At 47.0% G+C, this 57,385-nt stretch overlaps 1 protein-coding gene across 1 annotated transcript; it reads left to right on the forward strand.

Moving 5' to 3' along the window:
- The first annotated feature begins 25,841 nt into the window (after positions 1-25,841).
- fam167ab (family with sequence similarity 167 member Ab) lies at positions 25,842-54,903 on the forward strand. The gene is made up of 4 exons (XM_014143626.2): positions 25,842-26,062; positions 33,787-34,356; positions 34,989-35,429; positions 54,567-54,903. The coding sequence occupies exons 2-4, from the start codon at positions 34,270-34,272 to the stop codon at positions 54,828-54,830; spliced, it is 792 nt and encodes a 263-aa protein (XP_013999101.1). The 5' UTR covers positions 25,842-26,062; positions 33,787-34,269; the 3' UTR covers positions 54,831-54,903.
- The last annotated feature ends 2,482 nt before the right edge of the window (positions 54,904-57,385 follow it).

The raw sequence follows: 57,385 nt of genomic DNA on the forward strand, positions 1-57,385 counted from the left end.
ACCCTTTCTTGTTTCAGCATGACAGTGCCCCTGTGCACAAAGCTAGATCTATACAGAAATGGTTTGTCGAGATCGGTGTGGAAGAACTTGACTGGCCTGCACAGAGCCCTGACCTCAACCTCATCGAACACCTTTGGGATGAATTGGAATGCCGACTTCGAGCCAGGCCTAATCACCCAACATCAGTGTCCGAATGGGAGCAAGTCCCGGCAGCAATGTTCCAACATCTAGTGGAAAGCTTTCCCAGAAGAGTGGAGGCTGTTATAGCAGCTAAGGTGGGACCGAATCCATATTAATACCCATGATTCTGGAATGAGATGTTGGACAAGCAGGTGTCCACATACTTTTGGTCATTTAGTGTACTTGAGTGTGCAGCTATTCCTTTTATTTTAAAGTGTGCATCAAATGGCACTTTTTTCCCCATATTTGGTGCACTACTTTTAACCAGCCCCATCAAGCTCTGGCCAAAGTAGTGCACTATATAAGGAATAGGGTGCCATTTGGGACTACCTAAGTCGGAGCCCTGAAAAGGTCAAAGGGTACAGACTTGTTTGGCAGTTAGGCTTCAAAATTATAGAGCTCTTTTAATTTGCTCTTAACCCTCATGAGTCAATTACCAAAATCGAATTAGCATAATACAAAAATCCCCATTAAAAAAAAAATCTGTCTGTTAATGCTTGAGATATGTCTGGGTGGCCGAGCTAATAACGGTGTTTGTCAGACCAGGAGACATCCTGAAAAATCGGTCTTCTCACAAAAACATGTGTAGGCTACGTGCTAATATGACCCCTCTGTGGAAAGGTGAGTCTCTCACGAACACGTTTATGTATGTTGTGTTGCTCTAGGACACCCAAGGGGTTAAATATGTGTCAAAAATAAAATAGTTTCCTGATCTTTCTTATATCTCTGATATAGGACATACCTTTAGAGTTTGTTTTTTTTTGGGGGGGGGACTATCTGTTGTTCCATGTATGAATCTGTTATTCAAAGTGCTTCTCTGGGCTAATAGCAGTAAGGCCAAATGTAATGTTTCATAATTTTAATATATATATTTTTTTATACATAGGTATGACCAACTTAAAACAATTGCATATGTTAGCTTAGTAGAACACCCCCCTCAGTCTTAACCTCTAAAGCCGTGGTCACCAATCGATCGCGATCTCCAAGGCATTTCTAGTCGATCGCCAAACATTTCTGCACAAAAAAACAACGATAAAAGCCTTGTGTTCCTATTTTTTTTATATTAGTCCCGGGCTGTTGATGGTAGGTGCAGCCAATTCAGCTTCCCTGCGTCCCGGATATGCAAAATGTTGCCATTTCATGTGTCTGAAGGTTACAATCTCTGTCTTCCAGGTGGGCCTGGAGAGAAAATCAAGTGCACTATGCTTACTGCTGGCCAATCAGATTGCTCAGATGACCGAGTCTGCAGTGACGTTGCAGGCATAAAAGAAAGATACGGCAAAATTGATACCGTGACATTTCAAAACGTTTAAAACCACGACTAGAGAGAGACTGTCAACGAATACAGCAAAGAGCTGCTGTTTTTATCAGTGACTTCATGTTTCAGTTCTTACTCAGCACTGTCAACACTTTGTATTCAACACTTTTATCACCCATAAAATGTGCGTTCTTCCTATTTCCACTCAGCGCTACAACAAGCAGGGCATCAGTAATGAACGAGTAGGAAAGTGTATCTATAGGCCTGCGTTGTTGTTATTTATAGCGGCTTGGGTCTTTTTTAATATCAAGGAATATTTCACTTTGTTCATAGGAGTAACAACATGAATTTGTGCACGAGGCAGAAATAGTGCGACTCGAGTTTCGCCATCAGTTGGAAGACGGTGGCCCTTTTGGGTCATTGTCAGTGGAGGAAAGGGAGAGAGGAGGGATGTTGAGAGACGGACCCCTCAGTCTGCTGCTCTCTCCCTCCGCTGATGCAGATGCAGGCACCATCAGCCCAGTAAAATAAAAAACGGAATTATTTAAATGTATACTCACTAAGATGTGTCTCACAAGTAATACAACAATGGATCTATTACCGGTGAGATCGTATAGCCTACCTCAAATTTTGAAATATATATATTTTTTAAATATCCGATACAACAATGCATTGGCAGGTAAATTCAAGCAAAGCCAGTATGCAGTGATAATGTATTGGGTCTGTAGCTTACTGCACAAACCTCATTAACTACAGAACTGTTTTTAATTGGTTAATGTTACATGGGCTTACATTTGTTTAAGTCATGTTAATAAAATAACAGAGCGGTAGATCTCAACATGCATTTTGACTCAGAAAGTGATCTTGACTCAGACAAGGTTGGTGACCACTGCTGTAAAGGGTTAACTTTCCTCGTGTGTGTGTGTGTGTGTGTGTGTGTGTGTGTGTGTGTGTGTGTGTGTGTGTGTGTGTGTGTGTGTGTGTGTGTGTGTGTGTGTGTGTGTGTGTGTGTGTGTGGATGGGTTCATCAGGTCTGTGTTCCAAAATGGCACCCTATTCCCTATAAGAGCGGTTCTCATACTTGTTGTGTCCGGGGACCCCTTTTTGTAAATTCATCAGGGACCACCTCCGAATCAGAACACTACTCGAGTCAGTTAAAATTAGGAGTTTTACAATGACTCTGGCAGCAGTGCACGGCCAGACGAACCAAGTCTAGGGCCTTGGAAGGAACATTTTAAAGACCCTTGGCAACGGACAGAATATGTTGCCGTTTTTATTTCTACACATTTTGTTGTCGTTGTTGTTGTTGCAGCTTTAAAGTTAATATTCAGTTTTAAAGCTTAAATTACAGTGCATTTATGTAAAAAATAAATACATTTTAGGGGGAATACAACACATATTAAGTTTAAAAATGGATAATTGGTGGAGTACTGTGGATACCAACATCCCTGTGAGCTTCTCAGGATCATGTGGCCCAGGGTTAAGAACAGAGTACTGTGGATACCAACATCCCTGTGAGCCTCCCAGGATCATGTGGCCCAGGGTTAAGAACAGAGTACTGTGGATACCAACATCCCTGTGAGCTTCCCAGGATCATGTTGTCCAGGTTTAAGAACAGAGTACTGTGGATACCAACATCCCTGTGAGCCTCCCAGGATCATGTGGCCCAGGGTTAAGAACAGAGTACTGTGGATACCAACATCCCTGTGAGCCTCCCAGGATCATGTGACCCAGGGTTAAGAACAGAGTACTGTGGATACCAACATCCCTGTGAGCCTCCCAGGATCATGTTGCCCAGGTTTAAGAACAGACATGGTAGATAATAATATGACATTGTATTTTTTTGAATTACACCCTCTAAATGGTATTATTCCACGGATCTCTTGGCCCACATTTGTTTAATCTGTTGTTAGTAATATTCATAAAAATAAAAATAAATAATGTAATATTTTGAGAACTAGCTGTGGACTCCCTGCAGTACGTAGACCCCCTGCAGTACGTAGACCCCCTGCAGAACGTAGACCCCCTGCAGTACGTAGACCCCCTGCAGTACGTAGACCCCCTGCAGAACGTAGACACCCTGCAGAACGTAGACCCCCTGCAGTACGTAGACCCCCCTGCAGTACGTAGACTCCCTGCAGAACGTAGACCCCCTGCAGTACGTAGACTCCCTGCAGAACGTAGACCCCCTGCAGTACGTAGACCCCCTGCAGTACGTAGACCCCCCTGCAGTACGTAGACCCCCTGCAGTACGTAGACTCCCTGCAGAACGTAGACCCCCTGCAGAACGTGGACCCCCTGCAGTACGTAGACCCCCTGCAGAACGTAGACCCCCTGCAGTACGTAGACCCCCTGCAGTACGTAGCCCCCCTGCAGTACGTAGACCCCCCTGCAGTACGTAGACCCCCTGCAGTACGTAGACTCCCTGCAGAACGTAGACCCCCTGCAGAACGTAGACCCCCTGCAGAACGTAGACCCCCTGCAGTACGTAGACCCCCTGCAGTACATAGACCCCCTGCAGAATGTAGACCCCCTGCAGAACGTAGACCCCCTGCAGTACGTAGACCCCCTGCAGTACATAGACCCCCTGCAGAATGTAGACCCCCTGCAGAACGTAGACCCCCTGCAGTACGTAGACCCCCCTGCAGTACGTAGACCCCCTGCAGAACGTGGACCCCCTGCAGTACGTGGACCCCCTGCAGTACGTGGACCCCCTGCAGTACGTAGACCCCCTGCAGAACGTAGACCCCCTGCAGTACGTAGACCCCCTGCAGTACGTAGACCCCCTGCAGTACGTAGACCCCCTGCAGAACGTAGACCCCCCTGCAGTACGTAGACCCCCTGCAGTACGTAGGGCTCTACTCTACATAAAGAATAGTCCATAGGGCTCTGCCCTACATAAACTCAGCAAAAAAAGAAACAGCCCTTTTTCAGGACCCTTTCTTCAAAGATAATTCTTAAAAATCCAAATCCACAGATCTTCATTGTAAAGGGTTTAAACACTGTTTCCCATGCTTGTTCAATGAACCATAAACAATTAATGAACATGCACCTGTGGAACGGTCGTTAAGACACTAACAGCTTACAGACGGTTAGGAAATTAAGGTCACAGTTATGAAAACTTAGGATACTAAAGAGGCCTTTCTATTGACTCTGAAAAACACCAAAAGAAAGATGCCCAGGGTCCCTGCTCATCTGCGTGAACGTGCCTTAGGCATGCTGCAAGGAGGCATGACGACTGCAGATGTGGCCAGGGCAATAAATTGCAATGTCCATACTGAGACAGCGCTACAGGGAGACAGGACGGACAGCTAATCGTCCTCGCAGTGGCAGACCACGTGTAACAACAACTGCACAGGATCGGTACATCCGAACATCACACCTGCAGGACAGGTACAGGATGGCAACAACAACTGCCCGAGTTACACCAGGAACGCACAATCCCTCCATCAGTGCACAGACTGTCTGCAATAGGCTGAGAGAGGCTGGACTGAGGGCTTGTAGTCCTGTTGTAAGGCAGGTCCTCATCAGACATCACCGGCAACAACGTCGCCTATGAGCACAAACCCACCGTCGCTGGACCAGACAAGGCTGGCGAAAAGTGCTCTTCACTGAGGAGTCACGATTTTGTCTCACCAGTGGTGATGGTCGGATTCGTGTTTATCGTTGAAGGAATGAACGTTACACCGAGGCCTGTACTCTGGAGCAGGATCAATTTGGAGGTGGAGGGTCCGTCATGGTCTGGGGCGGTGTGTCACAGCATCTTCGGACTGAGCTTGTTGTCATTGCAGGCAATCTCAACGCTGTGCGTTACAGGGAAGACATCCTCCTCCCTCATGCGGTACCCTTCCTGCAGGCTCATCCTGACATGACCCTCCAGCATGACAATGCCACCAGCCATACTGCTCGTTCTGTGCGTGATTTCCTGCAAGACAGGAATGTCAGTGTTCTGCCATGGCCAGCGAAGAGCCCGGATCTCAATCCCATTGAGCACGTCTGGGACCTGTTGGATTGGAGGGTGAGGGCTAGGGCCATTCCCCCCAGAAATGTCCGGGAACTTGTAGGTGCCTTTGTGGAAGAGTGGGGTAACATCTCACAGCAAGAACTGGCAAATCTGGTGCAGTCCATGAGGAGGAGATGCACTGCAGTACTTAATGCAGCTGGTGGCCACACCAGATACGGACTGTTACTTTTGATTTTGACCCCCCCTTTGTTCAGGGACACATTATTCCATTTCTGTTAGTTACATGTTTGTGGAACTTGTTCAGTTTATGTCTCAGTTGTTGAATCTTGTTATTTTCATACAAATATTAAGTTTGCTGAAAATAAACGCAGTTGACAGTGAAAGGACGCTTCTTTTTTTGCTGAGTTTATAAGTATATGATAATATCCCATAGGGCTCTGCTCTACATAGATAATAGTCCATATGGCTCTGTTCTACATAGATAATAGTCCATAGGGCTCTGTTCTACATAGATAATAGTCCATAGGGCTCTGTTCTACATAGATAATAGTCCATAGGGCTCTGTTCTACATAGATAATAGTCCATAGGGCTCTACATAGATAATAGTCCATAAGGCTCTACATAGATAATAGTCCATAGGGCTCTGTTCTACATAGATAATAGTCCATAGGGCTCTGTTCTACATAGATAATAGTCCATAGGGCTCTGTTCTACATAGATAATAGTCCATAGGGCTCTGTTCTACATAGATAATAGTCCATAGGGCTCTGTTCTACATAGATAATAGTCCATAGGGCTCTGTTCTACATAGATAATAGTCCATAGGGCTCTGTTCTACATAGATAATAGTCCATAGGGTTCTACTCTACATAGATAATAGTCCATAGGGCTCTATTCTACATAGATACTGGTCCATAGGGCTCTGTTCTACATAGATTATAGTCCATAGGGCTCTGTTCTACATAGATAATAGTCCATAGGGCTCTACATAGATAATAGTCCATAGGGCTCTGTTCTACATAGATAATAGTCCATAGGGCTCTGTTCTACATAGATAATAGTCCATAGGGCTCTGTTCTACATAGATAATAGTCCATAGGGCTCTGTTCTACATAGATAATAGTCCATAGGGCTCTGTTCGACATAGATAATAGTCCATAGGGCTCTATTCTACATAGATAATAGGATGCACAGCAAAACCACTATATACAGTTGAAGTGGGAAGTTTACATACACTTAGGTTGGAGTCATTAAAACTATTTTTTTTAACAACTCCACAAATTTCTTGTTAACGAACTATAGTTTTGGCAAGTCGGTTAGGACATCTACTTTGTGCATGACACAAGTAATTTTTCCAAAAATTGTTTACAGACAGATTATTTCACTTATAATTCACTGTATCACAATTCCAGTGGGTCAGAAGTTTACATACACTAAGTTGACTGTGCCTTTAAACAGCTTGGAAAATTCCAGGAAATGATTTCATGGGTTTAGAAGCTTTTTATAGGTTAATTGACATCATTTGAGTCAATTGGAGGTGTACCTGTGGATATATTTCAAGGCCTACCTTCAAACTCAGTGCTTCTTTGCTTGACATCATGGGAAAATGAAAAGAAATCAGTCAGTGCTGAGTGGCCTTTCAGGTTATGTCGATATAGGACTCGTTTTACTGTGGATATAGATACTTTTGTACCCGTTTCATCCAGCATCTTCACAAGGTCCTTTGCTGTTGTACTGGGATTGATTTGCACTTTTCGCACCAAAGTACGTTAATCTCTAGGAGACAGAACGCGTCTCCTTCCTGAGGGGTATGACGGCTGCGTGGTCCCATGGTGTTTATACACTGAGGGAAAAAGTATTTGATCCCCTGCTGATTTTGTACGTTTGCCCACTGACAAAGAAATTATCAGTCTATAATTTTAATGATAGGTTTATTTGAACAGTGAGAGACAGAATAACAACAAAAAAATCCAGAAAAACGCATGTCAAAAATGTTATAAATTGATTTGCATTTTAATGAGGGAAATAAGTATTTGACCCCTCTGCAAAACATGACTTAGTACTTGAGGGCAAAACCCTTGTTGGCAATCACAGAGGTCAGACATTTCTTGTAGTTGGCCACCAGGTTTGCACACATCTCAGGAGGGATTTTGTCCCACCCTTCTCCAAGTCATTAAGGTTTCGAGGCTGAAGTTTGACAACTCGAACCTTCAGCTCCCTCCACAGATTTTCTATGGGATTATGGTCTGGAGACTGGCTAGGCCACTCCAGGACCTTAATGTGCTTCTTCTTGAGCCACTCCTTTGTTGCCTTGGCTGTGTGTTTTGGGTCATTGTCATGCTGGAATACCCATCCATGACCCACTTTCAATGCCCTGGCTGAGGGAAGGAGGTTCTCACCTAAGATTTGACGGTACATGGCCCCGTCCATCGTCCCTTTGATGCGGCGAAGTTGTCCTGTCCCCTTAGCAGAAAAACACCCCCAAAGCATAATGTTTCCACCTCCATGTTTGACGGTGGGGATGGTGTTCTTGGGGTCATAGCCAGCATTCCTCCTCCTCCAAACACGGCGAGTTGAGTTGATGCAAAAGAGCTCCATTTTGGTTTCATCTGACCACAACACTTTCACCCAGTTGTCCTCTGAATCATTCAGATGTTCATTGGCAAACTTCAGACGGGCATGTATATGTGCTTTCTTGAGCAGGGGGACCTTGCGGGCGCTGCAGGATTTCAGTCCTTCACGGCGTAGTGTGTTACCAATTGTTTTCTTGGTGACTATGGTCCCAGCTGCCTTGAGATCATTGACAAGATCCTCCCGTGTAGTTCTGGGCTGATTCCTCACCGTTCTCATGATCATTGCAACTCCATGAGGTGAGATCTTGCATGGAGCCCCAGGCCGAGGGAGATTGACAGTTCTTTTGTGTTTCTTCCATTTGTGAATAATCGCACCAACTGTTGTCACCTTCTCACCAAGCTGCTTGGCGATGGTCTTGTAGCCCATTCCAGCCTTGTGTAGGTCTACAATCTTGTCCCTGACATCCTTGGAGAGCTCTTTGGTCTTGGCCATGGTGGAGAGTTTGGAATCTGATTGATTGATTGCTTCTGTGGACAGGTGTCTTTTATACAGGTAACAAACTGAGATTAGGAGCACTCCCTTTAAGAGTGTGCTCCTAATCTCAGCTCGATACCTGTATAAAAGACACCTGGGAGCCAGAAATCTTTCTGATTGAGAAGGGGTCAAATACTTATTTCCCTCATTAAAATGCAAATCAATTTATAACATTTTGACATGCGTTTTTCTAGATATTTTTGTTGTTATTCTGTCTCTCACTGTTCAAATAAACCTACCATTGAAATTATAGACTGATCCTTTCTTTGTCAGTGGGCAAACGTACAAAATCAGCAGGGGATCAAATACTTTTCCCCCCCCACTGTGTGTGTATATAGATATATATATATATATATAGTATATATATATATATATATATATATATATATATATATATATATACACACATGAGATGAGGTATGTAGGATATGTAAACATTATTAAAGTGCCGTTATTTAAAGTGACTAGTGATACCTTTATTAAATCCATTTATTAAAGTGGCCAGAGATTTGAGTCTGTATGTTGGCAGCAGCCTCTCTGTGTTAGTGATGGCTGTTTAACAGTCTGATGGCCTTGAGATAGAAGCTGTTTTTCAGTCTCTCGGTCCCAGCTTTGATGCACCTGTACTGACCTCGCCTGCACTGACTTTGATATCTTGATCATTTGCAGCTATTTCAGTCTATCAACAGAGAGAGTTCGAGCCCATGGGGAAGAAAGTAAATTACCACGGAAGAGATTGAGCAATAAAAGCCCTGCTCGTGGTCTTCTTAAATTAGATAGTTTTTCCTTTGTGGAGCACAATACCATGGAGGAGTTTAGAAGGGAGGAACTCCCTCAAACTTTAATTCCATAGGCTGGGATCCACACTATGCAGCTGTTGCAAGAGCACATTTTTTTCACTGGCTGTCCGCTGGTCACCATAGCAGGAAGTAGGGGTGCTTCAATGTAGTTATCAATAATAATAGTTACATGACAGAGCAGCAGTGTGATTCACATCAATGCTCTATGTAGATATCAATAATAAGTCAAATCATCAAATAAAATAAAATAATATTTGTCAACAGGTGTAGACTAAGAGTGAAATGCTTAGTTACGGGTCCTTCCCAACCACGCAGAGAGAAAGAACATATGGAAATAATAGAAAAGTAAAACCCGTAATAATAAATACACAATGAGTAATGATAACTAGGCTCTATACACTGGGTACCAGTACTGAGTAATGATAACTAGGCTATATACACAGTGTACCAGTACTGAGTAATATAACATGGCTATATACACAGGGTACCAGTACTGAGTAATGATAACTAGGCTATATACACAGGGTACCAGTACTGAGTAATGATAACTAGGCTATAAACACAGTGTACCAGTACTGAGTAATGATAACATGGCTATATACACTGGGTACCAGTACTGAGTAAAGATAACTAGGTTATATACACAGACCAGTACTGAGTAATGATAACTTGGCTATATACACGGGGTACCAGTATTGAGTCAATGAGTAGGGGTACGAGGTAGTTGAGGTAGATATGTACATATAACTAGGAATAAAATGACAGATAGTAAACAGTAGCAACAACGTATGTGATGAGTCAAAAGAGTGCAGAAAGGATCAATGCAGATAGTCTAGATTAACTACAGGTCTTCCTGTCTGGGTTGGCGCCCCCCGTTGGGTTGTTTCGTGGCGGAGATCTTTGTGGGCTATACTCGGCCTTGTCTCAGGATGGTAAGTTGGTGGTTGAAGTTATCCTTCTAGTGGTGTGGGGGCTGTGCTTTGGCAAAGTGGGTGGGGTTATATCCTGCCTGTTTGGCCCTGTCCGGGGGTATCATCGGATGGGGCCACAGTGTCTCCTGACCCCTCCTGTCTCAGCCTCCAGTATTTATGCTGCAGTAGTTGATGTGTCGGGGGGCTAGGGTCAGTCTGTTATATCTGGAGTATTTCTCTTGTCTTATCCGGTGTCCTGTGTGAATTTAAGTATGCTCTCTCTAATTCTCACTTTCTCTCTTTCTTTCTTTCTCTCTCTCGGAGGACCTGAGCCCTAGGACCATGCCTCAGGACTACCTGGCATGATGACTCCTCGTTGTCCCCAGTCCACCTGGCTGTGCTGCTGCTCCAGTTTCAACTGTTCTGCCTGCGGCTATGGAACCCTGACCTGTTCCCTGTGATTACTATTATTTGACCATGCTGGTCATTTATGAACATTTGAACATCTTGGCCATGTTCTGTTATCACCGCCACCTGGCACAGCCAGAAAAGGACTGGCCACCCCTCACAGGTTGGTTCCTCTCTAGGTTTCTTCCTAGGTTTTGGCCTTTCTAGGGAGTTTTTCCTAGCCACCGTGCTTCTACACCTGCATTGCTTGCTGTTTGGGGTTTTAGGCTGGGTTTCTGTACAGCGCGTTGATATATCAGCTGATGTAAGAAGGGCTATATAAATAAATTTGATTTGAACTATTTAACTATTTAGCAGTCATATGGCTTGGGGGTAGAAGATGTTCAGGGTCCTGTTGGTTTCTATACTTGGTGCATCATATGCCACGTGCCATGCGGTAGCAGAGAGAACAGTCTATGACTTGGGTGGCTGGATGCCAAGCAGTTGCCATACCAAGCGGTGATGAGGTCAGTCATGAGGCTCTCAATGGTGCAGCTGTATAACTTTCTGAGGATCTGAGGGCCCTCAGCCTCCTGGGGCGAAAGAGCTGTTGTAGTGTCCTCTTCACGACTGTGTTGGTGTGTGTGGACCATGATAGATCCTTAGTGATGTGGACACAGAGGAACTTGAAGCTTTCGGCCTTCCATTTCCTGTAGTCCACAATCATCTCCTTTGTCTTGGTCACGTTGAGGGAGAGGTTGCTGTCCTGGCACCACACTGCCAGGTCTCTGACCTCCTCTCTATAGGCTGTCTCATCGTTGTCGGTGATCACTGTTGTGTCGTCAGCAAACTTAATGATAGTGTTGGAGTTGTGCTTGGCAAAGCAGTCGTGAGTGAACGGGGAGTACAGGAGGGGACTAAGCACGCACCCCTGAGGGGCCTCCGTGTTAAGGTTCAGTGTGGAGGATGTGTTGTTGATTACCCTCACTACCTGGGGGCGACTCATCAGGAAGTCCAGGATCCAGTTGCAGAGGGAGGTCCTTAGCTTTGTGATGAACTTGGAGGGCATGAACTGAGCTGTAGTTAATGAACATTATTCTCACATAGGTGTTCCTTTTTTGTCCAGGTGGGAAAAGGCCAATGTGGACTGCAATAGAGATTGCATCATCTGTGGATCTGTTGGGGGAGTGTGCGAATTGGAGTGGGTCTAGAGTGTTTGGGAAGATGGTGTTGATGTGAGCCATGACCAGCCTTTCAAAGCATTTCATGGCTACAGATGTGAGTGCTACGGGGCGACAGTCAGTTAGACAGGTTACCTTGGCGTTTTCATGGACACAGGGACTATGGTGGTCTAGATTTAGATTATATTAGCCGATGGCGATAGCTAGTTTTACTGGGATCTGACACGTAACAAAAAAGACATGACTGATAAAATATTTTAAAATGTACATTTAAAACATTAATGTGCATGTGTGTGTGCATCTATCACATATGTCATACACACAACAAGTAGAACACATGGGGCAGAGGCGTTGTGCCGTAAAGTGTTGCTTTATTTTATTTTTTAAACCAGGTTTGCTGTTCAATTGCGCTATATGATAAGGAAGGGAGTTCAAAGCTCTGTATAATACTGTATGTTTCCTTGAATTTGTTCTGGACCAGAGGAATGTACAAAAACAAAAAAAGACCCCTGGTGGCATTGGGGTAAGCCTGTTGAGTAAGTGTGTGTGTCAGAGCTGTGTGTAAGTTGACTATGCCAACAATTTGAAATTTCCAAAACATTGTTTCTTATAAAAACAAGAGGTGATGCAGTCAGTCTTTCCTCAACTCTTAGCCAAGAGAGACTGGGCATGCATAGTATTGATATTAGTTATCTGATTACAATGAAGATGTAATGCCTGTCGTTAGAATTAGACCAAGGTGCAGCGGAGGATGTGTATTCATTATTAAAGATTTTAATGAACATAAACACTCTATACAAAACACGAAAAGAAACGACAGCAAACAGTCCTGTCTGGTCCCAAATGAACACAACAGAAAACAATCACCCACAAAACCCAAAGGAAAAACAGGCTACTTATGTGTGACTCCCAATCAGCAACAACGAACTACAGCTGTGCCTGATTGGGAGCCACACACGGCCAAACCAACGAAACCAGGCAACATAGAAAAATGAACATAGAACGCCCACCCAATGTAACACCCTGGCCTAACCAAAATAAAGAACAAAAAACCCCTCTCTATGGCCAGGGCGTTACAGAAGAGCAAGACGTGCTGCTCTGTTCTGGGCCAGCTGCAGCTTAACAAGGTCTTTCTTTGCAGCACTTGACCATATGACTGGACAATAATCAAGATAAGATAAAACTAGAGCCTGCAGGACTTGCTTTGTGGAGTGTGGTGTCAAAAAAGCCGAACATCTCTTTATCACAGACAGACCTCTACCCATTTATACAACCATTGAATCTATATGTTTACAATCTAATCTGCCAATTTATTCTCCTCAACTTGCTCAACCACCACACCATTCATCACCAGATTCAGCTGAAGTCTAGAACTTAGGAAATGATTTGTAACAAATACAATGCTGTTAGTTTTAGAGATGTTCAGGACCAGTTTCTTACTGGTCACCAATTCTAAACAGATTGTAACTCTTTGTTATGGGTTTCAGTGACTTCATTACCTATGGTTGCTGACGTGTGTATGGTTGAATTGTGAGCATACATAGACGCACAGATTTTGTTTAATGTCAGTGGCAGGTCATTGGTAAAAATAGAAAAGAGTAGAGGGCCAAGAGAGCTGCCCTGTGGTACACCACACTTTACATGTTTAACATTAGAGCCTTAAGGTTCCATTAAAGAAAACCTTATTTGTTCTATTAGACCAGCAGTTCCCAAACTAGGGTTTGTGACCTCATGTGGGGTCACCTGATAAAAATGGAGTTGCAGGAGAATTTCCAAAATCCTGGTATATATACAGTAACAGTCAACAGTTTGGACACACCTACTCATTCAAGGGTTTTTATTTATGTAATACCCTTGTTTGAACCAGGTATTGAGTTTATTTGTTATAATTAATTGGTTATATATTTAAAAGATGATTGAATTGCTCCTAAACTGTAATGTTGTTAATGCATTATGCTTTTGAATAAATATTTATTTAATGTATAAGTGAATAGTTTGTTTTACTTTGAAGTGTAAGTTTTGACCAATAAGGTCGCTTGTTAAGTTGTGGCCAATGGGAGTTGACCTGGTTAACGGGAGGCCTGGGAAAAAAAGAGAGGGAAAAAGACGTTGATGAAAGGATGGACGTTTTTACCTTAGGACGGTTGGTAAAGAAATTATAAAAGAAGACGACAGAACTAGAACAAAACCCATACTTACTAAGACATGTTTTATTTTATAAAAGAGTTGTTATAATTTTGTTAAAACTTAGTAAAGACTGAAGCTATTGTCTCGTCGTGGAGGTATTTGCCAGCATTGAGGTTAGCCTAGCATCGTGTGACACCAGGAGATAATTGCTTGGGAAGCTTAACGAGTTTGTGTTCCCATGGGATATCGGTTACGGCTAAGGAGTACTGTCTGCATGGGTAGCTGTGCTTGCCTTGGACTTTGTGAGGAAACCTGCATGGAACTGCCATACTTCGCTGAGGGAATATCTACCAAGGAGTGAGTAACCACAACGTGAGGTGCTTCAGGATATTTTTGGGTGTCGTCATTTTTTTTTGGAGCTCCAACGCGCGCCAACGGTTTATTTAAGCAAACTTGAAATAATTTGGACACGGGTTGTGCACGACTCATTGGGGATTCTTTTTTAAATTTATTTTGATGTTGTGTCTGAAAATGTATTTGTGTTTAAAAATGTTTTAATACACATATGGAACGTTATGTATATTGCCTTGGTGGAGTCATTGTTTGTTTCAATTTAATTTAATGCATGGGATGGTTTATCCTGATTCAATAACAGAAACCTATAATCATTTCATCTGAAGTTAATACCCTATTGTCATAACCCTAGATAGTTTACAATAGGAATTCTTATTGGAGATGTCCTTCTCACCTAACATCCCATGCTGCTGAGATACTCTGCATAAGTTAATATTGTGAGAGTCATATTCGAGCCTGGTGAGAGGGTTACATTTAGTTGTACTATTTTCTACACTATAGAATAATAGTGAAGACATCAAAACTATGAAATAACACATAGAAACATGTAGTATCCAAAAAAAGTGTTAAACAAATCAAAATATATTTTAGATTTGAGATTCTTCACAGTAACCACCCTTTGCCTTGATGACAGTGTTGCACACTCTTGGCATTCTCTCAACCAGCTTTACCTGGAATGTTTTTCCAACAGTCTTGATGGAGTTCCCACATATGCTGAGCACCTGTTGTCTGCTTTTCCTTCAATCTGCGGTCCAAATCATCCCAAACAACTCAATTGTGTTGAGGTCGGGTGATTGTGGAAGCCAGGTAATCCGATGCATCACTCCCATCACTCTCCTTCTTGCTCAAGTAGCCCTTACACAGCCAGGAGGTGTTGAGTCATTGTCCTCTTCAAAAACAAATGATTGTCCCACTAAGAGCAAACCAGATGGGATGGCGTATCGCTGCAGAATGCTGTGGTAGCCATGCTGGTTAAGTGTGCCTTGAATTCTAAATAGATCCCAGTGTCACCAGCAAAGCACCCCCACACCATCACATCTCCTCCTCCATGCTTCATGGTGGGAACAACAGATGCGTAGATCATCCGTTCACCTACTCTGCGTCTCACAAAGACACAGCGGTTGGAACCAAAAATCTCAAATTTGGACTCATCAGACCAAAGGACAGATTTCAACCGGTCTAATGTCCATTCGTCATGTTTCTTGGCCCAAGCAAGTCTCTTCTTATTATTGGTTTCCTTTAGTAGTGGTTTCTTTGCAGCAATTCGACCATGAAGGTCTGATTCACCTGACCTGTTCACCGGACGTGCTACCTGTCCCAGACCTTCTGTTTTCAACTCTCTAGAGACAGCAGGAGCGGTAGAGATACTCTCAATTATCGGCTATGAAAAAGCCAACTGACACTTACTCTTGTGATATTGACTTGTTGCACCCTCGACAACTACTATGATTATTATTATTTTACCATGCTGATCATTTATGAGCATTTGAACATCTTGGCCATGTGCTGTTATAATCTCCACCCGGCACAGCCAGAAGAGGACTGGCCACCCCTCATAGCTTGGTTCCTCTCTAGGTTTTTCCTAGGTTTTGGCCTTTCTAGGGAGTTTTTCCTAGCCACCGTGCTTCTACACCTGCATTGCTTGCTGTTTGGGGTTTTAGGCTGGGTTTCCGTACAGCACTTTGAGATATCAGCTGATGTAAGAAGGGCTATATAAATACATTTGATTTGATTCACACAGTCTCCTCTGAACAGTTGATGTTGAGATGTGTCTGTTGCTTGAACTCTGTGAAGCATTTATTTGGGCTGCAATTTCTGAGGCTGGTAACTGTAATGAACTTATCCTCTGCAGCAGAGGTAACTGTGAGTCTTCCTTTCCTGTGACGGTCCTCATGAGAGCCAGTTTCATCATAACTTTTGATGGTTTTTGCGACTGCACTTGAAGGAACTTTCAAAGTTCTTGAGATTTTCCAGATTGACTGACCTCATGTCTTAAAGTAATGATGGACTGTTTATCTTTGCTTATTTGAGTTGTTCTTGCCATAACTTGGTCTTTTACCAAATAGGGCTATCTTCTCTATACCACCCCTACCTTGTCACAACCCAACTGATTTGCTCAAATGCATTATTAAGAAGGAAAGAAATCCCACAAATGATCTTTTAACAAGGCACACCTGGTGACTACCTCATGAAGCTGGTTGAGAGAATGCCAAGAGTGTGCAAAGCTGTCATTAAAGCAAAGTGTCCAAACCTTTGACTGGTAGTGTATATGTATTTTTTTCACCCAACTACACACAATACTCCATAATTGCAAATACTTTGTAGAAGCACCTTGGTGGCGATTACAGCTTTGAGTCGTACTGGTTATGTCTGTATCAGCTTTGCACATCTGGATTTGTGGATTTTCTCATTCTTCCTCGCAGATTCTCCCAATCTCTGTTAAATTAGATGGGAAGCGGCGGTGAACAGCAAGTGTTTCTTCAAGTGTTTCCACATATTTTCAACGGGATGCAAGTCTGGGCTTTGGCTCGGACAATCAAGGACTTTCACATTCTTGTTCTGAAGCCATTCCAGTGTTGCTTTGATTGTATGTTTGGGGTCATTGTCCTGTTGGAACATAAATCTTCACCCCCAGTCTAAGGTTGTACTCTGAAGCAGGTTCTCATCAAGGATTTGCCTGTATTTGGCACCATTCATTTTTCCCTCGATCATGACTAGTCTCCCAGTCCCTGCCACTGAAAAGCATTCCCATAGCATGCCGCCACCACCATGCTTCATGGTAGGGATGGTGTTAGATGGGTGATGAGCTGTGCCTGGTTTTCTTCAGACATAGCACTTTGCATTCAGGCCCAATAGTTACATTTCTGTCTCATCAGACCACAGAATCTTTTGCCTAAATCTCTCAGAGTGTTTCACGTGCCTTTTTTACAAACTCCAGGCTGTCTTATTCCTTTTTCTCAGGAGTGGCTTTTGTCTGGCCACTCTCCCATAAAGCCTAGATTTGTGAAGTACTGTAGAGACTGTTGTCCTTCTGGCAGCTTCTTCCATCTCAGCCAAGGAACTCTGTAGTTCTGTCAGAGTGGTCATTGGGTTCTTGGTCACGTCCCTAACCAAGGTCCTTCTTGCCTGGTTGCTCAGTTTGGTTGGATGGCCAGCTCAATGCAGAGTCTTGGTAGTTCCATATTATTTCCATTTCCCAATGATGGAAACAAATGTGCTCTTAGAAACTATCAACACTCTAGAAATTGTTTTATAATCTTCCCGAAATATATGCCTCATCCCAATTCTATCTCAGAGATATACGGACAGTTATTTGGACATCATGGTATAGTTTCTGCTCTGACATGCACTGTCAACTGTGTGACCTTATAGACAGGTGTGTTTCTTTCTAACAATTGAATTGGCCACAGGTGGACTCCAGTCAAGTTGTAGCGACATCTCAAGGATGATCAAAGGAAATTGGATGCACCTAAATTTGGAGTGTTATAGCAAAGGGATGTGAATAGTTATGTAAATTAATATTTTTGCATTCAATTTTCAATGCATTTTTTAAACTTTCTAAAAACAAATATTTCACTTTGTCGTTATGGGGTATTGTGTGTAGATGTGACAGAAAAAAAATCTTAAATCCATTTTGAATTCAGGTTGTAACACAACTAAATGTAGAATAGAATAAATCAAGGGGAATGATTATTACTGTATCTGTAATCTGATCACAATATTTTAGCTGGTAATTTAACAGATTACAGTTTAATCCGTTACTCCTCAACTCTGGGTGTAATCATTAGTCCAAACAGTTGCGTTTTGCAACTAAAACAAGAGTTTCTATTGGACAAATTCAGGTAAATATATCCCAGTTTCGTTCCATTTGCTTCCATTTAAGAAACGTTTTGCAACAGAATCAGCAGAATGAATACACCTCTGATCACTCACACACACCATTCACTTTCATTGCAGCCACATACAGCATCATCAATTTGCTTGTTGTATAATTCCTTCTTGCATCTATGCATTCTCCTCCTCTCACCTTTTCCCTTTGATTGTGGACTTCAATGCACAACACAACAGCGTGAAAACACCTCTCTAAACCAAACTTAAATACCATAACCACTAACCGCTACACAGCCTAAATCATTGTCACCATATTAGCTAATGTCATAGTCAACATAGCTACCAGAACTAACGCGTTAGTAAACCCACAATCCAAACCATGTGTACAATCACGCAGTACAGTAAGCAGTTTAGCAATTACACCAGCGGCCATAACCAAAATCTTACCTTGACTTTGGAAGATTGCTCGACAGAGTTGGTCAGCCTTAACCAGCAAACTAACTACAGTATTTAGTTTTTCATGTATTACTTCTCTCACTGCAACCCCAGGTAATCCTTAGTCTTAATAATTAAGCTGAGAAGGTAAACTATGAAATAAAACACAATGAAACTATACCACCTTTATCTAGCCATGGAATACGATGTTTTCCGAAGCGGATCCTCTGTTTCGATCTGGTTTGAGACCACAATCACCTTCATAACAATGGATACAATTCACTAACGAAAACAACGTAGCCGCAGCATAGTGCAAGATTCAGTACCGGTCTTACTGGCAGGCCCTGAAGTCATCGAAATGAATCGACCCCGTCTCTCCAGAATACCACTAAACACCAGAGACCAGTCTCTTGACAACAAGGTAGACGAAATTCGAGCAAGGGTTGCCTTCCAGAGAGACATCAGAGATTGTAACATTCTCTGTTTCACGGAAACATGGCTCACTCTGGATACGTTATCAGAGTTGGTACAGCCACCCGGATTCTTCATGCATCGAAGCCGACAGAAACAAACATCTCTCTGGTAAGAAGAAGGGCGGGGGTGTATTCCTTATGATTAACGAGTCGTGGTGTGATCATAACAACATACAGGAACTCAAGTCCTTTTGTTCACCTGACCTAGAATTCTTTACAATCAAATGTCGACCACATTATCTACCAAGAGAATTCTCTTCGATTATAATCACAGCCGTGTATATCCCCCCCCAAGCAGACACCTCGACGGCCCTGAAAGAACTTCATTGGACTCTATGTAAACTGGAAATCACATATGTATTGTTCTGAGGATCCGATAGGCTATATCTGTTGGAAACATCATTAAATACCTGAACACATTTGCTTTTACGCAAAAACAGCTGTGTCACTGGCACAGGAAACTATGAGGGCTTGGAATAGGGTAGTTGATACAATGTTGCAAGTTCCCTAGCGACAGTGTTGTTCCGGACCTTCATATATACACTGCTCAAAAAAATAAAGGGAACACTTAAACAACACATCCTAGATCAGAATGAAAGAAATAATCTTATTAAATACTTTTTTCTTTACATAGTTGAATGTGTTGACAACAAAATCACACAAAAATAATCAATGGAAATCCAATTTATCAACCCATGGAGGTCTGGATTTGGAGTCACACTCAAAATTAAAGTGGAAAACCACACTACAGGCTGATCCAACTTTGATGTAATGTCCTTAAAACAAGTCAAAATGAGGCTCAGTAGTGTGTGTGGCCTCCACGTGCCTATATGACCTCCCTACAACGCCTGGGCATGTTCCTGATGAGGTGGCGGATGGTCTCCTGAGGGATCTCCTCCCAGACCTGGACTAAAGCAGCCGCCAACTCCTGGACAGTCTGTGGTGCAACGTGGCGTTGGTGGATGGAGCGAGACATGATGTCTCAGATGTGCTCAATTGGATTCAGGTCTGGGGAACGGGCGGGCCAGTCCATAGCATCAATGCCTTCCTCTTGCAGGAACTGCTGACACACTCCAGCCACATGAGGTCTAGCATTGTCTTGCATTAGGAGGAACCCAGGGCCAACCGCACCAGCATATGGTATCACAAGGGGTCTGAGGATCTCATCTCGGTACCTAATGGCAGTCAGGCTACCTCTGGCGAGCACATGGAGGGCAGTGCGGCCCCCAAAGAAATGCCACCCCACACCATGACTGGCCCACCGCCAAACCGGTCATGCTGGAGGATGTTGCAGTCAGCAGAACGTTCTCCACGGCGTCTCCAGACTCTGTCACGTCTGTCACATGTGCTCAGTGTGAACCTGCTTTCATCTGTGAAGAGCACAGGGCGCCAGTGGCGAATTTGCCAATCTTGGTGTTCTCTGGCAAATGCCAAATGTCCTGCACGGTGTTGGACTGTAAGCACAACCCCCACCTGTGGACGTCGGGCCCTCATACCACCCTCATGGAGTCTGTTTCTGACTGTTTGAGCAGACACATACACATTTGTGGCCTGCTGGAGGTCATTTTGCAGGGCTCTGGCAGTGCTCCTCTTGCTCCTCCTTGCACAAAGGCGGAGGTAGCGGTCCTGCTGCTGGGTTGTTGCCCTCCTACAGCCTCCTCCACGTCTCCTGATGTACTGGCCTGTCTCCTGGTAGCGCCTCCATGCTCTGGACACTACGCTGACAGACACAGCAAACCTTCTTTCCACAGCTCGCATTGATGTGCCATCCTGGATGAGCTGCACTACCTGAGCCACTTGTGTGGGTTGTAGACTCCGTCTCATGCTACCACTAGAGTGAAAGCACCGCCAGCATTCAAAAGTGACCAAAACATCAGCCAGGAAGCATAGGAACTGAGAAGTGGTCTGTGGTCTCCACCTGCAGAACCACTCCTTTATTGGGGGTGTCTTGCTTATTGCCTATAATTTCCACCGGTTGTCTATTCCATTTGCACAACAGCATGTGAAATGTAATGTCAATCAGTGTTGCTTCCTAAGTGGACAGTTTGATTTCACAGAAGTGTGATTGACTTGGAGTTACATTGTGTTGTTTAAGTGTTCCCTTTATTTTTTTGAGCAGTATATATACAGTCATTGGCCCAGACCTACCCAGTTGATTGATTTTATACAATGTTGCACTTCGCTAGCGATAGCTCAAGTCAAGACACATAGAAAGGGAGGCAGATCAACGTGGTCTTAGAGCATTTCATGTACGTAAATTCGAGACATTCCATTTAGTATAATATGTTACGTTTAGTGTGATATGTTACATTTCGTATGGTATGTTACATTTCGTATGGTATGTTACATTTCGTATGGTATGTTACATTTCGTATGGTGTGTTACATTTCGTATGGTATGTTACATTTAGTGTGATATGTTACATTTAGTATGGTATATGTCAATTTGTGGGTGTCATTATCCAGTTCGTAAGATATGCGATGAATTTGCTAGCTAGCTGGCTAATGTTAGCTCTAGGGGTTAGGGGGTAAGGTTAGGGTTAAGGTTAGGAGTTACCTAAAAGATAGGGAGGGTGGGTAAGGATGGGAGGTTGGGACAACCTTAGCTTGGGTGGGTCAGGATGGGAGGTTGGGACAACCTTAGCTTGGGTGGGTAAGGATGGGAGGTTGGGATAAGCTTACTTACAGTGGCTTGCGAAAGTTTTCACCCCCCTTGGCATTTTTCCTTTTTTTTTGCCTGACAACCTGGAATTAAAATGGATTTTTGGGGGGGTTTGTTTCATTTGATTTACACCACATGCCTACCACTTTGAAGATGCAAAACATTTTTGTATTGTGAAACTAGCAAGAAATATGACAAAAAACGAAAGAATACTTATTCACCCCTCGTCCCATCCCCCCAAGTCAATACTTTTTAGAGCAATTACATCTGCAAGTCTCTTGGGGTATGTCTCTATAAGTTTGGCACATCTAGCCACTGGGATTTTTGCCCATTCTTCAAGGCAAAACTGCTCCAGCTCCTTCAAGTTGGATGGGTTCCGCTGGTGTACAGCAATCTTTAAGTCATACCACGGATTCTCAATTGGATTGAGGACTAGGCCATTCCAGGACATTTAAAAGTTTCCCCGTAAACCACTCAAGTGTTGCTTTAGCAGTATGCTTAGGGTCATTGACCTGCTGGATGGTGAACCTCCGTCCCCGTTTCAAATCTCTGGAAGACTGAAACAGGTTTCCCTCAAGAATTTCCCTGTATTTAGTGCCATCCATTATTCCTTCAATTATGACCAGTTTGCCAGTCCCTGCCGATGAAAAACATCACCACAGCATGAGGCTGCCACCACCATGCTTCACTGTGGGGATCATATCAAATCAAATCAAATCAAATTTATTTATATAGCCCTTCGTACATCAGCTGATATCTCAAAGTGCTGTACCGAAACCCAGCCTAAAACCCCAAACAGCAAGCAATGCATGTGAAAGAAGCACGGTGGCTAGGAAAAACTCCCTACGAAAAACTCCCTAGAAAGGCCAAAAACCTAGGAAGAAACCTAGAGAGGAACCAGGCTATGAGGGGTGGCCAGTCCTCTTCTGGCTGTGCAGGGTGGATATTATAACAGAACATGGTCAAGATGTTAAAATGTTCATAAATGACCAGCATGGTCAAATAATAATAATCATAGTAGTTGTCAAGGGTGCAACAAGCACGTCCGGTGAACAGGTCAGGGTTCCATAGGCAGAACAGTTGGAACTGGAGCAGCAGCACGGCCAGGTGGACTGGGGACAGCAAGGAGTCATCATACCAGGTAGTCCTGAGGCATGGTCCTAGGGCTCAGGTCCTCTGAGAGAAAGACAGAAAGAGAGAATTAGAGAGAGCATATTTAAATTCACACAGGACACCGGATAAGACAAGAGAAATACTCCAGATGTAACAGACTGACCCTAGCCCCCCGACACATAAACTACTGCAGCATAAATACTGGAGGCTGAGACAGGAGGGATCAGAAGACACTGTGGCCCCATCCGATGATACCCCCAGACAGGGCCAAACAGGTGTTCTCGGGGGATGGTGTTCTTGGGGTGATGAGAGGTGTTGGGTTTGCACCAGACATAGCGTTTTCCTTGATGGCCAAAAAGCTCAATTTTTGTTTCATCTGACCAGAGTACCTTCTTCCATATGTTTGGGGAGTCTCCCACATGCCTTTTGGCGAACACCAAACATGTTTGCTTATTTTTTTCTTTAAGCAATGGCTTTTTTCTTGCCACTCTTCCGTAAAGCCCAGCTCTGTGGAGTGTACGGCTTAAAGTGATCCTATGGACAGATACTCCAATCTCCACTGTGGAGCTTTGCAGCTCCTTCAGGGTTATCTTTGGTCTCTTTGTTGCCTCTCTGATTAATGCTCTCCTTGCCTGTTCCGTGAGTTTTTGTGGGCAGCCCTCTCTTGGCAGGTTTGTTGTTGTGCCATATTCTTTCCATTTTTTAATAATGGATTTAATGGTGCTCTGTGGGATGTTCCAAGTTTTGGATATTTTTTTATTATTATAGCATATAAGCTATTATAGTATATGTTATTATAGTATATGCTATAGTACATATGTTATTATAGTATAAGATATTATAGTATATGTTATTATAGTATTTGTTACAGTATATATGTTATTATAGTATGTATGTTATTATAGTAAATATGTTATAGTATATATGTTATTATAGTATATAAGTTATTAAAGTATGTACGTTATTATAGTTTTATAAGTTATTATAGTATATATGTTATTATTGTATATAAGTTGTTATTGTATATAAGTTGTTATAGTATATAAGTTATTATTATATATACCTTATAGTATATATGTTATTATAGTATATAAGTTGTTATAGTATATAAGTTGTTATAGTATATAAGTTATTATAGTATATAAGTTGTTATAGTATATATGTTATTATAGTATATAAGTTATTATAGTATATAAGTTGTTATAGTATATAAGTTGTTATTATATTTGTTATTATAGTATATAAGTTGTTATAGTATATAAGTTATTATAGTATATATGTTATTATAGTGTATAAGTTGTTATAGTATATAAGCTGTTATAGTATATATGTTGTTATAGTATATACGTTGTGATAGTATATAAGTTATTATTGTATATAAGTTGTTATAGTTGTTATAAGTTGTTATAGTATACAAGTTGTTATAGTTGTTATAAGTTGTTATAGTTGTTATAAGTTGTTATAGTATATAAGTTATTATTGTATATACGTTGTTATAGTATATACGTTGTTATAGTACATACGTTATTATAGTATATATGTTATTATTGTATATAAGTTGTTATAGTATATAAGTTATTATTGTATATATGTTATTATTGTATATAAGTTGTTAAAGTATATAAATTATTATTGTATACACGTTGTTATAGTACTCTCACGTTCTCATTTACAGCAACGACCTGGGGAATAGTTTTAGGGGAGAGGAGGGGGGATGAATGAGCCAATTGGAAGCTGCGGATGATTAGGTGGATCCAATGATAATGCCATAAACTCATCATTACTGGGATCCTCCTTTTAACACGTGTATTGTGGCATAAATAAGTAGAGGGAAGTCTGATTAGATTGCTCTCATATCCCGACAACAGCAAAAATGGCCTAACTTTAATGAGGATATTGATCCCTGATGATAGGCTACCCCCTTTTTGGTTAGGCTAATGTAGATGAAACAAATGTATTATTTAGTGTCTGTATTTTTTAACTTGTATTTAACTAGGCAAGTCAGTTAAGAACAAATTATTATTTATAATGACGGCCAAAGAACAGTGGGTTAACTGCCTTGTTCTGGGGCAGAACGACAGATTTTTACCTTGTCCGCTCGGGGATTTGATCCACCAACGCTCTCACCACTAGGCTACCTTCCGCCCTGTTTCTATAGGGGATGGCTTAATCCAGGTCACGGGTTTGGCATTTTCAAAATATAAACAAGCTATTAAGGACACATTTCTGTCATTTACATTTTTTGTTGTTCAATTTTCAAATGCTTTCTTTGAAGCACAGAAAATGTGTTCAATCTCTGATGCCTTTGTCTATTTCGCCCTATTTCTATATATTCCCCTTTTGTAAAAACAGTAGTGTTTCTGTTGTTGAGTAAAATAAAACCAAAATAATCTAAATATTTTGCTTCTGTCACAGTTGCTTCAGCGTTGGTTCAACGCAGCCTGGGGGCACGGAGTTAACGGTCTCAATGGCGCCCTGTTCACTAGTCCTATGGGCCCTGGTCAAAAGCAGTGCACTATAAAGGGAATATGGCGCCATTTGGGAAACAAACAGGCCGAGACTTGACTGGCATTCCCGAGGCGTCTCCTGGCAACCTCGGTCTCCTGACTCAACTGTTTTTGCCCCTCCTCTGCTCCCCTCACTAGTGATGGGCATTCCGAGTATTTTTAGTGAATCGGCTCATTTGGCTCGGTTCATGTAAAGTAACCGGCTCATTTGGCTCCCAAACCGTTCTACGTTCAAAATGTTTAAAAATGGACCTAGAACCATAAAGAAAATTGCAAATCTTCAATATAAAGACCAAAAGTTAGACTACCATTATGTCAGATGGCCAGCAATTATTTTTTTTATTTTTTACGCTCTGAAAAATCAGCGTGGACCAGATTGACGCGCTCTCCCACTATGTATTGTTTATACAGTGAGGATTCACCCTCTTTACATAATTATTTTGTAATTTATCTGCAGAAAACGTTGTTTTAAGTTTAAAAAAACAGTAGCAATATGCAAATCAGGGAGCCAAATGAACGGCTCTTTCACCGATGCGATTCGGTTCCCGACGTTCAACAAAAAGATTCATTCAAAAAGAGCCGCTCGTTCGTGAACGACCCATCACTATCCTCTACATTCACTTAAACAAAGTGGACTGAATTCGGACTAAAAGAACTGTTACTTATATCACTGATAGCGGGTGAACTCAAGCCTCTCTTCAATGAATTACCTTTAATCAGGGATGGACTGCATTTAATCCGATTGCGTATTAGGTTACGGGAACGTTCCAGGTAAATGTGCGCCATGCATGCGTCTGATTTTTGTTTGGTAATAGCGGATTCCAACACTGCTTTAAATTCTATCATAATTCAGGCCTACGTAAGAGAAGCAGACTTGAGCATGATGTATTTTAGCCGTAGAAAAGGCTATACAGCGCAACATGTAACATCACTGGTTTATCCAATGAACTGGAATATCACATTGCTCATTTCAATAAATGTATCATCTTCAATCTCTGAAGTCATTCAGTCATTCAAACGTCATAATATACTACCGCGTAACGCAGCACAGGGCTAATCTAAAACATTTTATAAAGGTTTCCCCCCCACCCCCGAAAAAGAAATGCCAGAAACTGCCATGAGAATTTTTGGACGTGGTTGGAATATTAACTCCAACTGCATGCGTAGTCTACTGTCTGGCCTTTTCTCATGGCAGCTCTAATGTCGTCTAAAGGCTTTGTAGATACAGTTGACATATTCTGAACGCGCTTCAATCTTACTGCAATGTTATTGCAAAAGGGGATACAGCCTATAAATTGTAGGGCGCAGTGCACACGTTATTTCGTATTTATTTAGCGCACATTTTTTATCACAGTTCCTTGTTGATCAATAAAATATATCTATAGCCTTCTGTATGATCAATAGTGATGTGTGTGTGTGTGTTTGTGTGACTACAAGACTGAACATGAAAAGTTCAGCAATATCTTGATTAAGAAAACGTTTTTGTCAACAAAAGAGTCCGATCTGAATAAAGATGAGAAGAAAAAAAAACATGCATTCTATTTGATTGAGGAGTGACAATGCAATCACATCACCCCTACCTACCATGACTGAAGAGAGGAGAGAGATTGTAACAATGTCAAGAGGTTATGCTTGCTTCCCAAGTGGCATCCTAGTCCCTATATAGGGCACTAGGGCTCTGGCCTTAGTAGTGTACTAAATAGGGACAAGGGTGTCATTTGAGATGTACACCAAGCTCGGATCTTCCTTTAATTCACACAAGCAGACTGTATTATTGTGATGATTTAGGGAGATACACAGTAGCCTAGCTAGCCTACAAAATGGACGTGTTTACTCTGTAGACATTGGTGAACCCCAAGTGACATACTATTTAATAAATAGTCAACTAGGTGTCATTTTAAAAAAAATACAACCATTGACGTCATGTCCCTGATGGAAATATAACCAGACATGTTGGCTACTGGTCAGACCACAGTTTGGCATGTCATGTTACTGGACTGAGTCACCACCCACTAAATGTCATGTTAGTGGACTGAGTCACCACCCACTAAATGTCATGTTACTGGACTGAGTCACCACCCACTAAATGTCATGTTACTGGACTGAGTCACAACCCACTAAATGTCATGTTACTGGACTGAGTCACCACCCACTAAATGTCATGTTACTGGACTGAGTCACCACCCACTAAATGTCATGTTACTGGACTGAGTCACCACCCACTAAATGTCATGTTACTGGACTGAGTCACCACCCACTAAATGTCATGTTACTGGACTGAGTCACACCCACTAAATGTCATGTTACTGGACTGAGTCACCACCCACTAAATGTCATGTTACTGGACTGAGTCACCACCCACTAATTGTCATGTTACTGGCCTGAGTCACCACCCACTAAATGTCATGTTACTGGACTAAATCACCACCCACTAAATGTCATGTTACTGGACTGAGTCACCACCCACTAAATGTCGTGTTACTGGACTGGACTGAGTCACCACCCACTGAACAGAGGGCCCTATGGTGAAGGTGGGGTTATAGTATCGGCAGGCATAAGCTACGGACAACAAACATAATTGCATTTTATCGATTGCAATTTTAATGCACAGAGTTACTGTGACAAGATCCCGAGGCCCATTGTCGTGCCATTCATCTGCCGCCATCACCTCATGTTTCAGCATGATAATGCACGGCCCCAATTCCTGGAAGCTAAAAATGTCCCAGTTCTTCCATGGCCTGCATACTCACCAGACATGTCACCCGTTGAGCATGTTTGGGATGCTCTGGGTCGACGTGTACGACAGCGTGTTCCAGTTCCCCCCAATATCCAGCAACTTCACACAGCCATTGAAGAGGAGTGGGACAACATTCCCCAGGCCACAATCAACAGCCTGATCAACTCTACGTGAAGGAGATGTGTAACGCTGCATGAGGAAAATGGTGGTCACCCCAGATACTGACTGGTTTTCTAATCTACGCCACTACCTTTTTTAAATCCGTGACCAACAGATGCATATCTGTATTCAGTCACGTGAAATGAAATGTATTAGGGCCTAATGAATTTATTTCAATTGACTGATTTCCATATATGAACTGTAAACTCAGTAAAATCTTTTAAATCGTTACATATTGCGTTTACATTTTGTTGTTCAGTGTAGTAAGCCAAGAGAGAGGAGAGGTGTGTTTTTGGCAGGACTGCTGATCTCTGTAAGATCATTGGTTGATGTGTTGTATTAATTAAGGTCTAAAGTTGGAGTCGGAGAGATTAGGTCTGGGGCATGTATCAACCGTCTCAGAGTAGGAGTGCTGACATAGGATGACATTTCTACCACATTGTTGAATACTTGTTTCTGACTGGTTTGCAAGGCACGCTAGGTTGTACATTATTTATTGGTAATGCATGGCAACAACCAACAGCTATGAAGTAGTTCCCACAAAACCATATCAGTAGTTTTTTTATTTTTAAAATTTTATTTTACCTTTATTTATACAGGTTTATTCTCATTGAGATAACATCTCTTTTCCAAGAGAGACCTGGTCCAATAGCAGCAGGGGGAACAACGTTTCAGACAAAACAACTTACATACACTAACACAACATTAAACACAACTATAAACACACATACAATACAACAATTTCATATTACGTTAAAAACACAAATGGAAATAGCAGATTAAAACCCCATCAAAATATGTTGATGTACACTGCATGGCCATAAGTATGTGGACACGCCTTTAAATTAGTGGAAATTAGTGGCTATTTCAGCCACACTTGTTTTTATTTATTTATTTAACCTTTATTTATACAGGTTTATTCTCATTGAGATAACATCTCTTTTCCAAGAGAGACCTGGTCCAATAGCAGCAGGGGAACAACGTTTCAGACAATACAAATTACATACACTAACACAACATTAAACACAACTATAAACACACACACACAACATTAAACCCAACTATAAACACACACAGTACAACAATCACATACACTAACACAACATTAAACACAACTATAAACACACATACAGTACAACAATTACATACACTAACACAACATTAAACACAACTATAAACACACATACAGTACAACAATTACATACACTAACACAACATTAAACACAACTATAAACACACATACACTAACACAACATTAAACAACACTATAAACACACATACAGTACAACAATTACATACACTAACACAACATTAAACAACTATAAACACACATACAGTACAACAAAAATATATTACATTTAAAAACACAAACATCTTGACTAAAAACATCTGGCCTAAAAACAATTACACTCTTCTCTAATATATACATCAATCAAGTGTTTAAACTCCACCAACGAAACTAAATCATCACATTTTAAAATGTTCAGGATAGATTTCCAGGACCACGGAGCTGAGTAACTAAAACTATTTCTACCATGACCTGTTCTAATTTTTGGTACTGCTAGACGTAAATGAGAATGGGACCGTAATTTATATTTATTTACCAATCTGACTAAAAAAGAACAGAGATAAAATAGCATTTTACCCAATATGGCCTTATAAATCAGTGTATACCAGTGTTTAAGCCTACGCAAGGTCAATGACGACCAGCCAACAGCGCTGTAGAGATCACAATGATGTGTTATATTTTTTTGATTTGTAATGAACCTGAGGGCTGCATGATACACTGAATCAAGTGCTCTCAGGGTAGTGGCTGAGGCCTGGATATATATAACATCACTACAATCTAAAATCGGCAGTAATGTACATCGTACCAGCTCCTTCCTGGCCTCAAAAGAAAAACAAGCCTTATGCCAGTAATAAAAACCTATTTTCACCTTGAGCTACATTCTAGCTAGAACCAAGCTAGAACCTTGAGCTACAGTTCTCTACATGCACAGTGAAGCTCAGCTTATCATCAACCCACACACCCAAATATTTGTACACTTTAACTTGCTCTATATTATGTCCAGCCAATGTAGCAATGACATGATTTGTTAACATGCCTGGCATTTGGAAATATCATGCATTTTGTTTTACCCGAATTTAGAATCAGCTTTAAAATCATACAGATTCTGTTGTATGATGTTAAATGCTCTTTGGGCATTTTCAAAAGCTAAAGATAAACTACTACCACTTGAATAAAGAGCAGTATCATCTGCATAAAAATGAACATCAGCTGTTTCAATAAGATCCCCAATGTTGTTGATATACAAAATGAACAACAGTGGGCCCAAAATAGAACCTTGCGGAACACCTGAGCACACCTCTATGGACTCCGATTTGCAACCGTCCGCCATTTACACATTGTGTACGATTTGATAGGTAATTTATAAACCAATCTAGAGCATGACCAGTAATTCCACAACATTTTAACCTTTGCTCTAACACAGCATGGTCCACGGTGTCAAAAGCCTTTCGACAAATTAATAAAAACAGACAGCACAATGTAACTTCTTGTCAAGAGCACAGTGGATGTCATTTAAAACCTTCAATGTTGCTGAAACAGTGCTGTGGCAAGACCTAAAAACCTGATTGCATTCCATTGAAGATGTTAGGTCTTTTTGGTACGGTTGTTACACACAAAAAAAACCCATCTGTTACTGATTCTACAACGTTTCTCATTGGCTTGATGGTCATTCTAGAGTCTGTATTGTAACAGCGGTTTCTCAAAACCTCTCCTCGGGGACCTCCCATCTTGTTCAAAGGATTTGATTTGATTCAGAGCTTTATATACACCTGATTCAACATGAATCAGGAATCGATTGAACGTGTTAATTCTTTATGAAGGAATTCATTATGAAGCCATTGAAAAGATGACTCAAGTGAGCTAGTTCAGAGCTATGAAATTAGTGAAATAGTCTGGGGGGGGGGGTCACGTGTCTCCGCGAGGAGAGGTTTGAGAACCCCTGCATTCTAATCAAATCAAACTTTATTTATACAGAACTTTTCAAACATGGAATACAGCACAATGTGCTTCACAGGAAAAAAACTACAAAAATATAAACTCAAATATTTACTACACAACATGAGGATAAAAAAACTAAAGAAGAACAATAAAAAATGAATTATATTATACATTAAAACCTGTTGAGGACAGACGTTCCACTAGCGGAACGCCTCGCCAAATATCCAATGGTAGAGCGTGGCACGAAATACAAAAACCTTAAAAATGCTATAACTTCAATATCTCAAACATATGACTATTTTACACCATTTCAAAGATAAGACTCTCGTTAATCCAACCACACTGTCCGATTTCAAAAAGGCTTTACAGCGAAAGCAAAACATTAGATTATGTCAGGAGAGTACCCTGCCAAAAATAATCACACAGCCATTTTCAAAGCAAGCATATATGTCACAAAAACCCAAACCACAGCTAAATGCAGCACTAACCTTTGATGATCTTCATCAGATGACACTCCTAGGACATTATGTTATACAATACATGCATGTTCTGTTCAATCAAGTTCATATTTATATCAAAAACCAGCTTTTTACATTAGCATGTGATGTTCAGAACTAGCATACCCACCGAAAACTTCCGGTGAAATTACTAAATTACTCATCATAAACATTGACAAAATACATAACAATTATTTTAAGAATTATAGATACAGAACTCCTTTATGCAATCGCTATGTCAGATTTTAAAATAGATTTTCGGCGAAAGCACATTTTGCAATATTCTGAGTACATAGCTCAGCCATCACAGGCTAGCTATTCAGACACCCGCCAACTTCGGGGCTCACTAAACTCAGAATAACTATTCGAAAAATTGGATTACCTTTGCTGTTCTTCGTCAGAATGCACTCCCAGGACTTCTACTTCTACAACAAATGTTGTTTTGGTTCCAAATAATCCATAGTTATATCCAAAAACCTCAGTTTTGTCCTTGCGTTCAGGTCACTATCCAAAGGGTAACGCGCGAGCGCATTTCGTGACATTTAAAAAAAAAATGTTCCATTACCGTACTTAGAAGCATGTCAAACGCTGTTTAAAATCAATTTTTATGCTATTTTTCTCGTAAAATAGCGATAATATTCCAACCGGACAATGTTGTATTCATTCAAAGAGGGAAAGAAAAAAATGGCGAGGTCTCGTGAACGCTCATCTCCAGTCTCTCTGTCCCCAGGCAGTCCACTGACAAACTGTGCTGCTGTTATCTGCCCAGAGACAGGAGACGCGTCAATCCACTTTCTGAAGGCTTTAGCGAGCCAATGGAAGCCTTAGAAAGTGTCACGTAACAGCTCAGATGCTGTAATTTCGATAGAGATGCAACAGAAGGACTACAAATTGTCAGACAGGCCACTTCCTGCTTGGAATCTTCTCAGGTTTTTGCCTGCCATATGAGTTCTGTTATACTCACAGACACCATTCAAACAGTTTTAGAAACTTTAGAGTGTTTTCTATCCAAATCTACTAATTATATGCATATTCTAGTTTCTGGGCAAGAGTAGTAACCAGATTAAATCGGTAAGTTTTTTATCCGGCCGTGAAAATACTGCCCCCTATCCACAACAGGTTTTAAGACAACTCCTGTCTTAGTTACTATGGATTTGAATGTAGATGTACATTATGTGTGATAGGAATGTCAGTGATCTGATAGACCTGATAGAAATGAAACCAAGGGCATATTTCATGTCAGACAGTACTGTACTGTACGGCTGCGTTCCAAACGGTTTCCTGTTACCTGTATACTGTACTGCTGCGTTCCAAACGGTTTCCTGTTAACTGTATACTGTACTGCTGTGTTCCAAACGGTTTCCTGTTACCTGTATACTGTACTGCTGCGTTCCAAACGGTTTCCTGTTACCTGTATACTGTACGGCAGCGTTCCAAAAGGTTTCCTGTTACCTGTATACTGTACTGCTGCGTTCCAAACGGTTTCCTGTTACCTGTATACTGTACGGCTGCGTTCCAAAAGGTTTCCTGTTACCTGTATACTGTACGGCTGCGTTCCAAACGGTTTCCTGTTACCTGTATACTGTACGGCTGCGTTCCAAACGGTTTCCTGTTACCTGTATACTGTACGGCTGCGTTCCAAACGGTTTCCTGTTACCTGTATACTGTACGGCTGCGTTCCAAACTGTTTCCTGTTACCTGTATACTGTACGGCTGCGTTCCAAACGGTTTCCTGTTACCTGTATGGCTGCGTTCCAAACGGTTTCCTGTTACCTGTATACTGTACTGCTGCATTCCAAACGGTTTCCTGTTACCTGTATACTGTACTGCTGCGTTCCAAACTGTTCCCTGTTACCTTCACACTGCACCACGTATGACTAGGGAATAGTAGGGTGCCATTCGGGACACAGAAGCCTGTATAAAACTCCTATGTCAACAGACAGTGGGAACTAAGGCTGAGCTGAATCATTTTAGTCAAGTCATTTCTGATTTTGTCAGTCCAGAGAAGCTTCAATCTGCTTTACTCAGCAAGTGTGAAAAAAAACCCATTATATTTGACATCATTGTTTTCTTTGTTCGTGTCTTTGATTCGTAGACACAAGAGGACATCTCATCCTCATCCCAGACTGGAAACACCAAGGATACACAGAGGAAGCTTTGAAGAGGGAGCTCTCAATGAAGGAGACTTTTCAAAGTGCCTTAAATCCTAATCTGGATTACCTCTTGTCTTTGTGCTGTCCTCATAAAGAAACCATCAGAGCCAGTCAGAATGATGATGCAAGATCTACAACTTCCTTCTCACACCCACAGAGGATTATCTATTACATTTAATTAAACCACAACACAAAGGGCCATAACCACCATTTTACAGCGTAGAGCTACAACAATCTAGAACACAGGTAGAACAAAGAATTGTTCTAATCTATTCTCACAAGATCTACAACCACCCTCTCACAAACACAAGTCAGAGCGACGGAGGCCCCCGGTGAAGAGTACATCATACTGCGACCAACTTCTCTTGACTGCTACCACTAGTTTGATTCTGGTGGCCACGTGTGGTTCTTATTCCTGGGTTGTCATGGAAGCAGGCTCCACCCCCAGGATCAAGGTGTATAGTGCCTGGGACCAGGTGGAAGAGACAGACCAGGTGGAAGAGACAGACCAGGTGAGAAACAATCTGTCCCTAATGACCATACCCGGTATACTGCCAAAAGAGAATGGGCCTCCCATCTGAGCCTGGTTTCTCTGTAGGTTTCTTCATTCTAGGGAGTTTTTCCCCAATAGCCTCGCGAGCCACACTGATCTTCTAGGGAGTTTTTCCCAATAGCCTCACGAGCCACACTGACCTTCTAAGGAGTTTTTCCCAATAGGCTCGCGAGCCACACCGACCTTCTAGGGAGTTTTTCCCCAATAGCCTCACGAGCCACACTGATTTTCTAGGGAGTTTTTCCCAATAGGCTCGCGAGCCACACTGACCTTCTAGGGAGTTTTTCCCCAATAGGCTCGCGAGCCACACTGACCTTCTAGGGAGTTTTTCCCCAATAGCCTCGCGAGCCACACTGACCTTCTAGGGAATTTTTCCCCAATAGCCTCGCAAGCCACACTGATCTTGCGAGCTTCATACAGTACATGTAGCATATATTTATGTCAGCTCGCGACAGTGTGGCTCGCGAAGCTAGTTTTTCCACTGTGCTTCTTCTTTGGGGTCTAGGCCGGGTTACTGTAAAGCACAATTTTCTGAATTAAAACAGGCTTTAATAAATTAATAAAAACACATTTGTTTGATTGATTGACCAGGTGGAGGAGGAGGAGAAGGTGGGTTCGGCTTCAGAAGACCATCTGATGACCCTCAAAGCCCTGGCGCAGAAGCTGAGGCTGGAAACACGGAGGCTGTCCTACCTCGAGTGGAAGACCCTTTTAGAGGCCCGTAGCACCAAAGCCCTGATCATACCACAGCAGAGCACCAGGGACTTAGTGGGGCCAGAAGAGCAACGGCTAGTGTCCCAGAGTGAGGGCAGGTCAGACAGTCAGAGCACCAAATGTCTGGCTGAACCACAGATACAACAGGAGTTCCATGCAGAGCGACAAGAGGAGCAGGAGAAGCCCAGACGACAGCCGGGGGAGACCAGAGAGAGCTTCCTGACCTCGGGTTTGATCTGGAAGCACAGCCTGCCCTCTGGACTGCTGAGGAGATTTAAGAACATCGATGAGGCTGTGGGGTGGCTCAGGAAAGAACTGGTGAGAGCAACAGAAGTATTGGTGACTGTTTCCTGGTTTAGTGCTGTACCTCCAATACAACTGAATTCAAATGAGAGGGGCTTCCTGTCAATGCTAGGGAGAGGGGCTTCCTATCAATGCTAAGGAGAGGGGCTTCCTGTCAATGCTAAGGAGAGGGGCTTCCTGTCAATGCTAAGGAGAGGGGCTTCCTGTCAATGCTAAGGAGGGGGGCTTCCTGTCAATGCTAGGGAGAGGGGCTTCCTGTCAATGCTAGGGAGAGGGGCTTCCAGTCAATGCTAGGGAGAGGGGCTTCCTGTCAATGCTAAGGAGAGGGGCTTCCTGTCAATGCTAAGGAGAGGGGCTTCCTGTCAATGCTAGGGAGAGGGGTTTCCTGTCAATGCAAGGGAGAGGGGCTTCCTGTCAATGCTAAGGAGAGGGGCTTCCTGTCAATGCTAAAGAGTGGGGCTTCCTGTCAATGCTAAGGAGAGGGGCTTCCTGTCAATGCTAGGGAGAGGGGCTTTCTGGCAATGCTAGGGAGAGGGGCTTCCTGTCAATGCTAGGGAGAGGGGCTTCCTGTCAATGCTAGGGAGAGGAGCTTCCTGTCAATGATAGGGAGAGGGGCTTCCTGTCAATGCGAGGGATAGGGGCTTCCTGTCAATGCGAGGGAGAGCGGCTTCCTGTCAATGCTAGGGAGAGGGGCTTCCTGCCAATGCTAGGGAGAGGGGCTTCCTGTCAATGCAAGGGAGAGGGGCTTCCTGTCAATGCTAGGGAGAGCGGCTTCCTGTCAATGCTAGGGAGAGGGGCTTCCTGTCAATGCTAGGGAGAGGGGCTTCCTGCCAATGCTAGGGAGAGGGGCTTCCTGCCAATGCTAGGGAGAAGGGCTTCCTGTCAATGCAAGAGAGAGGTGCTTCCTGTCAATGCTAGGGAGAGAGGCTTTCTGCCAATGCTAGGGAGAGAGGCTTTCTGCCAATGCTAGGGAGAGGGGCTTCCTGCCAATGCTAGGGAGAGGGGCTTCCTGTCAATGCTAAGGAGAGGGGCTTCCTGTCAATGCTAGGGAGATGGGCTTCCTGTCAATGCTAAGGAGTGGGGCTTCCTGTCAATGCTAAGGAGAGGGGCTTCCTGTCAATGCTAGGGAGAGGGGCTTCCTGGCAATGCTAGGGAGAGGGGCTTCCTGTCAATGCTAGGGAGAGGGGCTTCCTGTCAATGCTAGGGAGAGGAGCTTCCTGTCAATGATAGGGAGAGGGGCTTCCTGTCAATGCAAGGGATAGGGGCTTCCTGTCAATGCGAGGGAGAGCGGCTTCCTGTCAATGCTAGGGAGAGGGGCTTCCTGCCAATGCTAGGGAGAGGGGCTTCCTGTCAATGCAAGGGAGAGGGGCTTCCTGTCAATGCTAGGGAGAGCGGCTTCCTGTCAATGCTAGGGAGAGGGGCTTCCTGTCAATGCTAGGGAGAGGGGCTTCCTGCCAATGCTAGGGAGAGGGGCTTCCTGCCAATGCTAGGGAGAAGGGCTTCCTGTCAATGCAAGAGAGAGGTGCTTCCTGTCAATGCTAGGGAGAGAGGCTTTCTGCCAATGCTAGGGAGAGAGGCTTTCTGCCAATGCTAGGGAGAGGGGCTTCCTGACAATGCTAGGGAGAGGGGCTTCCTGTCAATGCTAAGGAGAGGGGCTTCCTGTCAATGCTAGGGAGATGGGCTTCCTGTCAATGCTAAGGAGTGGGGCTTCCTGTCAATGCTAAGGAGAGGGGCTTCCTGTCAATGCTAGGGAGAGGGGCTTCCTGTCAATGCTAGGGAGAGGGGCTTCCTGTCAATGCTAGGGAGAGGGGCTTCCTGTCAATGCTAAGGAGTGGGGCTTCCTGTCAATGCTAAGGAGAGGGGCTTCCTGTCAATGCTAAGGAGAGGGGCTTCCTGTCAATGCTAGGGAGAGGGGCTTCCTGTCAATGATAGGGAGAGGGGCTTCCTGTCAATGCTAGGGAGGGGGGCTTCCTGTCAATGCTAGGGAGAGGGGCTTCCTGCCAATGCTAGGGAGAGGGGCTTCCTGTCAATGCTAAGGAGTGGGGCTTCCTGTCAATGCTAAGGAGAGGGGCTTCCTGTCAATGCTAGGGAGAGGGGCTTTCTGGCAATGCTAGGGAGAGGGGCTTCCTGTCAATGCAAGGGAGAGGGGCTTCCTGTCAATGCTAGGGAGAGGGGCTTCCTGTCAATGCTAGGGAGAGTGGCTTCCTGTCAATGCTAGGGAGAGGGGCTTCCTGTCAATGCTAGGGAGAGGAGCTTCCTGCCAATGCTAGGGAGAGGGGCTTCCTGCCAATGCTAGGGAGAAGGGCTTCCTGTCAATGCAAGAGAGAGGTGCTTCCTGTCAATGCTAGGGAGAGAGGCTTTCTGCCAATGCTAGGGAGAGGGGCTTCCTGCCAATGCTAGGGAGAGGGGCTTCCTGTCAATGCTAAGGAGAGGGGCTTCCTGTCAATGCTAGGGAGATGGGCTTCCTGTCAATGCTAAGGAGTGGGGCTTCCTGTCAATGCTAAGGAGAGGGGCTTCCTGTCAATGCTAGGGAGAGGGGCTTCCTGTCAATGCTAGGGAGAGGGGCTTCCTGTCAATGCTAGGGAGAGGGGCTTCCTGTCAATGCTAAGGAGTGGGGCTTCCTGTCAATGCTAAGGAGAGGGGCTTCCTGTCAATGCTAAGGAGAGGGGCTTCCTGTCAATGCTAGGGAGAGGGGCTTCCTGTCAATGATAGGGAGAGGGGCTTCCTGTCAATGCTAGGGAGGGGGGCTTCCTGTCAATGCTAGGGAGAGGGGCTTCCTGCCAATGCTAGGGAGAGGGGCTTCCTGTCAATGCTAAGGAGTGGGGCTTCCTGTCAATGCTAAGGAGAGGGGCTTCCTGTCAATGCTAGGGAGAGGGGCTTTCTGGCAATGCTAGGGAGAGGGGCTTCCTGTCAATGCTAGGGAGAGGGGCTTCCTGTCAATGCTAGGGAGAGGGGCTTCCTGTCAATGCTAGGGAGAGGGGCTTCCTGTCAATGCTAGGGATAGGGGCTTCCTGTCAATGCTAGGGAGAGCGGCTTCCTGTCAATGCTAGGGAGAGGGGCTTCCTGCCAATGCTAGAGAGAGGGGCTTCCTGTCAATGCAAGGGAGAGGGGCTTCCTGTCAATGCTAGGGAGAGCGGCTTCCTGTCAATGCTAGGGAGAGAGGCTTTCTGCCAATGCTAGGGAGAGGGGCTTCCTGCCAATGCTAGGGAGAGGGGCTTCCTGTCAATGCTAAGGAGAGGGGCTTCCTGTCAATGCTAGGGAGATGGGCTTCCTGTCAATGCTAAGGAGTGCGGCTTCCTGTCAATGCTAAGGAGAGGGGCTTCCTGTCAATGCTAGGGAGAGCGGCTTCCTGTCAATGCTAGGGAGAGGGGCTTCCTGTCAATGCTAAGGAGTGGGGCTTCCTGTCAATGCTAAGGAGAGGGGCTTCCTGTCAATGCTAGGGAGAGGGGCTTCCTGTCAATGCTAGGGAGAGGGGCTTTCTGTCAATGCTAGGGAGAGGGGCTTCCTGTCAATGATAGGGAGAGGGGCTTCCTGTCAATGCTAGGGAGTGGGGCTTCCTGTCAATGCTAGGGAGAGGGGCTTCCTGTCAATGCAAGGGAGAGGGGCTTCCTGTCAATGCTAGGGAGAGGGGCTTCCTGTCAATGCTAAGGAGTGGGGCTTCCTGTCAATGCTAAGGAGTGGAGCTTCCTGTCAATGCTAGGGAGAGGGGCTTTCTGTCAATGCTAGGGAGAGGGGCTTCCTGTCAATGCTAGGGAGAGGGGCTTCCTGTCAATGCTAGGGAGAGGGGCATCCTGTCAATGCTAAGGAGAGGGGCTTCCTGTCAATGCTAGGGAGAGGGGCTTTCTGTCAATGCTAGGGAGAGGGGCGTTCTGTCAATGCTAGGGAGAGGGGCTTCCTGTCAATGATAGGCAGAGGGGCTTTCTGTCAATGCTAAGGAGAGGGGCTTTCTGTCAATGCTAGGGAGAGGGGCTTCCTGTCAATGCTAAGGAGTGGGGCTTCCTGTCAATGCTAGGGAGAGGGGCTTTCTGTCAATGCTAAGGAGAGTGGCTTCCTGTCAATGCTAGGGAGAGGGGCTTTCTGTCAATGCTAGAGAGAGGGGCTTCCTGTCAATGCTAGGGAGAGGGGCTTCCTGTCAATGCAAGGGAGAGGGGCTTCCTGTCAATGCTAGGGAGAGGAGCTTCCTGTCAATGCTAGGGAGAGCGGCTTCCTGTCAATGCTAGGGAGAGGGGCTTCCTGCCAATACTAGGGAGAGGGGCTTCCTGTCAATGCTAGCGAGAGGGGCTTCCTGCCAATGCTAGGGAGAGGGGCTTCCTGTCAATGCTAAGGAGAGGGGCTTCCTGTCAATGCTAGGGAGAGTGGCTTTCTGTCAATGCTAAGGAGAGGGGCTTCCTGTCAATGCTAGGGAGAGGGGCTTCCAGTCAATTCTAGGGAGAGTGGCTTCCTGTCAATGCTAGGGAGAGGGGCTTTCTGTCAATGCTAGGGAGAGGGGCTTCCTGTCAATGCTAGGGAGAGGGCCTTCCAGTCAATTCTAGGGAGAGGGCCCTCCTCTCAATGCTAGGTAGAGGGGCTTCCTGTCAATGCTAGGGAGAGGGGCGTCCTGTCAATGCTAGGGAGAGGTGTTTCCTGCCAATGCTAGGGAGAGGGGCTTCCTGTCAATGCTAGGGAGAGTGGCTTCCTGTCAATGCTAGGGAGAGGGGCTTTCTGTCAATGCTAGGGAGAGGGGCTTCCTGTCAATGCTAGGGAGAGGGGCTTCCAGTCAATTCTAGGGAGAGGGGCTTCCTGTCAATGCTAGGGAGAGGGGCTTCCTGTCAATGATAGGCAGAGGGGCTTTCTGTCAATGCTAAGGAGAGGGGCTTTCTGTCAATGCTAGGGAGAGGGCTTCCTGTCAATGATAGGGAGAGGGGCTTCCTGTCAATGCTAGGGATAGGGGCTTCCTGTCAATGCTAGGGAGAGGGGCTTCCTGCCAATGCTAGGGAGAGGGGCTTCCTGCCAATGCTAGGGAGAGGGGCTTCCTGTCATTGCAAGGGAGAGGGGCTTCCTGTCAATGCTAAGGAGAGGGGCTTCCTGTCAATGCTAAGGAGAGTGGCTTCCTGTCAATGCTAGGGAGAGGGACTTTCTGTCAATGTTGGGAGAGGGGCTTCCTGTCAATGCTAGGGAGAGGGGCTTCCTGTCAATGCTAAGGAGTGGGGATTCCTGTCAATGCTAGGGAGAGGGGCTTTCTGTCAATGCTAAGGAGAGGGGCTTCCTGTCAATGCTAGGGAGAGGGGCTTTCTGTCAATGCTAGGGAGAGGGGCTTCCTGTCAATGCTAGGGAGAGGGGCTTCCTGTCAATGCAAGGGAGAGGGGCTTCCTGTCAATGCTAGGGAGAGGAGCTTCCTGTCAATGCTAGGGAGAGCGGCTTCCTGTCAATGCTAGGGAGAGGGGCTTCCTGCCAATACTAGGGAGAGGGGCTTCCTGTCAATGCTAGCGAGAGGGGCTTCCTGCCAATGCTAGGGAGAGGGTCTTCCTGTCAATGCAAGGAGAGGGGCTTCCTGTCAATGCTAGGGAGAGTGGCTTCCTGTCAATGCTAGGGAGAGGGGCTTTCTGTCAATGCTAGGGAGAGGGGCTTCCAGTCAATTCTAGGGAGAGGGGCTTCCTTTCAATGCTAGGTAGAGTGGCTTCCTGTCAATGCTAAGGAGAGGGGCTTCCTGTCAATGCTAGGGAGAGGGGCTTCCTGTCAATGATAGGGAGAGGGGCTTCCTGTCAATGCTAGGGAGAGGGGCGTCCTGTCAATGCTAGGGAGAGGGGTTTCCTGCCAATGCTAGGGAGACGGGCTTCCTGTCAATGCAAGGAGAGTGTCTTCCTGTCAATGCTAGGGAGAGGGGCTTTCTGTCAATGCTAGGGAGAGGGGCTTCCTGTCAATGCTAGGGAGAGGGCCTTCCAGTCAATTCTAGGGAGTGGGCCCTCCTCTCAATGCTAGGTAGAGGGGCTTCCTGTCAATGCTAGGGAGAGGGGCGTCCTGTCAATGCTAGGGAGAGGTGTTTCCTGCCAATGCTAGGGAGAGGGGCTTCCTGTCAATGCTAGGGAGAGTGGCTTCCTGTCAATGCTAGGGAGAGGGGCTTTCTGTCAATGCTAGGGAGAGGGGCTTCCTGTCAATGCTAGGGAGAGGGGCTTCCAGTCAATTCTAGGGAGAGGGTCCTCCTGTCAATACTAGGTAGAGGGGCTTCCTGTCAATGCTAAGGAGTGGGGCTTCCTGTCAATGCTAGGGAGAGGGGCTTTCTGTCAATGCTAGGGAGAGGGGCTTCCTGTCAATGCTAAGGAGAGGGGCTTCCTGTCAATGCTAGGGAGATGGGCTTCCTGTCAATGCTAAGGAGTGCGGCTTCCTGTCAATGCTAAGGAGAGGGGCTTCCTGTCAATGCTAGGGAGAGCGGCTTCCTGTCAATGCTAGGGAGAGGGGCTTCCTGTCAATGCTAAGGAGTGGGGCTTCCTGTCAATGCTAAGGAGTGGGGCTTCCTGTCAATGCTAGGGAGAGGGGCTTCCTGTCAATGCTAGGGAGAGGGGCTTTCTGTCAATGCTAGGGAGAGGGGCTTCCTGTCAATGATAGGGAGAGGGGCTTCCTGTCAATGCTAGGGAGGGGGGCTTCCTGTCAATGCTAGGGAGAGGGGCTTCCTGTCAATGCAAGGGAGAGGGGCTTCCTGTCAATGCTAGGGAGAGGGGCTTCCTGTCAATGCTAAGGAGTGGGGCTTCCTGTCAATGCTAAGGAGTGGAGCTTCCTGTCAATGCTAGGGAGAGGGGCTTTCTGTCAATGCTAGGGAGAGGGGCTTCCTGTCAATGCTAGGGAGAGGGGCTTCCTGTCAATGCTAGGGAGAGGGGCATCCTGTCAATGCTAAGGAGAGGGGCTTCCTGTCAATGCTAGGGAGAGGGGCTTTCTGTCAATGCTAGGGAGAGGGGCGTTCTGTCAATGCTAGGGAGAGGGGCTTCCTGTCAATGATAGGCAGAGGGGCTTTCTGTCAATGCTAAGGAGAGGGGCTTTCTGTCAATGCTAGGGAGAGGGGCTTCCTGTCAATGCTAAGGAGTGGGGCTTCCTGTCAATGCTAGGGAGAGGGTCTTTCTGTCAATGCTAAGGAGAGTGGCTTCCTGTCAATGCTAGGGAGAGGGGCTTTCTGTCAATGCTAGAGAGAGGGGCTTCCTGTCAATGCTAGGGAGAGGGGCTTCCTGTCAATGCAAGGGAGAGGGGCTTCCTGTCAATGCTAGGGAGAGGAGCTTCCTGTCAATGCTAGGGAGAGCGGCTTCCTGTCAATGCTAGGGAGAGGGGCTTCCTGCCAATACTAGGGAGAGGGGCTTCCTGTCAATGCTAGCGAGAGGGGCTTCCTGCCAATGCTAGGGAGAGGGGCTTCCTGTCAATGCTAAGGAGAGGGGCTTCCTGTCAATGCTAGGGAGAGTGGCTTTCTGTCAATGCTAAGGAGAGGGGCTTCCTGTCAATGCTAGGGAGAGGGGCTTCCAGTCAATTCTAGGGAGAGGGGCTTCCTTTCAATGCTAGGTAGAGGGGCTTCCTGTCAATGCTAAGGAGAGGGGCTTCCTGTCAATGCTAGGGAGAGGGGCTTCCTGTCAATGATAGGGAGAGGGGCTTCCTGTCAATGCTAGGGAGAGGGGCGTCCTGTCAATGCTAGGGAGAGGGGTTTCCTGCCAATGCTAGGGAGACGGGCTTCCTGTCAATGCTAAGGAGATTGGCTTCCTGTCAATGCTAGGGAGAGGGGCTTTCTGTCAATGCTAGGGAGAGGGGCTTCCTGTCAATGCTAGGGAGAGGGCCTTCCAGTCAATTCTAGGGAGAGGGCCCTCCTCTCAATGCTAGGTAGAGGGGCTTCCTGTCAATGCTAGGGAGAGGGGCGTCCTGTCAATGCTAGGGAGAGGTGTTTCCTGCCAATGCTAGGGAGAGGGGCTTCCTGTCAATGCTAGGGAGAGTGGCTTCCTGTCAATGCTAGGGAGAGGGGCTTTCTGTCAATGCTAGGGAGAGGGGCTTCCTGTCAATGCTAGGGAGAGGGGCTTCCAGTCAATTCTAGGGAGAGGGGCTTCCTGTCAATGCTAGGGAGAGGGGCTTCCTGTCAATGATAGGCAGAGGGGCTTTCTGTCAATGCTAAGGAGAGGGGCTTTCTGTCAATGCTAGGGAGAGGGCTTCCTGTCAATGATAGGGAGAGGGGCTTCCTGTCAATGCTAGGGATAGGGGCTTCCTGTCAATGCTAGGGAGAGGGGCTTCCTGCCAATGCTAGGGAGAGGGGCTTCCTGCCAATGCTAGGGAGAGAGGCTTCCTGTCATTGCAAGGGAGAGGGGCTTCCTGTCAATGCTAAGGAGAGGGGCTTCCTGTCAATGCTAAGGAGAGGGGCTTCCTGTCAATGCTAAGGAGAGTGGCTTCCTGTCAATGCTAGGGAGAGGGACTTTCTGTCAATGTTGGGAGAGGGGCTTCCTGTCAATGCTAGGGAGAGGGGCTTCCTGTCAATGCTAAGGAGTGGGGATTCCTGTCAATGCTAGGGAGAGGGGCTTTCTGTCAATGCTAAGGAGAGGGGCTTCCTGTCAATGCTAGGGAGAGGGGCTTTCTGTCAATGCTAGGGAGAGGGGCTTCCTGTCAATGCTAGGGAGAGGGGCTTCCTGTCAATGCAAGGGAGAGGGGCTTCCTGTCAATGCTAGGGAGAGGAGCTTCCTGTCAATGCTAGGGAGAGCGGCTTCCTGTCAATGCTAGGGAGAGGGGCTTCCTGCCAATACTAGGGAGAGGGGCTTCCTGTCAATGCTAGCGAGAGGGGCTTCCTGCCAATGCTAGGGAGAGGGTCTTCCTGTCAATGCAAGGAGAGGGGCTTCCTGTCAATGCTAGGGAGAGTGGCTTCCTGTCAATGCTAAGGAGAGGGGCTTTCTGTCAATGCTAGGGAGAGGGGCTTCCAGTCAATTCTAGGGAGAGGGGCTTCCTTTCAATGCTAGGTAGAGGGGCTTCCTGTCAATGCTAAGGAGAGGGGCTTCCTGTCAATGCTAGGGAGAGGGGCTTCCTGTCAATGATAGGGAGAGGGGCTTCCTGTCAATGCTAGGGAGAGGGGCGTCCTGTCAATGCTAGGGAGAGGGGTTTCCTGCCAATGCTAGGGAGACGGGCTTCCTGTCAATGCAAGGAGAGTGGCTTCCTGTCAATGCTAGGGAGAGGGGCTTTCTGTCAATGCTAGGGAGAGGGGCTTCCTGTCTATGCTAGGGAGAGGGCCTTCCAGTCAATTCTAGGGAGTGGGCCCTCCTCTCAATGCTAGGTAGAGGGGCTTCCTGTCAATGCTAGGGAGAGGGGCGTCCTGTCAATGCTAGGGAGAGGTGTTTCCTGCCAATGCTAGGGAGAGGGGCTTCCTGTCAATGCTAGGGAGAGTGGCTTCCTGTCAATGCTAGGGAGAGGGGCTTTCTGTCAATGCTAGGGAGAGGGGCTTCCTGTCAATGCTAGGGAGAGGGGCTTCCAGTCAATTCTAGGGAGAGGGTCCTCCTGTCAATACTAGGTAGAGGGGCTTCCTGTCAATGCTAAGGAGTGGGGCTTCCTGTCAATGCTAGGGAGAGGGGCTTTCTGTCAATGCTAGGGAGAGGGGCTTCCTGTCAATGCTAAGGAGTGGGGCTTCCTGTCAATGCTAAGGAGAGGGGCTTCCTGTCAATGCTAGGGAGAGGGGCTTTCTGTCAATGCTAGGGAGAGGGGCTTCCTGTCAATGCTAGGGAGAGGGGCTTCCTGTCAATGCTAGGGAGAGGGGCTTCCTGCCAATGCTAGGGAGAGGGGCTTCCTGTCAATGCAAGGGAGAGGGGCTTCCTGTCAATGCTAGGGAGAGCGGCTTCCTGTCAATGCTAGGGAGAGAGGCTTTCTGCCAATGCTAGGGAGAGGGGCTTCCTGCCAATGCTAGGGAGAGGGGCTTCCTGTCAATGCTAGGGAGAGGGGCTTCCTGTCAATGCTAGGGAGAGGGGCTTCCTGTCAATGCTAAGGAGAGCGGCTTCCTGTCAATGCTAGGGAGAGCGGCTTCCTGTCAATGCTAGGGAGAGGGGCTTCCTGTCAATGCTAAGGAGTGGGGCTTCCTGTCAATGCTAAGGAGAGGGGCTTCCTGTCAATGCTAGGGAGAGGGGCTTCCTGTCAATGCTAGGGAGAGGGGCTTTCTGTCAATGCTAGGGAGAGGGGCTTCCTGTCAATGATAGGGAGAGGGGCTTCCTGTCAATGCTAGGGAGGGGGCTTCCTGTCAATGCTAGGGAGAGGGGCTTCCTGTCAATGCAAGGGAGAGGGGCTTCCTGTCAATGCTAGGGAGAGGGGCTTCCTGTCAATGCTAAGGAGTGGGGCTTCCTGTCAATGCTAAGGAGTGGGGCTTCCTGTCAATGCTAGGGAGAGGGGCTTTCTGTCAATGCTAGGGAGAGGGGCTTCCTGTCAATGCTAGGGAGAGGGGCTTCCTGTCAATGCTAGGGAGAGGGGCTTCCTGTCAATGCTAAGGAGAGGGGCTTCCTGTCAATGCTAGGGAGAGGGGCTTCCTGTCAATGCTAAGGAGAGGGGCTTTCTGTCAATGCTAGGGAGAGGGGCTTCCTGTCAATGCTAGGGAGAGGGGCTTTCTGTCAATGCTAGGGAGAGGGGCTTTCTGTCAATGCTAGGGAGAGGGGCTTCCTGTCAATGCTAGGGAGAGGGGCTTCCTGTCAATGCTAGGGAGAGGGGCTTCCTGTCAATGCTAGGGAGAGTGGCTTCCTGTCAATGCTAGGGAGAGGGGCTTCCTGTCAATGCTAGGGAGAGGGGCTTCCTGTCAATACTAGGGAGAGGGGCTTCCTGTCAATGCTAGGGAGAGGGGCTTCCTGCCAATGCTAGGGAGAGGGGCTTCCTGTCAATGCTAAGGAGAGGGGCTTCCTGTCAATGCTAGGGAGAGTGGCTTTCTGTCAATGCTAGGGAGAGGGGCTTCCTGTCAATGCTAGGGAGAGGGGCTTCCAGTCAATGCTAGGGAGAGGGGCTTCCTTTCAATGCTAGGTAGAGGGGCTTCCTGTCAATGCTAAGGAGAGGGGCTTCCTGTCAATGCTAGGGAGAGGGGCTTCCTGTCAATGATAGGGAGAGGGGCTTCCTGTCAATGCTAGGGAGAGGGGCGTCCTGTCAATGCTAGGGAGAGGGGTTTCCTGCCAATGCTAGGGAGACGGGCTTCCTGTCAATGCTAAGGAGAGTGGCTTCCTGTCAATGCTAGGGAGAGGGGCTTTCTGTCAATGCTAGGGAGAGGGGCTTCCTGTCAATGCTAGGGAGAGGGCCTTCCAGTCAATTCTAGGGAGAGGGCCCTCCTCTCAATGCTAGGTAGAGGGGCTTCCTGTCAATGCTAGGGAGAGGGGCTTCCTGTCAATGCTAGGGAGAGGGGCTTCCTGTCAATGCTAGGGAGAGTGGCTTCCTGTCAATGCTAGGGAGAGGGGCTTCCTGTCAATGCTAGGGAGAGGGGCTTCCTGTCAATGCTAGGGAGAGGGGCTTCCTGTCAATGCTAGGGAGAGGGGCTTCCTGTCAATGCTAGGGAGAGGGGCTTCCTGTCAATGCTAGGGAGAGGGGCTTCCTGTCAATGCTAAGGAGAGGGGCTTCCTGTCAATGCTAGGGAGAGGGGCTTCCTGTCAATGATAGGGAGAGGGGCTTCCTGTCAATGCTAAGGATAGGGGCTTCCTGTCAATGCTAGGGAGAGGGGCTTCCTGCCAATGCTAGGGAGAGGGGCTTCCTGTCAATGCTAGGGAGAGGGGCTTCCTGTCATTGCTAGGGAGAGGGGCTTCCTGTCAATGCTAAGGAGAGGGGCTTCCTGTCAATGCTAAGGAGAGTGGCTTCCTGTCAATGCTAGGGAGAGGGGCTTCCTGTCAATGCTAGGGAGAGGGGCTTCCTGTCAATGCTAGGGAGAGGGGCTTCCTGTCAATGCTAGGGAGAGGGGCTTCCTGTCAATGCTAGGGAGAGGAGCTTCCTGTCAATGCTAGGGAGAGCGGCTTCCTGTCAATGCTAGGGAGAGGGGCTTCCTGCCAATGCTAGGGAGAGGGGCTTCCTGTCAATGCTAGCGAGAGGGGCTTCCTGCCAATGCTAGGGAGAGGGGCTTCCTGTCAATGCAAGGAGAGGGGCTTCCTGTCAATGCTAGGGAGAGTGGCTTCCTGTCAATGCTAGGGAGAGGGGCTTCCTGTCAATGCTAGGGAGAGGGGCTTCCTGTCAATTCTAGGGAGAGGGGCTTCCTGTCAATGCTAGGTAGAGTGGCTTCCTGTCAATGCTAAGGAGAGGGGCTTCCTGTCAATGCTAGGGAGAGGGGCTTCCTGTCAATGATAGGGAGAGGGGCTTCCTGTCAATGCTAGGGAGAGGGGCTTCCTGTCAATGCTAGGGAGAGGGGCTTCCTGCCAATGCTAGGGAGAGGGGCTTCCTGTCAATGCTAGGAGAGTGTCTTCCTGTCAATGCTAGGGAGAGGGGCTTTCTGTCAATGCTAGGGAGAGGGGCTTCCTGTCAATGCTAGGGAGTGGGCCCTCCTCTCAATGCTAGGTAGAGGGGCTTCCTGTCAATGCTAGGGAGAGGGGCGTCCTGTCAATGCTAGGGAGAGGTGTTTCCTGCCAATGCTAGGGAGAGGGGCTTCCTGTCAATGCTAGGGAGAGTGGCTTCCTGTCAATGCTAGGGAGAGGGGCTTTCTGTCAATGCTAGGGAGAGGGGCTTCCTGTCAATGCTAGGGAGAGGGGCTTCCAGTCAATTCTAGGGAGAGGGTCCTCCTGTCAATACTAGGTAGAGGGGCTTCCTGTCAATGCTAAGGAGTGGGGCTTCCTGTCAATGCTAGGGAGAGGGGCTTTCTGTCAATGCTAGGGAGAGGGGCTTCCTGTCAATGCTAAGGAGAGGGGCTTCCTGTCAATGCTAAGGAGAGGGGCTTCCTGTCAATGCTAGGGAGAGGGGCTTCCTGTCAATGCTAGGGAGAGGGGCTTCCTGTCAATGCTAGGGAGAGGGGCTTCCTGTCAATGCTAGGGAGAGGGGCTTCCTGTCAATGCTAAGGAGTGGGGCTTCCTGTCAATGCTAAGGAGAGGGGCTTCCTGTCAATGCTAGGGAGAGGGGCTTTCTGTCAATGCTAGGGAGAGGGGCTTCCTGTCAATGCTAGGGAGAGGGGCTTCCTGTCAATGCTAAGGAGAGGGGCTTCCTGTCAATGCTAGGGAGAGGGGCTTCCTGTCAATGCTAGGGAGAGGGGCTTCCTGTCAATGCTAGGGAGAGGGGCTTCCTGTCAATGCTAAGGAGAGGGGCTTCCTGTCAATGCTAGGGAGAGGGGCTTCCTGTCAATGCTAGGGAGAGGGGCTTCCTGTCAATGCTAGGGAGAGGGGCTTCCTGTCAATGCTAGGGAGAGGGGCTTCCTGTCAATGCTAGGGAGAGGGGCTTCCTGTCAATGCTAGGAGAGGGGCTTCCTGTCAATGCTAGGGAGAGGGGCTTCCTGTCAATGCTAGGGAGAGGGGCTTCCTGTCAATGCTAGGGAGAGGGGCTTCCTGTCAATGCTAGGGAGAGGGGCTTCCTGTCAATGCTAAGGAGAGGGGCTTCCTGTCAATGCTAGGGAGAGGGGCTTCCTGTCAATGCTAGGGAGAGGGGCTTCCTGTCAATGCTAGGGAGAGGGGCTTCCTGTCAATGCTAGGGAGAGGGCTTCCTGTCAATGCTAGGGAGAGGGCTTCCTGTCAATGCTAGGGAGAGGGGCTTCCTGTCAATGCTAGGGAGAGGGGCTTCCTGTCAATGCTAGGGAGAGGGGCTTCCTGTCAATGCTAGGGAGAGGGGCTTCCTGTCAATGCTAGGGAGAGGGGCTTCCTGTCAATGCTAGGGAGAGGGGCTTCCTGTCAATGCTAGGGAGAGGGGCTTCCTGTCAATGCTAGGGAGAGGGGCTTCCTGTCAATGCTAGGGAGAGGGGCTTCCTGTCAATGCTAGGGAGAGGGGCTTCCTGTCAATGCTAGGGAGAGGGGCTTCCTGTCAATGCTAGGGAGAGGGGCTTCCTGTCAATGCTAGGGAGAGGGGCTTCCTGTCAATGCTAGGGAGAGGGGCTTCCTGTCAATGCTAGGGAGAGGGGCTTCCTGTCAATGCTAGGGAGAGGGGCTTCCTGTCAATGCTAGGGAGAGGGGCTTCCTGTCAATGCTAGGGAGAGGGGCTTCCTGTCAATGCTAGGGAGAGGGGCTTCCTGTCAATGCTAGGGAGAGGGGCTTCCTGTCAATGCTAGGGAGAGGGGCTTCCTGTCAATGCTAGGGAGAGGGGCTTCCTGTCAATGCTAGGGAGAGGGGCTTCCTGTCAATGCTAGGGAGAGGGGCTTCCTGTCAATGCTAGGGAGAGGGGCTTCCTGTCAATGCTAGGGAGAGGGGCTTCCTGTCAATGCTAAGGAGAGGGGCTTCCTGTCAATGCTAGGGAGAGGGGCTTCCTGTCAATGCTAGGGAGAGGGGCTTCCTGTCAATGCTAGGGAGAGGGGCTTCCTGTCAATGCTAGGGAGAGGGGCTTCCTGTCAATGCTAGGGATAGGGGCTTCCTGTCAATGCTAGGGAGAGGGGCTTCCTGTCAATGCTAGGGAGAGGGGCTTCCTGTCAATGCTAGGGAGAGGGGCTTCCTGTCAATGCTAAGGAGTGGGGCTTCCTGTCAATGCTAGGGAGAGGGGCTTCCTGTCAATGCTAGGGAGAGGGGCTTCCTGTCAATGCTAGGGAGAGGGGCTTCCTGTCAATGCTAGGGAGAGGGGCTTCCTGTCAATGCTAGGGAGAGGGGCTTCCAGTCAATGCTAGGGAGAGGGGCTTTCAGTCAATGCTAGGGAGAGGGGCTTCCTGTCAATGCTAGGGAGAGGGGCTTCCTGTCAATGCTAAGGAGTGGGGCTTCCTGTCAATGCTAGGCAGAGGGGCTTCCTGTCAATGCTAGGGAGAGGGGCTTTCTGTCAATGCTAGGGAGAGGGGCTTCCTGTCAATGCTAGGGAGAGGGGCTTCCTGTCAATGCTAGGGAGAGGGGCTTCCTGTCAATGCTAGGGAGAGTGGCTTCCTGTCAATGCTAGGGAGAGGGGCTTTCTGTCAATGCTAGGGAGAGGGGCTTCCTGTCAATGCTAGGGAGAGGGGCTTCCAGTCAATTCTAGGGAGAGGGTCCTCCTGTCAATACTAGGTAGAGGGGCTTCCTGTCAATGCTAAGGAGTGGGGCTTCCTGTCAATGCTAGGGAGAGGGGCTTTCTGTCAATGCTAGGGAGAGGGGCTTCCTGTCAATGCTAAGGAGTGGGGCTTCCTGTCAATGCTAAGGAGAGGGGCTTCCTGTCAATGCTAGGGAGAGGGGCTTTCTGTCAATGCTAGGGAGAGGGGCTTCCTGTCAATGCTAGGGAGAGGGGCTTCCTGTCAATGCTAGGGAGAGGGGCTTCCTGTCAATGCTAGGAGTTCCGTAAGGGGCTTCCTGTCAATGCTAGGGAGAGGGGCTTCCTGTCAATGCTAGGGAGAGGGGCTTTCTGTCAATGCTAGGGAGAGGGGCTTCCTGTCAATGCTAAGGAGAGGGGCTTCCTGTCAATGCTAGGGAGAGGGGCTTCCTGTCAATGCTAGGGAGAGGGGCTTCCTGTCAATGCTAGGGAGAGGGCTTCCTGTCAATGCTAGGGCTTCCTGTCAATGCTAGGGAGAGGGGCTTCCTGTCAATGCTAGGGAGAGTGGCTTCCTGTCAATGCTAGGGAGAGGGGCTTCCTGTCAATGCTAGGGAGAGGGGCTTCCTGTCAATGCTAGGGAGAGGGGCTTCCTGTCAATTCTAGGGAGAGGGGCTTCCTGTCAATACTAGGTAGAGGGGCTTCCTGTCAATGCTAAGGAGAGGGGCTTCCTGTCAATGCTAGGGAGAGGGGCTTCCTGTCAATGCTAGGGAGAGGGGCTTCCTGTCAATGCTAGGGAGTGGGGCTTCCTGTCAATGCTAAGGAGAGGGGCTTCCTGTCAATGCTAGGGAGAGGGGCTTGCTGTCAATGCTAGGGAGAGGGGCTTCCTGTCAATGCTAGGGAGTTATGGGAGGGGCTTCCTGTCAATGCTAGGGAGAGGGGCTTCCTGTCAATGCTAAGGAGTGGGGCTTCCTGTCAATGCTAAGGAGAGGGGCTTCCTGTCAATGCTAGGGAGAGGGGCTTTCTGTCAATGCTAGGGAGAGGGGCTTTCTGTCAATGCTAGGGAGAGGGGCTTTCTGTCAATGCTAGGGAGAGGGGCTTTCTGTCAATGCTAGGGAGAGGCGCTTCCTGTCAATGCTAGGGAGAGGGGCTTCCATCAATGCTAGGGAGAGGGGCTTCCTGTCAATGCTAAGGAGTGGGGCTTCCTGTCAATGCTAAGGAGAGGGGCTTCCTGTCAATGCTAGGGAGAGGGGCTTTCTGTCAATGCTAGGGAGAGGGGCTTTCTGTCAATGCTAGGGAGAGGGGCTTCCTGTCAATGATAGGGAGAGGGGCTTCTTGTCAATGCTAGGGATCGGGGCTTCCTGTCAATGCTAGGGAGAGGGGCTTCCTGCCAATTGTAGGGAGAGGGGCTTCCTGCCAATGCTAGGGAGAGGGGCTTCCTGTCATTGCAAGGGAGAGGGGCTTCCTGTCAATGCTAAGGAGTGGGGCTTCCTGTCAATGCTAAGGAGAGTGGCTTCCTGTCAATGCTAGGGAGAGGGACTTTCTGTCAATGTTGGGAGAGGGGCTTCCTGTCAATGCTAGGGAGAGGGGCTTCCTGTCAATGCTAAGGAGTGGGGCTTCCTGTCAATGCTAGGGAGAGGGGCTTTCTGTCAATGCTAGGGAGAGGGGCTTCCTGTCAATGCTAGGGAGAGGGGCTTTCTGTCAATGCTAGGGAGAGGGGCTTCCTGTCAAAGCTAGGGAGAGGGGCTTCCAGTCAATGCTAGGGAGAGGGGCTTTCTGTCAATGCTAGGGAGAGGGGCTTCCTGTCAATGCTAGGGAGAGGGGCATCCTGTCAATGCTAGGGAGAGGGGCTTCCTGTCAATGCTAAGGAGTGGGGCTTCCTGTCAATGCTAGGGAGAGGGGCTTCCTGTCAATGCTAGGGAGAGGGGCTTTCTGTCAATGCTAGGGAGAGGGGCTTCCTGTCAATGCTAGGGAGAGGGGCTTCCTGTCAATGCTAGGGAGAGGGGCTTCCTGCCAATGCTAGTGAGAGGGGCTTCGTGTCAATGCTAGGGAAAGGGGCTTTCTGTCAATGCTAGGGAGAGCGGCTTCCTGTCAATGCAAGGGAGAGGGGCTTCCTGTCAATGCAAGGGAGAGGGGCTTCCTGTCAATGCTAAGGAGTGGGGCTTCCTGTCAATGCTAAGGAGAGGGGCTTCCTGTCAATGCTAGGGAGAGGGGCTTTCTGTCAATGTTGGGAGAGGGGCTTCCTGTCAATGCTTAGGAGAGGGGCTTCCAGTCAATGCTAGGGAGAGGGGCTTCCAGTCAATGCTAGGGAGAGGGGCTTCCTGTCAATGCTAGGGAGAGGGGCTTCCTGTCAATGCTAAGGAGAGGGGCTTCCTGTCAATGCTAGGGAGAGGGGCTTCCTGTCAATGCAAGGGAGAGGGGCTTCCTGTCAATGCTAAGGAGTGGGGCTTCCTGTCAATGCTAGGGAGAGGGGTTCCTACCAATGCTAGGGAGAGGGGCTTCCTGCCAATGCTAGGGAGAGGGGCTTCCTGCCAATGCTAGGGAGAGTGGCTTCCTGCCAATGCTAGGGAGAGGGGCTTCCAGTCAATGCTAGGGAGAGGGGCTTCCTGTCAATGCTAGGGAGAGGGGCTTCCTGTCAATGCTAGGGAGAGGGGCTTCCTGTCAATGCTAGGTAGAGGGGCTTCCTGCCAATGAGAGTTCGAAAATCCAGTCACACTTTCCCAAAATTCCAAGGTTTTCCAGAAATCCTGATTGTAGATATCAATATCAGGAGGTAATAAGCAGCATGAAATCCAGAATCCTCCAACCAGGACTTCTGGAAACTATGGGAATTTAGGCAAATTTTCCCGGAATTAGAGTTTGTTGACGCATCAACGTTCCGCAGCATCGTCTACCACACCCTCTGTTGTTGAGGCCAGACTACACCCTCTGTTGTTGAGGCTACACCCTCTGTTGTTGAGGCTACACCCTCTGTTGTTGAGGCTACACCCTCTGTTGTTGAGGCCAGACTACACCCTCTGTTGTTGAGGCCACACCCGCTGTTGTTGAGGCCAGACTACACCCGCTGTTGTTGAGGCCAGACTACACCCTCTGTTGTTGAGGCCAGGCTACACCCTCTGTTGTTGAGGCTAGACTACACCCTCTGTTGTTGAGGCCAGACTACACCCTCTGTTGTTGAGGCTACACCCTCTGTTGTTGAGGCCAGGCTACACCCTCTGTTGTTGAGGCCAGGCTACACCCTCTGTTGTTGAGGCCAGACTACACCCTCTGTTGTTGAGGCCAGACTACACCCTCTGTTGTTGAGGCCAGACTACACCCTCTGTTGTTGAGGCCAGACTACACCCTCTGTTGTTGAGGCCAGACTACACCCTCTGTTGTTGAGGCCAGACTACACCCTCTGTTGTTTAGGCCAGACTACACCCTCTGTTGTTAAGGCCAGACTACACCCTCTGTTGTTGAGGCCAGACTACACCCTCTGTTGTTAAGGCCAGACTACACCCTCTGTTGTTAAGGCCAGACTACACCCTCTGTTGTTAAGGCCAGACTACACACCCTGTTGTTAAGGCCAGACTACACCCCCTGTTGTTGAGGCCAGACTGCACCCTCTGTTGTTGAGGCCAGACTGCACCCTCTGTTGTTGAGGCCAGACTACACCCTCTGTTGTTGAGGCCAGACTACACCCTCTGTTGTTAAGGCCAGACTACACCCTCTGTTGTTAAGGCCAGACTACACCCTCTGTTGTTAAGGCCAGACTACACCCTCTGTTGTTGAGGCCAGACTACACCCTCTGTTGTTGAGGCCAGACTACACCCTCTGTTGTTAAGGCCAGACTACACTCTCTGTTGTTAAGGCCAGACTACACCTAGGGCTGTTGCGGTGACTTTATTACCGACACACTGTCATTAACATTTACTGTCAACAATAGAAACAAACTAAATTATCCGATCACTCCTTTTAAAGGCAACGTTTCTACGTTCACAGAGACCATATTCACGGTAAACTTTGCGTCTGTCGGCTCAATCGGATATTAACGTTAAATGTCATTGGCGTTACAACGCAGATCTTCCACGCCGGTTTGAATCTAGGCCTAAATCTCTACCCCCCACCCGTCCCCCCCTCCAGAAGGAAATGCCTCTCCAGGACCAGCAGTTGGCCCATCAGCTGATGCGTCTCCATAGCGACATCAACAAACTGAAGATCGAGCAGACGTGTCACCAGCACCGCCGCATGCTCAACGATGCCACCTACGGGCTGGAGGAGAGAGATGAGTTGAGTGACCTGCTCTTTGACTCCCCCGTCACCCCCGGGTTCGGACTCTCAACCCCGCTGAGACTCATAGGGGTCACCAAGATGAACATCAACTCTCGCCGCTTTTCCCTCTGCTAGCAGTAGAGAGAGAGAGAGCTCTGTTAGCAGTAGAGAGAGAGAGCTCTGTTAGCAGGAGAGAGAGAGAGCTCTGTTAGCAGTAGAGAGAGAGAGAGCTCTGTTAGCAGTAGAGAGAGAGAGAGCTCTGTTAGCAGGAGAGAGAGAGAGCTCTGTTAGCAGTAGAGAGAGAGAGAGAGCTCTGTTAGCAGTAGAGAGAGAGCTCTGCTAGCAGTAGAGAGAGAGAGCTCTGCTAGCAGTAGAGAGAGAGAGAGAGAGAGAGAGCTCTGCTAGCAGTAGAGAGAGAGAGAAAGAGAGCTCTGTTAGCAGTAGAGAGAGAGAGCTTTGCTAGCAGTAGAGAGAGAGAGCTCTGCTAGCAGTAGAGAGAGAGAGAGAGAGCTCTGCTAGCAGTAGAGAGAGAGAGAGCGAGAGCTCTGCTAGCAGTAGAGAGAGAGAGAGAGAGAGCTCTGTTAGCAGTAGAGAGAGAGCTCTGCTAGCAGTAGAGAGAGAGAGAGCTCTGTTAGCAGTAGAGAGAGAGAGAGCTCTGTTAGCAGTAGAGAGAGAGAGAGAGAGCTCTGTTAGCAGTAGAGAGAGAGAGAGAGCTCTGCTAGCAGTAGAGAGAGAGAGAGCTCTGCTAGCAGTAGAGAGAGAGAGAGCTCTGCTAGCAGTAGAGAGAGAGAGAGCTCTGTTAGCAGTAGAGAGAGAGATAGCTCTGCTAGCAGTAGAGAGAGAGAGAGAGAGAGAGCTATGTTAGCAGTAGAGAGAGAGAGCTCTGTTAGCAGGAGAGAGAGAGAGAGCTCTGTTAGCAGTAGAGAGAGAGAGCTCTGTTAGCAGGAGAGAGAGAGAGCTCTGTAAGCAGTAGAGAGAGAGAGAGCTCTGTTAGCAGTAGAGAGAGAGCTCTGCTAGCAGTAGAGAGAGAGAGCTCTGCTAGCAGTAGAGAGAGAGAGAGAGAGAGCTCTGCTAGCAGTAGAGAGAGAGAGAAAGAGAGCTCTGTTAGCAGTAGAGAGAGAGAGCTTTGCTAGCAGTAGAGAGAGAGAGCTCTGCTAGCAGTAGAGAGAGAGAGAGAGAGAGAGCTCTGCTAGCAGTAGAGAGAGAGAGAGAGAGAGCTCTGTTAGCAGTAGAGAGAGAGAGAGCTCTGCTAGCATTAGAGAGAGAGAGAGCTCTGTTAGCAGTAGAGAGAGAGAGAGAGAGCTCTGTTAGCAGTAGAGAGAGAGAGAGAGAGAGAGCTCTGCTAGCAGTAGAGAGAGAGAGAGCTCTGTTAGCAGTAGAGAGAGAGCTCTGCTAGCAGTAGAGAGAGAGAGAGCTCTGCTAGCAGTAGAGAGAGAGAGAGCTCTGTTAGCAGTAGAGAGAGAGAGAGCTCTGCTAGCAGTAGAGAGAGAGAGAGCTCTGTTAGCAGTAGAGAGAGAGCTCTGCTAGCAGTAGAGAGAGAGAGCTTTGCTAGCAGTAGAGAGAGCGAGAGAGAGCTCTGCTAGCAGTAGAGAGAGCGAGAGAGCTCTGCTAGCAGTAGAGAGAGAGAGAGCTCTGCTAGCAGTAGAGAGAGAGAGAGCTCTGTTAGCAGTAGAGAGAGAGAGCTCTGTTAGCAGTAGAGAGAGAGCTCTGCTAGCAGTAGAGAGAGAGAGAGCTCTGCTAGCAGTAGAGAGAGAGAGCTTTGCTAGCAGTAGAGAGAGAGAGAGAGCTCTGCTAGCAGTAGAGAGAGAGAGAGCTCTGCTTGCAGTAGAGAGAGAGAGCTCTGTTAGCAGTAGAGAGAGAGCTCTGCTAGCAGTAGAGAGAGAGAGCTCTGCTAGCAGTAGAGAGAGCTCTGTTAGCAGTAGAGAGAGAGCTCTGCTAGCAGTAGAGAGAGAGCTCTGCTAGCAGTAGAGAGAGAGAGAGCTCTGTTAGCAGTAGAGAGAGAGATAGCTCTGCTAGCAGTAGAGAGAGAGAGAGAGAGCTCTGTTAGCAGTAGAGAGAGAGAGCTCTGCTAGCAGTAGAGAGAGAGAGCTTTGCTAGCAGTAGAGAGAGCGAGAGAGAGCTCTGCTAGCAGTAGAGAGAGAGAGAGCTCTGCTAGCAGTAGAGAGAGAGAGAGCTCTGTTAGCAGTAGAGAGAGAGCTCTGTTAGCAGTAGAGAGAGAGCTCTGCTAGCAGTAGAGAGAGAGAGAGCTCTGCTAGCAGTAGAGAGAGAGAGCTCTGTTAGCAGTAGAGAGAGAGCTCTGCTAGCAGTAGAGAGAGAGAGAGAGAGAGCTCTGCTAGCAGTAGAGAGAGAGAGAGAGAGAGAGAGAGAGCTCTGTTAGCAGTAGAGAGAGCTTTGCTAGCAGTAGAGAGAGAGAGAGAGAGCTCTGCTAGCAGTAGAGAGAGAGAGGCTCTGCTAGCAGTAGAGAGAGAGAGAGCTCTGTTAGCAGTAGAGAGAGAGCTCTGTTAGCAGTAGAGAGAGAGCTCTGCTAGCAGTAGAGAGAGAGAGCTCTGCTAGCAGTAGAGAGAGAGAGAGAGAGCTCTGCTAGCAGTAGAGAGAGCTCTGTTAGCAGTAGAGAGAGAGCTCTGCTAGCAGTAGAGAGAGAGAGCTCTGCTAGCAGTAGAGAGAGAGAGAGAGCTCTGCTAGCAGTAGAG

The sequence above is a fragment of the Salmo salar genome, chromosome ssa15 (assembly GCF_905237065.1).
Source record: "Salmo salar chromosome ssa15, Ssal_v3.1, whole genome shotgun sequence".
NCBI classification, from domain to species: Eukaryota; Metazoa; Chordata; class Actinopteri; order Salmoniformes; family Salmonidae; genus Salmo; species Salmo salar.

Bases quoted from the DNA above. Each gene is read 5' to 3' on its own strand.
- fam167ab (XM_014143626.2), top strand. From the start codon at position 34,270: ATGGAAGCAGGCTCCACCCCCAGGATCAAGGTGTATAGTGCCTGGGAC. The intron at 34,357-34,988 runs GTGAGAAACAAT...TTGATTGACCAG, and splicing joins AGGTGGAAGAGACAGACCAG to GTGGAGGAGGAGGAGAAGGT. The intron at 35,430-54,566 runs GTGAGAGCAACA...CCCCCCCTCCAG, and splicing joins GGTGGCTCAGGAAAGAACTG to AAGGAAATGCCTCTCCAGGA.